Below are 61,947 nucleotides of genomic sequence, written 5' to 3' on the forward strand. Positions count from 1 at the left end.
AGAGTTTTGAATGACATCTCTCTCCTCAGTGATGCTGGTAATCATGTGGCCTTAATTTTGCTGCATTTGTCTGCAGCCTTCGATACCATTGACCACTCTGTGTTATTATCTCGGCTAGAGTCCTGGGTTGGGCTTCGGGGTACAGTGCTGAAATGGTTTAAATCATATCCGATAGGAAGTTTTTTGTCAAAATTGGTAACTTTTCCTCCTCCACGGCAACGTTAGCGTGTGTTCTTTCCCCAAGGCTCGATTCTAGCACCTTAACTATTCTCACTTACACGCTCTCACTAGGCTCTATTTTCAGAAAATATGGCCTGCACTTTCATCTTTATGAAGACGATACACAAATCTATCTGTCACTCAAAAAGGAAAATGAGTCCTCTGTTGTGAACTCCTTGTCACTGTGCCTGTAGGAGGTAAAAGCTTGGCTTTCTGAAAACTTTTATTTCTAAACGAGGAGAAAACAGAGGTTGTTATATTTGGGCCCAATGATTTTGTCAGGCTGTAAATGCCCCAGGTTGGGCAACTTAGAGGAGTTCAGATCACCCCAGGTACGTACCTAGGGGAGAGAATCAAAACGGTCCTGTTTTTAATCTTAGTGTGGTCAACTGTGGTAGCATCTTTTAGTTAGGCAAAAACTCTTTTATTATTTATTTTTTAATTTTTTGCTCTTTTTATGGTTACACTCTGTATGTTTGTTTCTCTGTTTTTATGCTCATATCCTTTTTGTTTTTTTTTCTCTGTAAAGCTTTTGTGCAGCCTTTGACAGTTAGAGAAGTGCTATATAAATAAATTGAACTTAATCTTGAACTTGAACTTTTTTTTGCTAATAATAAGATCAGAAGGTGAATATGAGTAGGCTATTATTATTGTTATTTCTCAGACATATGGTAAAACAACAATAATAATATTGTGTGTAAGTGTTACTGTTGGTTGAAATGCTACATTTTGAATAGACTTTGAATAATGGACTTGAACAAACTTTAAATTTGTCCCGTCATTAATGCACAGTAAAGTGATGACATCAGAATGCAACTATTCACAATATGTGAGGCTTGCATCTGTCATTGACAATATTATTAGACCATTTATTTACTGGTAAATCAGACATTTGTCATTATCAGATTGCATTAGATTTGATATTATATAGGCTAAATAGTTATACAGACACTGTTAAACATTTATTCTCATGCACAACACTGTGGTTCGCTATGGAAAATAAACATTAAATGCTTGTTGTAATCATAACTCTAAAATGTGATATGATTATTTAAATGATGTGCACGCTTTGTTTTATTTTCACTGCTAAGTGCTGTGCATACTTCCCGCGCAGCTCCCTAACGATCACTTTGTGCCACAACCTGAATGTTATTTACAACTTTATTACCTGTTATTCACAGCTAATGCAGGTTCTGTTTCACTAAAGTAGACACGCTCTGTAGTAACAGCTCACGATGATTTTGCGGCCCGCGAATACATCATTACATGAAGACAAATGACATTTTGGGTGAATTGTATCTTATGAAATACAGTATGTGACTCTTTCAACATCATTAGGAGGTATCCATGTGCGTGAGCAAAGTATGTAAAACAATGTAAAGACTTTAAAACTTTGGCTATGTTTAACCCGTATGCGTGTCAAAAAGCGGACGAGTCTAAAGCAATGACTGTAAACTGAAATGTTGGTCCGACTTTGAGAGGATGGGCCATCCTGTATTTCAACTTCACTTATCTTGGCCTGCTAGGGTTACTGCAGCTAGTTCAAGCATCTGAACTCACATGCAAACAGCTCAACTAATAAGAAAAAACGGAGTCTTATCGTAATAAAATCGTCATAATGCCGTGAGGCATATTGTGACATTTTTGCATCTCAATAAATCGTTACACCCCTAATATATATATATATATTATTATATATAATATATATATATATATATATATATATATATATATATATATATATATTATATATATATATATATATATATGTATATTTATATATATCTATATATATATATATAATCTTATATATATGTATATTTATATATATATGTGCACACATGCATGTATATATGTGCACACATGCATGTATATACATATTGCAATCGTGATTTTTGAAAGTATAACATTACTCTGTAAACGTTTATTATTACCATTTCTTGAGTCCTCCCCATACAGTTATATATAGTGGCTTGGACCCGGAAGCTTCTTCGTGTAACGTCACACTTAACAAGCGGATATCTATTATTTTATAGCACTATTCACTTGCTGTATAATGATTTGTATTTGCTTTGTTCATACCATAAACAAAATCTATAAATTGTATTCTTCCATTACTGTACATGCGCAGTTCTTATACATTCTATGGCACAGAGTTGTTTTGCTTTGTGTTCTTTTAAATAAAGTGTCACTTTTAGAGCTTAAGATTCAATTCTTCATTGCATAAAACGGAAGCCATATTTGAAGGTGCACACCATTTTGATAAAATGTGTACAGTGTATTGTGCATATTTTAAAATAAATATCAGAGGCGACGGTAAAACAAACAATCAATATAAGCTATTAACTAAAAACACATTAAATGAATAACTGAACAATAACAACCAGAAGCATGAGAAGGGAGACCAGTAAAGTAACAAATCTTTTGATTTAACTCACACACTTGGTGGCAATAGAGTCTATGAGTTAAATTGAACAGGACTAAAGTATTTTTGTTAAAGACTAAATAAATGCAGGCTAATATTTTTCCATTAACAATATGATATCCAGGTGCCACAGTTTAAATATTTGGGTTAAATAATTAATGCAAGGCATTGGAACTTCAATCAATAATTTGTCAGAATCCTAAGTATTAGTCCTAAAGAAATGTAATTTGACGATGCAAATTACCATTCACACAAACACATTTGAAAAGATAAACATGTTTATTTTTTTCAGAGGACACAATTAAATCATACAGCACAAGTGATCCATAAAGAGATTGTAAAACGGACCATATTGTAAAATGAAATTTCAAAGTTCCATATAATACAAAAAGAGTCATTCACATGTTTTTCCACAATCGCACAAACCTAAATTCATAACAATAAGAATGCAATACGAAGCCAAAATAACACCGTAACACATACAGTAGAGGTGGCCAGTTATATATTTCAATTATATATTTTGATGACATTGGAAGGTCAGAAAAAACTTTATACTTTTTAATCCTTTCCTTTAAATACTGGACATAATCAATTTAAGTAGGTCTGTAATAAAATTGATTACAAATCAAATGGAACCAAATAAGTTTTTAAAAGATAAAAATAACAAAAATATTTCAACTGCATAGAAGAAAAATGTTGAATGTCACTGGTGTGATCTGACCTGTGCGTACAGAGATTGCTCTTGAGTGATTTTTGCTCTTGCTCTTTTGGTGTTCAGAGGTTTCTGACTGAAAGAAATGGCTGCGTAATTCAGGCTGTCTTCGTTCTAATATTAAGAGGGAGCAAAAAAGAAAATAATATATCGGTTATAAATTAAAATAATGTTTATATTTTTAAATATAAGTTATATTACAACAATTAAATTGATAAATCAACTTATGTACTTACTGGATTTTCTTGAGCTGCTGGAAAAAAAACAAAAAAAAACATTGTTATTTTAAATAGCGGACGTGGTATTTTAAATCTTACTTTGTATTGCAATAAATACGTTGTACTCAAAGTCTTACTTTTTCTCTGACCCCTGAAGATTTTGATTCCCAGAAAAACAGCAAGGGCCAAAAATATAATATTTAAAACTCCAAAAAGTGCGAAAAGAGCAGGATATAAATCGCCACTTTCTGTAACAAAATTGAACAGATTTTACGTAATTTGTAGATTAATAAAATGAGTTTATATCAAGTACTCTTTGTTTAAAGTTTTCAATTTTAGATAACATGCTTCAGATATTAACAGAATGTTTTGTTTATTTTTTAACATTAAATTCAGTATCTTGCACTCTACTGTATGAATCAAAGTTTTTCCTTAAGAAAAATAAAAAAATTAACCCATATATTGCTTTGCCTTTATCTTACCTCTAATATTCAGTGGTTCCTCTCCCAAGAAGTATTTCTCCACATGCGGCAACAGCACAGTAGTAAATGCCATTATCAGAGTGACTGATGTTGTTCTTGTGGAGACTGTAGACACAGCTCTGCAATTGAGACTCAGTGCTGTTCTTACAGCGGCCATTTCTCTTTACTTTAGTGTAAAGCACTCCTTCAGAGTCTCCTGAGCTTTGCTTGAACCAGTAGACGCTGTGATCTCCTGCACAGCTCTCAGTGAAGAGCTGCACTGCAAATTCACTGAATCTCCAGTGTCTATCAAAGATTGATGAAAAGTTGTGTCTCTGTCTGTGGCTGCATCTTCATGAGTAGAGAAAAGGACAGAAAAACACATAACATCAGCCACTACACACACAACAAAAAAAATAAATATAAAAAATAAAGCCTTACTTCTGACAAGTAATCGAGTTCCTGAACCCATTCCAATGTTGTAAGATGTTGAGATTACACAGTAATATATTGCTGAGTCTGACGGCTTTGTCTTAAAATGGTCAGATTAAAATAACCATCTTCTTTCATGATATTAAAACGATTCTCAGAGTAGTTACTCCCAATTGGGTTCTTGATTTAGATATAAAGACACAATTTGTAGGGATTTTCCATCAGCTGTTTGTTTAAACCATACTTTTGTCACCTGCAGAAGCTTTGAAAATGTGCAAGGAAGGTTCACCTTCTCTCCCGCTTCAGCTATTTTTACATTATTCTCCTGAACAACTTCCACACCAAAAGAGCAAACTGCAAAATAAAGCACAAAAATCTTCAGAACTGAAAGTGTTATACAGTAACTCATTAATTATGTTTATCATTTAAAAAGGCAGAGCAATATTTACATATTGTTGATGACAGCAAAATGAAGTAATATCTCATAATAATTCGCTGTCCAAATAGTCTTTTTGCTTCTAATTCACTGCCAAAAGCAAACATATGAGCATGTTATTAATTTATATGCACATACTGAATAATAAGAGTAAAAAATGAATGCGTCCTCACCATGTGTCCATCAGCCTTTACTTAAGACAACTGAGGCTCTTATGCACTTTCACCTTAACTTTTATGCTTTCACACCACACACCACAGCAGAATGACTAGAAAAAATCTAAACCAACCATCTTTCCATTACTCTAAGAAAAAAGCTGGCGTTTCTCAAAATCTATTCTAAAGAACATTCTTTAATACTACAATTTTTTTTTTTTGTGGTTTACCACTGGAGAAAAGCAGGAAATAAGTTGTTCCAAAGAAGTATTTAAAAACACAACCCTTTGAAGGGGCCCAAATTTCCTGTTTTAGAAGATGGACATTCAAGATGTGAAGTGCGGCGACTAACAACTAGCTCAGTTATTTAGAAAGCAGGACGTATTCCACCATATTGTTTATTGCATAAACCATTGCTCATTCATTAGTAATGTATGTGAGATTTAAACTGCATGCTTTCGGCCTGTTAAAAAATCCACAATTAGGGTCTTGGCTGGAGATTAAGTGCACAAAACTGGCCCAACTCTTAAAACACTTACCCCAATTTAACAGGCAAGACTTAAGGCTTAATCCAAGACTTAATGGCATTTTTGAGCTGTATTAGCTGAAAGTAACTTGTGCAGACACATCTTAATATATGGCAATGTTATTATTTTGTCCTAAGATGCATACCAGCAATGTGCTTTTGTAAAGCATTTTTATAAAAGCTGTTTAAATATCCTTATTTATCTAAGGCCTAGTCCTGGTTTAAGATAAGCCACTCTCTGTGAAACTGGGCCTCTATATTTGTGAATCATTGGGTAATCCAAATTTCTACACACACTTGCAGTCTTTAACCACTTGAACGCTTCTTTGAATATATTATAACAAACACATTATATTAGCAACCAAGTAGTTAAGTGCAAAGATTGCATACCCATTAAGTAGATATGACATTCATGTGTTTTTGAAAGGTCTAGGGTGTTTAATGTTGCTTTGTTGTTTGTGTGGCAGTTGTCTATGAATTTTTTTTTTTTGTGGTTAATGTTGTTCATCGTTCAATTCATGCCACCCACTCCCCACTGAATACTAGGTTACTGTGTTTTTCCTCATATAGAGAGAAGAGTTTTTCTACACCCACTGTCTGTGTCTGGGTCTTTTTTTGTTTACAGGGGTTCTAGTAATTGTAGTTTTTCTGTTTTCTCTTCTCAGTCTCCCGTAGGGTTGGGTACCGAAGTAACCAGTATGCTTGTTGACACGGGGACTGGTGGAAGAATGCTCTTTTAATGGAATTTGATACCGCACGTTAAACGGAAAGAAAAAACCTCCACATTTCGCGACGCAGGTGTCTGTGGTCCTTTTAAGGTTATCAAAAATCACTGTTTACGTGGTAGTCTAGACTCTAAATCAGAGTATTGTCTAAATCATATTAAAATCGGGGCATTAGTGTCCATGTACGTGCTTATTGAAAGTGCCAGATGATGTTAGAGTGCATTCCTCTGCCTTTGAGCCCTCAAAATGGGTCATTAAGTTTGACGTGTTTTCCCCTACATGCAACTTTTGTAAAGCATCTGGTTCACGTTGCTGTGTCAGAATCCTTGCTTGTAGAATACGCTTTAGAACGGTTAGTTTAAGCAAATTTTATGATAATGCGTGTTGATCTGAAGAGAGTCGCTCTCGCTCACCAAATGCACTGTATTGCGTCTGTTCCCTAAGTAACAAGAACAAACACCTGACATTGCCTCTCCGTATTCCTCAGTTTAGAATTAAATGTTTAGTGATGGTTTGACAACGCGTACCTATGTGTGCCTTTGATACCACCCCTTGATGCTTCTTGCGTCCTTGTCGCAGCACCAGTGGCACCGAAGTTAGGCACTGAAATTTATATGCTGATTTGATCCGGTACACACCCGTTAAATAGGTACCGGTGCTATAATGGCACTAGGTTTTGGTACCCAATCCTAATCTGAATAAGGCAATGATATAGTCAAGGTGTTTACATGAGTTGCTTTTTGAATGTCACTTTCATGATCCCATTTTACATGTTATAGCACATAGATCGATTGACGTTGTTGCATCACTACACTATCAAGCGTTTTTTTCCAGATTTACTTGTAATGTCGGATGTTTCATTAATGTTTCGACTTGAACTGCAGTTTGGCAGTTTCACTTTTATTCAAGAATATTTCATTCATGCCCTGTGACAAGCTGAGATATGAGTAAGGACTGGTGGAAGAGTGTTGTTTTAATTGAACTTGATACTGCATGCTAAATGGAAAAAAATGTCTGCATTTGCAATGTGGTACTTTACCTACTTGATAGGTGCAAAGAGTAGTGTCAAACAGCCGTCTGTTTATGGAACATCCTGTTGCCAAATGTGGTGAATAGTCCTACACTACGGTAATAGTTTGATTGAGGTGTTTATATGTCTGAAAAAATATGCAACTAAAGCAGGGATACTCCATGTCTTCGATTGTTTAGATCACTTATGACTTTAGTCTGATTAAGGTAATCAAAAACAGCTTTTTACATGGTAGACTCTCAACCAGAGTATTGTCTTATTGTCTCTTTATATTAAAATCAGAGTATTGGTGTCCATGCAAATGTCTCAGTGACCACTCAAGCCCCAACCCTAGAGTTCACTGATTTTGATAGTCTTTCCACTGCAGGTTAGTAGTGAGCTAATGTTGCATAATGCAAATCTTGCATTTATGCTAACAAACAAATGATCAAAAGAAATATATTAATGCAATTCAAATATATAAAATATGAATTGATGTATGCTTTAAACTTTAATTATATTTTTCAATTAAAATGAAAAAAAAAAAAAAAAATTGAGTCATCCACCATAGTTTTGTGACCCAAAAGTATCGGCTCTGGCACCATTTTGGCACCGGTCCTGTTTTAAAAGTATTAATTTAGCATGTGTATCGAAATAACCCCAAACTACCCAATCCTAGTTTCCAGACTGAAGTAAGTTAGGATTTTGCATTGTATAAGTGTTATACTTTGTCTTAGTAATTTATTTTATGTTTTCACTTTACGCTAGACTCTGCTTTTAGAGAGAGTACAGGGTGATTTTAGACATGGTTATAGTTTTCTGATGACATAATATCTCTGAAGATAAAAATACAAAAACACTTTCATTTTCGTAGTAATCCTAAAATCAGTTCATGTTTAGAGTTATAGTAAATTGTAAACAGGTTACTCTTCATTCTAGCCAAACATAAAATATATAGTTTTAATACATTCTCCTAGACAAATGTGCTAAATTAGTCGCTTTTTAAATTTGTGTGCATGCTAACCATTGATAATTGCCAACATATTATTCAGTAATGAATACTTTGAAAAACTTTGTTTTTTGAGCACTATTTAGTTTTTTATGCACAGAATAACTTTAAAGGCAGAAATACCACTCACCCTAAATATCATCGCTAATATAATTTAAAACATTTAATTCTAAACAACTTTGAGGAATGCGGACAGGCGATGTCAGGCGATTGTTATTGTTGCTTGGTGAACGCGCGCAGTACAGCGCATTCAGCCTGGTTTTCGGTGAGCGAGAGCGAGTTCAACTCGCATGATCGCTTTCATCAAATTTGCTTAAACTAATCATTCTAAAGCGTATTTTATAAGCAAGGATTCTGACACAGCAACGTGCTTTACAAAAGTTGCGTGGAAGGGGGAAATATGTCAAACTTAATGACACATTTGAGGGTTTAAAAGGCAAAGGAATAGCTCTCTCGCTTGCTCTAGTGGCTCTTTTCCACTGACTGGTACGGTACAGTTTGGTTTGGTACGGGTCACCTTTATCAGGCTTGCGTTTCCACTAACAAGGGTACCCTTTTGGTGGGCGTGGTGTATGACAAAGTTTCAGTCTACGTCATTCTTGCTCAAGGAAATGTCTACAGCCTACTGTAACGTCTGTAATTATATTAAATAACTAAATAAATGAACATATATAAACACATACAGCCCCTTACAGTCTCCGATATGTTACCAACTACAGAAGAACTACATATAGCAGACATTTTGCCCGTATTTAGGTTCAAAACAACACAAAATATAGCCTACAGTCAGTGAAAACCTCTTATCTGTGTCTGTAATCTTAAGCATGTAGCGACTGTTAGAGAGTAATTCCGTCATTCCCGGTTCATATTAGTCCAAAATGTGAAGATAATAAGTTAGTTAATCATGGCATTTTGTTCGCGTTTGCTGAAAAAATAATGTGCTCCTTTTTTTCCGGCTTCTCCTTTGCTTCTTCACACTTCACTCTCGCGTTTGTCAGTGTCTGACAGGATCGGGTTTCAAAAGCACGTCAATAATCAAGCGCAGGTTATTATCATCAGCTCAAGAAGTTTGTTATTTCAGATCTAATGTTAGACGCGCGCGAGCGCTAGCAAGAAAGCGAAACCGCTCGTGCCTCAGACTGGCTCGTAAAAAACTACGGGGCACAGGGTAAATCTGCTCTTCTTCTTGGCTTTGTGGCTGTTCATCCAGATGACGACAAGGTTTGTTTGAGCCCAGATCGACCATGGCTCGTTATTATATGTATAAATAATTCCGCTATAATCTCTTGGCTGTGTATTTCAAACATGGCGGGTTTTTTGTTTTCATTCTGGCTTGTTGCGTAAGCAAATGACGCCTCTCTGTAAACCAATAGCATTCAGCTGCGCGTGTGGCTCCGCCTTTTGGTACCCTTTCTCGTGTTTGGTACCCTTTCGAAAGGGTGCCGGAAAAGTGGTAAGGTACGGTTCGGTAGCTTTTTGACAGTGGAAACGGCCATAAAAGCGTACCAAACCAAACCGTACCATACTGTACCACTCAGTGGAAACGGGCCATAGGTGTCACGTGCAATCACTCCCTCGGGCACTCGCTCCCTCTGTGACGGTGCTGCGCGCATCGGTTCCCTGCATTCGTCAGAAGTTGACGCCCAAATTGTCACAGGTAATAAAAAGAAAAAACTTGAATCATGTTCATGTTTTGAAACACTATCAAAATGTCCACTGTTGATGATATTAGACTTCTGTTTTTTAATAGCGATTTTAACACCTTTAATATAGGAAGTCCTCAGCTATGCAGAGACCATTATTAATCAGAAATCTAGTGTACATTACGTTAGGAAATGCAGTCTTGAATTTACAAACAGTAGGCAAGTACCAAAGAACAGATGTAACGCATTGATCAAATGTAGTTTTCAGTCACGCAGTCATATTGAACTCGTTTAGTTTTGCCTTCATTCATTTTTGATTTCCGTCTTCAACACATGATTTATTTACAACACATTTTTAAACATAATAGTTTAACTAACTAATTTCTAATATCTACTTTTTTATCTTCCCCATGGTGACAGTCAGTGCAAAACATTTTAATAGTTATTTTGCAAGACAGTTGTATTCAGACAAAGTCCCTTTAAGTATTTTATAGTCTTATTCAGATTAAAGTGTAATTTAAATACTTAATCAGTTATTTCCGAAAGTTGAAATAATTAGTCAAATTATTTTTTAACTGATTTGTTGTGTATATCAAAAATATACAGTAAATACTTCTTAAGGAGGCTAATAATACTGACCTTATTATTTATTTTTTTTTATTAAAAACTGCTTTTATTCACGAAATAAACAATAAGAAATAGGACTTATTATGACTCCAGATTAATAATTTTTTAGGAAAAACTGAAAATTTTCAGAAACATTATTTTAAATAAATGGGTGGGCAAAATAAATTGACTTCAACTGTAGGCCTATATGTTAACATTTACAGGTGCAACAATGGGCCTTGATGTACTTGAATGTTAGAAATGTGTTATCTTACTACAGTACAAAGTTACGTGTCAAATAAATTAACAAGGAAGATTATCTTGAGTTTAAGTTATTTAATAATCTTGTTTATGAAGACTGCAGAGTGATGCATGAAAAAAATGACTTCGAATAATTTAAGTATTTTGTAATGTATATGTTAAAATGTGCTCCCAAAACTGCCCGCCCCCCCACAGGTTAGTAGTAAGCTAATGTCATTTCATAATGCAAATCTTAAATTCATGCTAACCAACAAATGATCAAGGGAAATTTATTAATGTAATTCAAATATATAAAATATGAATTGATGTTTACTTTAAACTTAAATTATATTGTTCTATTAAAATTATTTTTAAAAAGATTTTGTCAAATAAAAGATTTTTCTAGAATCATCCACCATACTTTTGTGGCTAAAAAGTATCGGTTCAGGCACCGTTTTGACCGATATCGTTTTAAAAGTATCGATTTAGCACCGGTATTGAAAAAATCCCAAACGGTACCTTATCCTATTCAGGATGCATGAGGCACATTTGCGTCAAACCATCAGATTCCATTCCAGTGTTCTTAACCACTTGGTGGCAGTAGAGACTTTGGCTTGAATTTTGCATTGAACCGATTACGTTGCTGAATTATCATTAATTGTGTTAGCGTTCCAGTGTACCACACAAGGTGCTTATTTAGATGAATACAGCAATGCTGTAAGTCCAAATAAATGTGCTCTAGAATGTTTCCAGGGAACTATATTTTATAGCAGGAGTACCAGGATTTATCATTATAGTTAAAAGAATAAAAACAATGTAATGCAATTTTCATTATCATTAGTATGGAAATTGGTAACTCAACAAGAACATACACATGCACGCATTTAAATAAATAATTAAAAATAAAAACATGCAATGCACATTTATTTAGCAGATGCAAACTATTGATAATACACACAACCTTTCCATTGAAACCTGTTGTGAAACGTAATGTACTATAGCTTGATATTCCAAAAACCAACACAGTTGAATAACATTCACGCATTTGACCAAATACATCAACTCACACACAAACCCACACATTTTAAAAAATATTTTTAGCAAATTCAAATATCTAACATCAAATATACAGTACAAAATCAAATAGCACAGTAACATTAAAGACTTGCAATAACATTTGATGACTTTTAGCATTATAGAAGAATTTTAGCCTCTGAATGTTACTGGTGTGATCTGACCTGTGCGTACAGAGACTGATCTTGAGTGAATTTTGCTCTGGCTCTTCTAGTGTTCAGAGGTTTCTGACTAAAAGTAACGGATGCGTAATTCAGGCTGTCTTCATCCTAATATCAAGAGAAAATATAAAAGAAACTCCAGTTAAGAAAGGAAATCTATGTAATATGACTTGATAGACATCAAAACTCAATTTTAGGAAAAGTTTGAGAAGTTCTAATATTCAATACTGTATGTCATTGATAAAACAACACTGTGAGGTACTTACTTGAGTTGCTTGAGCAGAGGATGCTTAAAATCAAGAGAGTCTAGTTATTAAATGTATATATATATATAAATATAAAAAACTTAATATTAAGTTATTAAAGTCTTACTTTTAATCTGACTTCTACAAAGTTTGATTCCCAGAAAAACAACAAGGCCCAAAAATAGGATATTTGAAATTCCAGAAACAAGAAGAGCAGGATTAAAATCACAATTTTCTGTAACAAAATTGAAATGAACATTTTTTACGTGATCAGTTTAGTGTCATATACTTTGTGTTTCAATTATGAATATACCTTTAGATAGCATATTTTACATGTGAAGTTCAAATGCAAAACCCTCTAAATGCCATCGGAATATCAATTTTTTGTTTTTGTAGATATTTCACTTTTTGTTAAGTTTTAAAGTAAAAAAAACTACTATACTATAAACACACTAGACTGAGAAAAAATGTCCATTTAAAAACTTTTGCATCTGAACTCTCCATTTGTTAGATCAGATCCTTATTATGATGTATTATATGCATTAAAATTCAAACTAAGCATTTCAACATTATAACCAGATACTTAAGCGTTTCATCTTCATCTTACCTTTAATATTCAGTTGAGTTCCTCTTCCAAAGAGTATTTCTCCACATGCGGCCACAGCACAGTAGTAAATGCCAGAATCAGAGTGACTGATGTTGTTCTTGTGGAGACTGTAGACACAGCTCTGTGTTTGAGACTCAGCGCTGTTCTTACAGCGGCCATTTCTCTCTCCTTTGGTGTAAAGCACTCCTTCAGAGTCTCCTGAGCTTTGTTTGAACCAGTAGATGCTGTGATCTCCTGCACAGCTCTCAGCGAAGATGCTGCACTGCAAATTCACTGAATCTCCTGGATCAACAGTGTCTATCAAAGACTGATGAAGAGTTGTGTTTCTATCTGCGGCTGCATCTTCACAAGCACAGAAAAGAAAAGAAATAACACAATAAATCAGCCATTACACACACACAACAATAATATATATGAAATATGAAAAATAAAAGCCTTACCTCTGACAAGTAACCGAGTTCCTGAACCCATTCCAACGGTGTAAAATGTTGAGATTACACAGTAATATGTCGCAGAGTCTGACGGCTTTGTCTTTAAAATGGTCAGATTAAAATAACCATCTTCTTTCATGATATTAAAACGATTCTCAGAGTAGTTGCTCCAAATGGGGTTTTTATTTAAATATGAAGACACAATTTGTAGGGATTTTCCATCAGCTCTTTGTTTAAACCATGATTTTGTCGCCTGCGGAAGCCTTGAAAATGTGCAAGGAAGGGTCGCCTTCTCTCCCGCTTCAGCTATTTTTACATTATTCTCCTGAACAACTTCCACACCAAAGGAGCAAACTGCAAAATAAAGCACAAAAAAATATCTTTAGAACTGAAAGTGTTATATGGTAAAAATAATTTTATTTTAGTCTTTAATTAATTTGAAAAGGCATAACAATATTTACAGATTGTTGAGAACAGCAAGGTAATTAGGTAATATCTCATAATTCAGCTTCCAAAATGATCTCTTTGCTTCTAATTCCCTGCAATAGGCAAACAAATGAACACATTTTCAAGTTATATGCACATGCTAAAGCATTAGAATAAAAAAACGAATGCGTCCTCACCATGTGTCCATCAGCCTTTACTTCAGACAACTGAGGCTCTTATGCACTTTCACCTTAACTTTTATGCTTTCACACCACACACCACAGCTGAATGAATAGAAAAAAATCGAACCCAATTATTTTTCCGTTACTCTAAAACAAACAAACAAACAAACAAAAAAACACAGATTTACATATATTTTAAATACTACCATATATTTAACAGTTGCACTAAAGCTGGCGTTTCTCAAAATCTATTATAATTAACATAGATTTACACTACAAAATACCCTGTGGTTCACCACTGGAAAAAAAAAACAGGAAATAAGTTGTTCCAAAGAAGTATTTAAAAACACAAACCTTTGAAGGGGCCCAAAATTCCTGTTTTAGAAGATGGGCATTCGAGATGTGAAGTGCGATGACTACCAGCTAGCTCAATTATTTAGAAGGCGGGGCTTATTTCACCATATTGAAGCATAAACCATTGCTCATTTATTAGTAATGTGTATGCAATCCTAAACATCATGCTTCCTGCTTGTTCAAAAATACATAATTTGGGTCTTGGCTACTTGAGATTAAGTGCACAAAACCAAAACAGCGTTGAGTTGTGTCCTTTTTCTTTTGTAGAAACACTCTTCTCTCTCTATATGACGTTTATCAAGCCCACTGTTACGTCCATATGATGTATACAGTTTGGGGGCTGTTGTTTCGGTTTTGCTGGTTTTGTTTTGCGTTTATAGGATACACGGGTTGGCTGTGTTGGATGTCAATCATTCAGGACACAGACGTGCGATGACGTATTTTAGAAGGTCCCCAATTGATGCTGCAGAACAGTGGGAAACTATATAGGGAAAATGCCGCGTTAGTTTGGGATAGCAGGTATTTTGTGTGAATTTGAGCTGTTTTTGACATTTGTTTGTGTCTGTGTTTCTTCCCCTATTGCTTTTGTTGGTGTGCTTTGGTTGCCATGTAATACTGAAACATTTTTGTTTCAAACTCCTTCAAGAACTGGTGTGAGAACATCGTATCTGTGTATTATTCTAGATGGAGGAGAGGGAATAGGTTAAGCTCTGTCATGTGATATACATGCCGCACATGCAGCAATCTTTTAGTTATACACACTAGGTAACGGATTTGTGCAACACTTGTAAGTTTTGCTTTGGAAGGAGAGAGTAGGTAAGACGTCTCAGATGTTGAAGGTTTACTTTTTATTGTATTTTGAAGTTCTAGGGGAAGAGTTAGTTAGTTGATTTTATTCTTTTCTTTTGTTTGGCAAAGCCCCGTTCCCTTTGTCCTACTTATGTCTGTTAAAGAACCCCTATTATGGGTTTTTGAAAATGATCTTCCATGTAGAGTGTAACACAGCTGTAAGTGAACTGAAATATCCAGCTAAGACTTAAATCTAAAAGTGGACAGTGTTTAAAACTATTGATTCATCTATAAAACCGTCAACTCATAGTGGTTTCGAATGAATCGTCGCGGTAACTATTGATGTCAATGTGGAACTCAAGCCCCGCCCATTTGTTGCGCGTGCAGACCCTGAAAATTAAAAAATCCCGACCCCACCCACGCGTGCCGTTGGATGGCGGAGGCGTGTCGCGGGTGAAAGTGAAGAGGGTTGGGGAGTCGCGGAAGAAAGTGAACAGTGGACGTTGGAGGGGGATCGGTAAAGTGAAGAGGGTTGGGGAGTCGCAGAGGAAAGTGAAGAGGATTGGGCAGTTGCGGAAGAATGTGAAAGTGAACAGCATACGTTGGAGGAGGGCGGTTGAGGAGGGGGATTAGTAAAATGAGGTGCCTGATAAGATTTCAGAGGTGCCGTATCTGGATACGCCGTTTTCCGGCACAAATTAAGCCCTGGCTCACACATACTCTCTGCACTCTGACTCCTTCAAAATTGTTGATAAGCCATAGTGGGCATTTCTCTGTGATCGCACTGAACACAGTTGTCCAATCACAACAGACTGTGTCATTGGACCAGTCAGTGCAGATTAGCATCGCGCTGAGGAGGAGTTTGGGAACAAATAAATCGCTGAACTAATCATATGGGAGTCACTGGGATAATTAGGTAAAAATAAATGCATATTATGAGACAAAGAGCGTGTTTTTTGACCTTGCATGCAAATCAGACTGTTGTTGGAGAGCCCCAAAACCAAAATATGACCCTTCTTAATGCATAATAGGGGCTCTTGGTTAATTTTTTTTATTTGTGAAATTGTTTTCTTATTTCTTATAACTACTTTTATGTAAAATTTAATTTTTCTATAAGCATTTAAACATCCACAGCTTGTTTATAATAAACACGTTCACTTAAAAAAAGCACTTTTGTGTCTTGTTGTTCCTCATCTATTATAAATGGCAACAATAATTGCTACTGGTTTAATATTTTCCTTTTCGTTCTCCTTCCTTTCCCTGTTGCTAAAAAGGGTTTTGCAATAAAGGAAAAGAAAATTAAATGCAGAAAAGTGACTTTCAGTGATATTGTAAGCATTCAAATGTTTCTATCCTTCGACCATTAAAAAGTAACGGAAGGGATATAACACCCGCTCTGTGAAGCATACATCATAAATGCCTAGTGTATTATTTTTTGTAACAACATGTCTGGTGCAAAAGTACAAAACTGACGCTAGTGTTGATTAAAGTGTCAGAGATGAAAGAGTCTTTTCTACATGCAGTTTGTCAAGCCCACTCACCTGTATCGGGCACACTCAGTTAGGGGTTGTTGTTTGGTGAGGTGGGGGAGAGAAGAAGGTGTCACAGGGTTTTCGCAAAGTTCTTCTATGTTTTCTGTAGTTTTCTCTTCTAAGTTTCCAGACTGTAGTAAGTCAGTATTTTGTATTGTGTAAGTGTTCTACTTTGTCTCAGTATTTTATTTCATGCCTTGACTTTAGGCCAAATAAACTGCTTGTGGACAGAGTACAGACTGATTTCAAATATCGTTATGGTCTTCCGATGCCATAATTGCTCTGCATGGAGTTCAAAATGCAATCTACTTTAGTTTTCACAGTAAAGCCTGTTTCATACTGCAAGCGTCAGCAGCGCATGTTTTTTTTTTTTGGTGTCCATGTAAACATTAGAGCTTTCATACCGCACGCAGCAGCAGCACTTCTGTGTGAGGCGAGAGCGTCGCTGAAGCAGCAGTACTGCGATAGTTTCGGCGCTGGGTCTAATTTTGCTGCACTGCTTACGCTCAATTAAAGTGACAGTGCATTGATAATGACCAAAACACATTGAATGAGAGTAAAAAGTAGCAATTTTACTCAATAAATGCATTAATGATATCCACTGATTTATATATAATCAATCAAATGAACTTAAACGATTAAAAACCGCAACAAACATTCATTAGGCCGGAACTACAAAACCAAATGTAAAAAATGTTAGTATCTCTTTTGCTTAAGTTGCACACTAGTGTTGCAGGAAAAGGGAAATAGAAAGTGGCCACTTTAAGACTGCTATTTACGGGAGTTGTAGTCCATAGCGAAGTGTATTGTGGGTTGCGTAGTTCGACATGCATGCTGAATGATGTAAAAGCGCTATACAAATAAAGGTGAATTGAATGATGTGAGCTCGCCGTGTGCTGTGCAGCTGAAGCAGAGGCATAAAGCTTTATTCAGCTTTGTTTTATGTTCACTCATGTTATTCCACCTGGGAGCTGTTTGAACTGTGACACTGACAACACTAAAATAAGTAAAAGAAGGGCATGCATTGATTACTTTTGTCCGTCTCATCCTTTGCACAAGCTGTTACTCTGCCGCTGGACATAACTGAAGCGGAGAAACTAACACTAGTTTGATCATGTATAAATCTCATTATAACTATATTGTATAAATATTAATAAAATAGGCCTTTACAACATTGTCAACAACCTGACAATAAAAAACCAAATGACATGATATCACAGGCAATTGTCTTCTGAGTGCACCAGACATGAATGACACTCCTCATAGAGCTCGAGAAGCAGACAGTACTGTATGATCTATATCATTTGTAAAATAAAGACTTGCAGGTTAAAGAAACGGCATAGGAGGAGGTTGCCGCGAGCCTTGATGCAGCTGAAACGTTTTTTAAAAAGTGAATTTGTATATAGAGAGATATGTAACTAGATAGAATAGACAGAGATAGACTTATCTCTGCAGCAGCTGCCGAAGAGTGTGCTAAACTAGAAAGTCTTTTTATCACTCTTTTTTTTTTTTAATTGTGTGAATGCTAACTATTGACAATTGCCAACATATTATTCAGTAATGAATACAACCAATTTGAGCAAATCTGTCACTTATTTTTGAGCACTAATTAGTTTTTAATGCACAGATTGACTCTAAAGGGAGAAATACCACTCACCCTAAATACTGTTTCTTTCCTAATATAATTTTAAACTGTAGCCACTCCTTGTTTCTTTGTATCAATATGCTCTAGATATGCAACTCAATTTATAAATAATTTTCTTTCTCCTTTTTAAAATCAATATTAACTAATGTCACTGTAACTTCAAAAGTTTGACCACCTCCTGGGTGAAAAGTGCTTAAGGGTGCTTAAACTTTCGCTAGTGAAAAGGGAAATCAAAATTCCTTAGTGTGAGTGTGTCTATACCTATCCATCTCAAACTTAACCACAAATATACAATAAGTGCACCATATCCTGTTTTTATGAAATCATAACTAACAGCTGACACTTGAACATACACCAGTATGTTAAGAAATTAAAATTCGGACACTGAAATGACAGAAACCATTTGTTGGAGATATGAATTAAAGTTTAATTCAATTGCTTTTTTTTTGATGTGCCAAATGTTCACAGTACACAGAGAGGGTGGAGTTTATGACCTCTGCTGTAGCCAGTCACCAGGGGGCGCTCCAAATATTTTGGCTTCACTATTCAGGATATGTGCATCAAACCAACAGATCACATTTCAGTGTTTTTGACCACTTGGTGGCAGTAGAGACTTTAGCTTGAATTTAGCGTTTAGCCGATTACGCTGCTGAAATATCATTAATTCCACACATTGTGCTTATTTAGATGAGTACTAGAATGCTAAGTCCAAATAAATGTGCTCTAGAGTGTAACCGGGGAACTATTTTATAGCAGGATTATCAGGATTCATCATTCGAGTTTAAAGAATAAAAACAATGTAACGCAATTTTCATCATCATTGTTATGGGATTTGGAAACTCCGCAATAACATACACATGCAAACATTTGAAAAATTTCATATATCCAATGTACATTTATTTAGCATATGCAAATGAAGCACACTACACACAAGCTTTCCATTCAGACTTGTAAAATGAAATGTACTATAGCTTGATATTCCAAGAAGCAGTGCAGAGTCCAATAACATTCATGCATTGTGCCCAATATAATAACTGACACACAAACCTACACTTCTTTTTATGTTTTTAGCAAATTGAAATATCTAACAACATGTATACATTGCAAAATCAAATAACACAGTAACATACAAAGACTTACAAAATGGCCATAACTTTGATCTTGACATGACATTTGATGACTTTTTCAGCATTATAGCATAATGTTACTGGTGTGATCTGACCTGTGCGTACAGAGACTGATCTTGAGTGACTTTTGCTCTGGCTCTTCTAGTGTTCAGAGGTTTCTGACTAAAAGTAATGGATGCGTAATTCAGGCTGTCTTCATCCTAATATCAAGAGAAAATATAAAAGAAACTCCAGTTATGAAAGGAAACCTATGTGATATGACTTTAGGAAAAGTTTGAAAAGTTCTAGTATTCAATATGTAATTGATAAAACAGCAAAGTTAAAGTACTTACTTGAGTTGTTTGAGCAGCGGATGCTTAAAAAAATCAAGAAACAGTCTAGTTATTATAAATAGCAGTCATGTTGTTTTTTTAAATTTTACAATTGCTTTACATTAATAAATTAGGTAATTAATTGTATTCATAAAGTCTTACTTTTAATCTGATTTCTACAGAATTTTATTCCCAGAAAAACAACAAGGGCCAAAAATATGATATTTGAAATTCCAGAAGCAAGAAGAGCAGGATTAAAATCATAATTTTCTGTAACAAAATTGAACAAAATTTTAATTCCTGAACATTTGTTACATAACCAGTTTGGTATCATATACTCAGTTTCAATTATGAATATACCTTTTTTTTATTTACATAACGTGTTTTACATGTGAAGAGTTTGGATGCAAAAGCCTCTAAATGCCATCAGAAAAAATCATTGTTGTAGAATTAAAATTAATTAAATTATTTTCCAGAGAGGAAAAATCAAACTAAACATTTCAACATTATAAGCAGATATTTGTGTTCCACCTTCATCTTACCTTTAATATTCAGTTGAGTTCCTCTTCCAAGCAGTATTTCTCCGCATGCGGCCACAGCACAGTAGTAAATGCCAGTATCAGAGCGACTGATGTTGTTCTTGTGGAGACTGTAGACACAGCTCTGTGTTTGAGACTTAGTGTTGTTCTTACAGCGGCCATTTCTCTCTCCTTTGGTGTAAAGCACTCCTTCAGAGTCTCCTGAGGTTTGCTTGAACCAGTAGACGCTGTGATCTCCTGCACAGCTCTCAGTGAAGATGCTGCACTGCAAATTCACTGAATCTCCTGGATCAACAGTGTCTATCAAAGACTGATGAAGAGTTGTGTTTCTGTCTGCAGCTGCATCTTCACAAGCACAGAAATAGTCAGTACAAAAAATAAATAAAAATCTGCCACCACAGACCAAACAAAACCTAAAAAAACAAAAATGTACCTCTGACAAGTAATCGAGTTCCTGAGCCCATTCCAATGGTTTGATATGCTGAAACTACACAGTAATATGTTGCAGAGTCTGATAACGTTGTCTGTAAAATGGTCAGATTAAAATAACCATCTTCATTGGCAACATTAAAACGATTTGTGAAGTTGTGATTCCAGCTAGGCTGTTGATTTAAATATGAAGACACAATTTGTAGGGATTTTCCATCAGTCGTCTGTTTAAACCATGTGTTTATCGACTGTACCAGCCCTGGAAATTTGCAGGTAAAGTTTACATCCCGGTCAGCTTCAACTATTTTTACATTATCTTCCTGAACAACATCAAAACCAGTGGAGCAGACTGCAAATAAAGCACAAAACTGTTTAAAAGATTTGAAGGGATTATATAATGTTAACTGTATTTTAATTTATATTTAAAACAGCATCTAGGTATTTACATATATTTGAGGAAAGCAACAGAATGAAGTAATATCTCATTATCAGTCGTCCTCCAAAAGGATCCTTGTGCTTAGAATTCCCCTATAAAAAGTGAACAAATGATCATGCTATCAATACATTTACTCATGGTAGAAAATAAGAATAGATAAGTGTCCTCACCATGTGTCCATCAGCCTCTTCTTCAGTCAACTGAGGCTCTTATGCACTTTCACCTTAACTTTTATGCTTTCACACCACACACCACAGCAGAATGACTAGAAAAAATCTAAACCAACCGTCCTTTCATTTCTCTTAACAAAACCCTCTCTCATTTATTAATGAATGTATTATTATTGAACACTTCATTAACTGTTTACCTTAAAATGGCCACTCACAAAACTATGTAATTGTTGTTTCAGTGCTTTAAAAAAAACATTGTGAGGTTTATCACTGGAAAAAGCAGGAAATAAGGGCCTCAAATTTCCTGTTTTTGATCATAAGCATTAAATAAATGAATCTTTCTAGTTTAAGTAATGGCGTTTTACATAAGTATTTTGAATTGATAAATCCATGGTATGTATAGGACGTTTACATGGTTTTTACTTTCCAAAATATCAATATTTATAGGTAATAAAAATCTTCATTTTACCTAGGTTTTGAGGCTCAGAGTATGAGTGGAATTATACTGCAACGTTTTCCTTATATTTGTGTATAACCACAATAACAAGAAAACAGCTGTTTTGTCTCCTTTACTCATTAATGTGGAGTGCTTCACAGAAATTATAGCCTACAATATAGGCTTGATCTGACCTTGTGCTGTGTGAATCAGTGGGTGGAGCTACAGAATCATGCATTGATTATCATTGGTGGAGGCCGTGTTTATTCATAGATAGGTACTGCAGTTTCCTCAATCGCCCTGTTGTCAGTAATTTTTTAAGTACAATTTTACAATGGACAATCTTAGTTTTGAAACTTACAAGAGATTCTTTTTGTACAAAGAATCTTTTATTAATCACAAGCCAAAGTAAGTTTGTTTCCTTTAGTGTTAATACATTCATACATGTTAATGTTAATACATTAGGTGTAAGAGCTTTATGTTAAGCTTTCTCGTGGTTGTCTTTTGGACAAGTAAATGTTTCATATATTTATTCGAGAATAAAATTTTTGCTAATTTGAGCAAAGATTTGTTTGTGATTTTATGAGCTTTTCTGCATTATTTATTAGCAAACTGTCAGGAGTAGATTTTAAATAAATAAATGCATCTAACTGCATAAGAATTCAATGGGACAAACAGTTCTTCTGTTTTTATTTAGACATCTGTCGGCTTTCAAATGCATTCATTCATAAATTTTCTTTTCGGCTTAGTCCCTTTTATTAATCCAGGGTTGCCACAGAGGAATTAACCGCCAACTTATCGAGCAGGTTTTTACGCAGCGAATGCCCCTCCAGCTGCAACCCATCTCTGGGAAACATCCACACACACTTATTCACACTCATACACTACGGACAATTTAGTCTACCCAATTCACCTGTACCACATGTCTTTGGACTGTGGGGGAAACCGGAGGAAACCCAGGTGAACACAGGGAGAACATGCAAACACCACACAAATTGACCCAGCCGAGGCTCGAACCAGCGACCTTTTTGCTGTGAGGCGACAGCACTACCTACTGCACCACTACGTCACCCTTTCAAATGCATATGCAGGGTAAAAGTTACTTTTTAACTGCATTTAAAAATACTAATATTTTGAAAAAAATAGTGGACTGGTGCTTCAGGCCAATAAATGTTAGCACAAAATCAAGAAAAGAAAGAGCATAAAATTCAATCAATAGTAAAAACTTTAGTAGCTTTATTGGCAGTTTTTGTTAAATGTGCTAATATTTTGAATGTTGCATATTTGCCAAATGTAAAAGTATTAACAAGAAGACATGCAGTAATGAATAACAGATACAGCAGCAATAACAGACAAAACAGAGTTACATTTGGCTCTTAATTGAGCAAAAGAATTGTGAAGCCAAAGAGTTGAACACACAAAATAACACATGATCTCATCTGGTAATTCCCACATGTGCACACAATCAACTATATTTAGAATAAAACATATTCAAAATGACATTTCAGATAATATTAAAGAGACAATAAGCTGACATTATTTGCTGCAAACATCATAAAAATGAACTAAGCCACATTTAGAGTTGAACTTCTTATGGTCTAAAGCATTTTGTAGGCATTTTTTGAGTGATCATGCTGTACTTTACAAAAGAATATTCTTCAGAAAAGTTCACGTCGAGTCCTTCTGCAATCAAGTCATTTTGGGCAGCAAAGATCAGAATGTCTTCACCCTACAATAATCAGGGGAAACAATCAACATTTTTTACACTTGATAAGATTGCCTATATTATTCAAAATAAAAAAAATGTATTATTTGAACCTTTTTGAAGTCTCATTTAAATCTATACTTAATGTAAAATATAAAGATTTTAAATAATTGTAATTGTAAAATTTACTGTTGTTATAATTCAGAGAAACAATTTTAAGAACTTACTTGATTGTCTTGATGTTTGTGGATTGTGGATGAAGAAAAAAAAATAAAAAATTATTTAAAAGGCAATTAAACACTAAGTTGTCCTGTGGGTCTTAAATATAAATTACAAATTTATAAACATCCTCAATTGAAGTTTTGCTTTAGACTTTTTTTAAATGATTTTTCTAATCCAAGTGGCATTATTATTCTATTTTTTGCAGTGTGATCATAAGCTATGGGAAATATGACTTCTATGGTGTTTACAATTTTTCTCTCTTGGTCTTAAAAATGTCTTGATAAATGTACCTTGATAAAACCTACAGAAGCCATTATATTTATGTATTGTAATAATTATATATGTGCAATTACAAAATTACTTGTTTGCAGTAAGTGTCCTAATAAATATCTTACCTTTCTTACATAGTTTTATGGTGACAAAAACAGTGTATGCCAAAAATATGACATTTAAAATCCCAAGAGCAATCAGAGTTGGATTTACAGCATAACTTTCTGAAATTACAAAACATTCAACATGTGATTCAGAGTGCTGATTGTAGATCACTTCGTATTTCCAGCAAGATCTGCATTAAATATTCCTCTTGAATGACAAGCTTTAAATATTTCTCTAAAACCTTACCTATAATATTGAGTTGAGTTCCTCTTCCAAACAGTATTTCTCCACATGCGGCCACAGCACAGTAGTAAATGCCAGAATCAGAGTGACTGATGTTGTTCTTGTGGAGACTGTAGACACAGCTCTGCGTTTGAGACTCAGTGCTGTTCTTACAGCGGCCATTTCTCTCTCCTTTGGTGTAAAGCACTCCTTCAGAGTCTCCTGAGCTTTGTTTGAACCAGTAGACGCTGTGATCTCCTGCACAGCTCTCAGTGAAGATGCTGCACTGCAAATTCACTGAATCTCCTGGATCAACAGTGTCTATCAAAGACTGATGAAGAGTTGTGTTTCTGTCTGCAGCTGCATCTTCACAAGCACATGAAAGAACAGAAATAGCACAATAAATCAGCCACCACACACAAAATAACTAAAATAAATATGAAAAATAAAAGCCTTACCTCTGACAAGTAATCGAGTTCCTGAACCCATTCCAATGTTGTAAGATGTTGAGATTACACAGTAATATATTGCTGAGTCTGACGGCTTTGTCTTTAAAATGGTCAGATTAAAATAACCATCTTCTTTCATGACATTAAAACGATTCTCAGAGTAGTTACTCCAATTGGGTTCTTGATTTAGATATAAAGACACAATTTGTAGGGATTTTCCATCAGCTCTTTGTTTAAACCATACTTTTGTCACCTGCAGAAGCTTTGAAAATGTGCAAGGAAGGTTCACCTTCTCTCCCGCTGCAGCTATTTTTACATTATTTTCTTGAACAACTTCCACACCAAAGGAGCAAACTGCAAAATAAAAGTTTAGTATTACACTGTGATAAATGCTTTTGAATTTATAAAAAAAGCATATAAAAAGTATATTTACCTATTGTTGAGCAGAATAAACAGATCAAATAATACTTCATGGTCGGTGGTCTTAAAGAAATATCCATTAATTGTAATTTGTCCTAGAAAATCAGCCCAAAACAAACTCTTGACACCAGAATTAAGTAATAGAGATCAGTAGACTGTTTACCCCACGCTTCAATCTCTACTTAGACAAACGAGACGCTTACGCACTTATCTTATTTATTCTGTTTTCTAAGAGTTGATTGGCCACTTAGAAAGGGGTTTGAACTGAGCTGAAACCTCTTCTTCGACGCAGCCAATCAATGCGGTGTTGTGGTAGAGTTTGCATTGGTATTTGTTTTTATAATTGATTTAAGGAATATAATGATAAATAATTATAATATACATAATTATAAATTTATAATTATAAAACAAATAATTAAAAAAATCTAAAATAATAAATAATTATAATAAAATTATGAATTATAATAAAATTGCAACTACAATATTGTTTATCCTACAAGTAAAACATACTTGTTTCAAAACAAATTTCTGGATAATAACTGCGTACAAGTACAGATTTTGTGCACAAGTCATAAATCAAATCATAAATGCTAAATACATTTTCATCTGAATTCAGATGTTATTTTTCATTTTAAGGGAAATGGCACTCTTTAAAGTGCTAGTGAGTATTTGTCACAGTTTAGTTTTTTTGTAGAGAATGACCTCTGAGTCTGTTTTCACACCTCTAGCCGCATCAACACCACAACATGTGAAACCTCAGCTATTCTTCCATTGCTAGAAAAAAAGCCTCATCTGCGCCCTGCAGACACACAACTATTAACAGATACTAATATCATACTCTCTGACACTTAATAATCAGCCTTAAATTAAAGTCTTTAAGACAATTTTTTTCATTTCAGCACCAAGGACAGAGATATAAATAATTTCTGCATTGCAAAAATTATCCAACATACCTTTATACATATTTATGCAGGAAAACAAACAGAGCTTTTATGAGCAGAATATTAATAACATATTGAGATAAAATGATTATAAACTAACATAATCTGACATCTTAAAGAGCCCATATTATACATGAAATATGGTCATATTTAGGTTGTAAGGGTCTCCAACAACAGTCTAATATGCATGCAAGGTCATAAAACACTTTGATGGTCTTATAACCTGCATTTATTTTTACCTAATTATCCCTGCGACTCCCATATGAATCGTTCAGCGATTCATTTGTTCCCAACCCCCTCCTCAGCGCGAAGCTAATCTGCGCTGATTGGACCGATGACAGCCTGCTGCGATTGGTCGACAGTGACAGGCTTCAGCACGAGACAGAGTGAAATGCCCAGCTGGTAATCAACAATATAAAAGTAGTCACAGTGCACACGCGCTTCATAGTGTAAGGCTTTTTTCACACACACACACAACCCTCCTCAGAAGAACTGGGGAGATCGACGCGAGTCTCTCTCTCTCCCTCTCCCTCTCCCTCTCTCTCTCTCACACACACACACAACGCTCCTCAGAAGAACTAGGGAAAGCGACGCGAGTCTCTCTCTCTCTCTCTCTCTCTCTCTCTCTCTCTCTCTTTCTCTCTCTCTCTCTCTCTCTCTCTCACACACACACACACACACACACACAACGCTCCTCAGAAAAACTAGGGAAAGCGACGCGAGTCTCTCTCTCTCACACACACACACAACGCTCCTCAGAAGAACTAGGGAAAGCGACGCGAGTCTCTCTCTCTCTCTCTCTCTCACACACACACACACACACACACACACACACACAACGCTCCTCAGAAGAACTAGGGAAAGTGACACGAGTCTCCTGTCTCCTAGCTTACGATCGATCGCCATAGCAACGACAAACGGCAGTGGAACGCGAGCTCACAAAAGCCTTTAACAATAAATCCGTAAACAAAGCAGCACGCGTCGCGTTTTTAACGTGGCTGACATGTGATAAGAGAATATAAAGAGTAACCGCGTGTACTGTACCAGGTTAACAACTCATCTTTGGGTAGAGACTGTCAATATTATCCATCTGAGCACAGCGTGACTTCATTCGACCGGCGGCGTCTGTGTGTGTGTGTCTAGTGTTTTTTCTGTGTTAGTGGGCGGGGCCGCAGGTTTCAAATCTCCCTGGTTTGCGCGCGTAACTACTGGCGAGGCTTGTGTTTCATGGCTGCGTCATCGCGAAACACCTAATGACTCGTTATCAAGGCGACTCGTTTGAAGCACTATGAGTCGACTCTTTTATAGATAAATCAATAGTTTTAAACACTGTACACTTACAGATTTAAGCCTTAGCTGGATATTTCACTTCACTTAGAGCTGTGTTACACACTACATGGAAGGGCATTTTCAAAAACCCATAATATGGGCTCTTTAAAATCAGTAACCTAGTATTGCTATGTAACGTATTTAATTCAGAATCTTTTAATATGCCATGTTTAATGTGCTTAACTTTAATTAGCACATGTATTCTTCCCTCTACACAATCAGTGATTTCAGGTTTCAAACTGATCTGATCTAAAAAGAAAAATATTTGAGTTCCTTAACCATAAATATACACAACACCACATCATTGAAGTCTGGACAGGACACAAAGAAGGGAACACCATGATTAAAGCATGTGCAGCATACAGCCAAATGCATTTCCTTTAGATTTCTATTCATAAGAGAGTGATGGTCATTTTTTATTTTACTATTATGATCAAAACATAAACCTCAAATTCAGACCCAGTCCATATAAGGAGAGGATGTGTATGTGGCTCTTACTGAAGTCAGAAGACAGAGATGAGTTTCATCATTTCCTGCTAAAAAAAGACAGGAAGAAACTGTTCATTATAGAGTGAGAGGTGCTGAAGTAAACATCAGCGGACAGCTTCATCTTATCTTTGCTTATCTTAATTTCATCTCATCTTATTTAAACTTTGAAGGTGACACTTTTGTGGTTACAAATATTAAAATTTCAGAACAAGAAAAAAAGATAATCATTATAAATGTACAATTCATTTATTATGAAGTTATTTTAAAAGTAAGTTTCTGTGTGATTAAATAGTGGAATGCAATTAAATTTTTCATCACATTCAGTTTATTCAGCACGAAAAACAATATAAACATCAACCAATTGGTAAATATTCTGATAATCAGATTCATGAAGGTCTTTTATTCATGCTTGTATGAAATGTGCACATTACCATCTTCTGTCTGTTCCCCCCTCCCCCTACTTTTTTATACCACACTTTGAATTGAAACCACAGAAGTAACTTCCTCAATGAACAGCTTTCACTACTAGTGCACTTTGTTTTTTTAATGGCAGAGATAGAGTAAAAGTTATAATTATAAGATTATGAAGTGGTAAAATACACACATCTTAATGTGTTAACCTTTTGACTCCATTTGAACATTTGTTGTTTCAATTATATACTAGTTTTAGTTGTATCTGGCTGCAGACTTGCAGATGCGTGTAGTGTTAGAGACAGGGTATATAAGCATGTGCAGCCAGACCCTTCTTGCTAGTTCTATCTTTTTGTGTGTGTGTATTCAGGTGTAGAGTGTTAGAGCGAATACTTTGTGTTGCAACTAGCGGTGTAACAATATACATTCATATGTGTACATTTCATACTTTTTTAAACTCATTCTCCAACCATCAACACATTTTAAAAATGCAGAGCACTTAAGACCTCACATGAAAAGGCCACGCTGTGCCTCGACAAACTGCTGACTTTCTAAAAAACATAGTGCTTTCATTGAAATAGCTGAAAGAATGCACTTGCTTGCTGTGTATGGGGGAAAGAAGGGGGAAGGCAGTTCCATAAAAAAAAAAAAACATTTATATGTCAGAATTATTAGCGCCCCTGTTTATTTTTTCCCCCAATTTTTGTTTAACGGAGAGCAGATTTTTTTCGTCATTTCTAAACATAATAGTTTTAATAACTCATTTCTAATAACTGATTTATTTTATCTTTGCCATGACAGTAAATAATATTTGGCTACTATACAGCTTAAAGTGACATTTAAAGGCTTAACTAGATTAATTAGGTTAACTAGGCAGGTTAGGGTAATTAGGCAAGTTATTGTATAACGATGTTTTGTTCTGTAGACTATTGAAAAAGATATATAGCTAAAGAGGCTAATAATTTTGTCCTTAATATGGTTGTTAAAGAATTAAAAACTGCTTTTATTCTAGCCGAAATAAAACAATTAAGACTATCTCCAGAAGAAAAAATAATATCAGACATACTGTGAAAATTTCCTTGCTCTGTTGAACATCATTTGGGAAATATTTAAAAAAGAAAAATAAATTCAAAGTGAGGCTAATAATTCTGACTTAAACTGTGCGTGCGTGCGTGCGTGTGTGTGTGTGTGTATATGTGTATGTGTGTATATATATATATATATATATATATATATATATATATATATATATATATATATATATATATATATATATATATATATATATATATATATATATATATATATATATATATATATATATATATATATATATATATATATATAGGTTATTTTTTACTTTTTTTTTTTTTTCCCCTCACACGACCATCTCTGATTTTGGCACACTTTGGGCCTGTTAGTACCAGTTGAGCATTGTGTCAATGCCACAGCCTACCTGAGTATTGTTGCTGACCATATCCATCCCTTTATGACCACATTGTACCACTCTTCTGATGGCTACTTCCAGCAGGATAATGCGCTATGTTATAAAATGCCTAAATTAGTTTTGCGGGACATTAATTTCCATACTGACAGTGAAAGCAGATAGTTTACTTCAGATTTTGAAAATTAAATTACTAGCTCACATATACATGTACAAGACTTTCTATCTTGTCGCTTAGCTTCTGGTGCGGACATTCAAATTGTTTGTCTGTGGAATCTTGTCACACCATGTGATGTTAGGACATGGTGTAAATGCTCTTGTAAACTGATGAGCCAACAGAGCCAAACACAGTCATATCTATTGAGTGCATGAACACAATGACCAATCAGAAGTGTTCAAGAATCCACTTAGCAGTGCCCAAAATGCAAGCAGGAATTGCTGCTATTACCACATTTTTTGAATATCAGTAGTAACTCCTATCAAAGTTAATACTTCCAACAGTACTTCCAGTGCCAAGACCCACCATAAATTAGAATCAGTTTTATTGCCAAGTGTGCTTCAAGCACACAAGGAATTTGTTTTGGCTACAGAAGCTTCCAGTGTACATAAAGTGACAAGTGACAACACAAAATAAATATGGAAAAAAGAAATACGATAAACATTAAACAGAGATGCAGTTAGTCAAAAAAAGCTCTGGATGTTGAGTTGTATGTACAGACTTGTTTTACAATAGATTAGTACAGATCAGTATTGCATTGGATATTGATATAAGGTGCTGTGTACAAATGCGTATGAGAAAGTATTGCACGTTTATTGCACAGTAGGGGAATATTTAACTGTTCATGAGGTAGATGGCCTGAGGAAAGAAACTTTTCCTGTGTCTGGATGATTTTGAGCTTGGTGCTCTGAAGTGCCGACCAGACGGTAACAGTTCGAACAGGTAGTGTGCTGGGTGTGAGGCGTCCAGAGCCCTTTTACTTACTCTGGAAAAGTACAGTTGAAGTGTAGGAAGGGTAGTGCCAGTGATTCGTTCAGTAGTCCGGACTATTCGCTGTAGTCTACGGAGGTCGGTTTTGGCAGCTGAGCTGAACCAGACGGTGATTGAAGTGTAGAGGATGGATTGGATGACAGCTGAGTAAAACTGTACGAGCAGCTCCTGTGGCAGGTTAAACTTCCTCAGCTGAAGAAGGAAGTACAGTCTCTGCTTGGCTTTCTTCACAATAGAGTCTATGTGAATGTCCCACTTCAGGTCCTGTAAGATGGTGGTGCCCAGGAACCTGAATGACTCTACTGCAGCCACAGTGCTGTTTATGATGGTGAGTGGGGGGAGTGCAGGGGGGTTTCTCCTGAAGTCCACTATCATCTCCACTGTTTTGAGCGTGTTCAGCTCCAGGTTGTTGTATCTGCACCATAACGCCAGTCGCTCCACCTCCTGTCTGTATGCAGACTCGTCACTGTTCTGGATGAGGCCGATAACATTAGTGTCGTCTGCATACTTCAGGAGCTTAGTGGAGGGGTCTTTTGCAGTGGTGTACAGGGAGAAGAGCAGCGGAGAAAGAACACATCCCTCGGGGGCACCAGTGCTGATGGTCTGGACTTTGCCTATTCTGACTAGCTGTTGTCTATCTGTCAGAAAGCTGGTGATCCATTGACAGACAGAGCTATGAACAAAGAGCTGGGTCAGTTTGTACTCTAGCAGTGATGGGACGATGGTGTTAAAGGCAGAACTGAAGTCCACAAACAGAATCCTTGCGTAGTTCCCTGGTTTGTCCAGATGTTGTAGGGTATAATGCAGACCCATGTTGACTGCATTATCCACAGACCGGTTTGCTCTATAGGCAAACTGCAGGGGGTCCAGCAGGGGTCCAGTGATGTCCTTCAGATATGCTAGCACCAGTCTTTCGGACGACTTCACGGCCACAGATGTTAAGGCAAGAGGTGTGTAGTCATTGAGTCCTGTGATCTTTGGCTTTTTCGGGATTGGGTTGATAGTGGAGCGCTTAAAGCAGGATGGAATTTGCACTGTTCCAGTGATCTATTGAAGATCTGTGAGAGAATGGGAGCCAGCTGGTCAGCGCAGGTTCTCAAACAGGTTGGTGAAACACCGTCTGGGCCTGGTGCTTTCCTTCTCTTCTGTTTATTGAAGATCTGACGCACATCATCCCCACTAATCTGAAGTGCAGGGGGGAGAGGGAGATGGCCAGAGGTCTTGATGGCTGTGTTGGGAGATGGTCCGGGCGGGTGTGAGGTGTCTGGTCAGAGGTGTCAAATCTACAGTAGAAAATATTCAGCTTGTTTGCAAGATGTTTATTGCTGTCGATACTGGGGGACGGTGTCTTGTATTTAGTGAAATCTTTTAAGCCTCTCCACACTGATGCAGGGTCGTTAGCTGAAAACTGGTTTTGCAGCTTTTTGCCATAGCTCTTAGCCACACCAATATCCTTTGTCAGTGTGTTCCTGGCCTGATTGTACAAGATCCTGCCCCCACTCCTGTAAGCATCCTCTTTGGCCTGACGAAGAGTTTTGGTGTGAACCATGGTTTATCATTGTTAAATGATAAGTAGGTCCTGGTAGGGATGCATAACTCCTCACAGAAACTGATGTATGATGTTACAGTCTCTGTGATCTCGTCCAGGTCTGTGGTTGCAGCTTCAAAAACATTCCAGTTAGTGTAATCAAAACAGTCCTTAATACTGGCTTAGTTTTTGCCTGTAAGTTGGTAAAGATGAACCAGGCAGTGGTCGGAGAGTCCTAGAGCTGCTCTGGCGAAGGAGCAATATACATCCTTTATTGTGTTGTAGCAATGGTCCAAAATGTTATTGTCTCTGGTTGGGCATGTAATGTGGTTTTTTAATTTGAGGAGCTCATATGTGAGTTTTGCCTCATTAAAGTCACCAAGAATGCTAAAAAAAAAAAAGAGTCCGGGTGTTGTTGTTCTGTCTCTGTGATCAGCCAGCTGTGTTCTGTTGCCGCGCTGTCTCAGCCTGATGAGCGCGCTGGCTCGCTTCCCACGCCTGTACGTCTTGTAGAGTTTCCACTGAGCAGCTGCTCCACCGACGACAATGTTCCGCAAAACGCCAGAGAGATCAAAATCCGGTTGTTGATTAGTTGGTGTGAATGTCTAACTACTACTAATTTAGAAGCAGTTAAAAGCTGTTACAAATGTTTCAAGACATTTTACCTGCCATAAGTTATTCTATATTCTAGTTTAGCCTAAAATATACAGTATATTTAAACAATTTTTTTGTTGGGAAATAAGCTAAATTAGAATATTTCTTTTTAACTTCAGTGCTAAATATTATTCACTAATGATGACCATCGCTTTGAGCAATTCTGACACATATTTTTGAGTACTGATGAGTTTATATTCAACCAATTCAGTGTAAACTAAATATAGCATCCCTATTGTGTTTTTAAGCCATAGGTTAAAGCCATCCTTCTAGTTTCTGTGTATCTATACTGTAGATATATTACTGCATTTATAAATTAGCTTTGTCTCTTCGTTTTTAAAATCAATATCAGCTATTAAATTCGGCCAAACAACCCAAGAAATAAATGTGTTCTAGCACGTAACATTTTATGAGAACCAGGATTTATCATTAGAGTTAAAAGAACAATAATAATAAAAAATCGAATTTCCATCATCATTGTAACTATACATGAATTACAAACTCCACAAGAACATTCACATCCAAACACTGAAATTAAATGCATAACGTTAAAAAATTATTAGCCAGCCTCCTGTAAAATTTTTACTCTTTCAAATATTTCCCAAGTGCTGTTTTAGAGCAAGGAAATTTTTACAGTATTTTCTGTAATACTTTTTTCCTTTGTAGAAAGTCTTATTTCTTTTAGTTTGGCAGTAATAAAAGCAGTTTTTAATTTAAAAAAAGCAAACAAAAACAATTTTAAGGTCAGAAATATATGCCTCTATGACGATACCTTTGCCAAAATCTAGTATCTTTAATCTGGATACTAGTATCTTGCAAAATAAGTAGAAAAATACAATGTACTGTGATCATGCAGGGCAAAGGCAAACGAAATTAGTTATTAAAACAAATATCTTTTAAAATGTGTTGAAGATGTTTTCTCTTCATTAAACAACAGTTGGGAAATATTTTTTAGAATAATAACAATTTCTCTATGCATGATGCAATGCACATGTTTATTTAGCAGGTGCAAATAAAGGATAATACACACAAGCTTTTTATTGTGCTGTATTGTAAAATTAAAAGCTTTATAGTTTAATATTCCAAAGTTTCCCCCAAAAAGTAACACAGTCGAATAAATATTCATGCATTGATCTACAAATACTGTATATCAACTGGCTCACAAACCCACACTTTAGCATGGTTTTAGCAAATTCAAATACCTAACAACAAATTTACAGAAAGTACTCAATCAAGTAAATCAATAACATAAAAAGACTTGGCCATAGCTTTTTATCTTGCAATGACATTTGATGACAAAAACTTTTCAGCATTATGGATGTTTCTCCAAACTTTTGAATGTTACTGGTGTAATCTGACCTGTGCGTACAGAGATCAATCTTTTTGCTGGAATTTTTGAAATTTTGCTCTGGCTCTTCTAGTGTTCAGAGGTTTCTGACAAAAAGAAATGGCTGCATAATTCAGGCTGTCATCATCCTATTTTAAAGAGAAAATATAACTTCTGTTAAAAGAGGAAGCCTATGTGATATGATTTAATGGACATCAAATCACAAAGATTTTAAGAAATGTTTGAGAAATTCAAGTATTCAATATGTAATTGATAAAAATACAGTGAAGTACTTACTTGAGTTGTTTGAGCAGCGGACGCTTGAAAAATCAAGAAACAGTCTAGTTATTATACATAGCAGTCATGTGTTTTTAAATCTGACTATTTTTGCTTTACACTAAAACAATTATTGTATTCATAAAGTCTTACTTTTATTCTGACTCCTGAAGATTTTAATTCCCAGAAAAACAACAAGGGCCAAAAATAGGATATTTGAAATTCCCAAAGCAAGAAGAGCAGGATTAAAATCACTTTCTGTAACAAAATTGAAATGAATTAATTTAATTTTATTTTTAATTTTTAAATTGAATTAATTTCTGAACATTTTAACATGAGTTTAGTATCACATGTTCAGATATGAACGCAAGTTTCATAACATTTTTACACTTAATACATTTGGATATAATTCTTTAGATAACGTTTTGTACATTTGTTAGGTAAGTTTGGTAACAAGTAATAGTGTATGAATCAAATGTTTTTTCACAAATATTTGTTTTGTCTTCATCTTACCTCTAATATTCAGTTGAGTTCCTTCTCCAAACAGTATTTGTCCACATGCGGCCACAGCACAGTAGTAATTGCCAGAATCAGAGCGACTGATGTTGTTCTTGTAGAGACTGTAGACACAGCTTTGTGTTTGAGACTCAGCGCTGTTCTTACAGCGGCCATTTCTCTCTCCTTTGGTGTAAAGCACTCCTTCAGAGTCTCCTGAGCTTTGCTTGAACCAGTAGATGCTGTGATCTCCTGCACAGCTCTCAGTGAAGATGCTGCACTGCAAATTCACTGAATCTCCAGGATCAACAGTGTCTATCAAAGACTGATGAAGAGTTGTGTTTCTATCTGCGGCTGCATCTTCACAAGAACAGAAAAGTACAGAAATGGTCAGGATTAAAATTAGCTACCACAAGCAAACAGAGCAAAAATAATTAAAATAAATTACCTCTGACAAGTAATCGAGTTCCTGAACCCATTCCAGTGGCCTGATATGATGAAACTACACAGTAATATGTTGCAGAGTCTGACAGGTTTGTCTTTAAAATGGTCAGATTAAAAAAATCATCTCCTTTGCTAGCATTAAAGTGATTTTTATTCTCTAATTTGGGATTCCAGCTTGGTTTTTGACTTCCATATAAAGACACAATTTGTAGGGATTTTCCATTAGTCGTCTGTTTAAACCATACTTTTGTCAGTTGTGTATACCATGAAAATGTGCAGGTAAGGTTTACATCCCGGCCAGCTTCAACTATTTTTACATGATCTTTCTGAACAACATCAAAATCAGTCGAGCAGACTGCAAAATAAAGCACAAAAGAGTTGAAAAGTGTTTAACTTGTTATATAGTGTTAAATGGATTAATATTTTATAAGACATTTTAGATATTTACATCTAGTTGAGGAAAGCAACAAAATGAAGTAGCATGTCATGATCAGTCGTCTTTCAAATTTACTCTTGTGCTTTGAATTCTCCTATAAAAAAGAGAACAAATGATCAAGCTATCAATCCGTTTACACATGCTAAAAATGTAGATGAATGTGTCCTTCCTCACCATGTGCTCATCGGCCTCTGCTTCAGACAACTGAGGCTTTTATGCACTCTCACCTTAACTTTTATCACATCACATGCCACATCAAAATGACTAGAGAAACATTCTAACCCAAACATCTTTCCATTACTCTCTCTCACATACAGTATGTTAAGACATGTTGTAAACATTTCAGCTTTAACTGCCCACTCAAACCTTTACACAATGTTGTCTCAGTTATTCAAAATACATTGTTGTTTACGAGAAAAAAGCAGGAAATAAGGTGAAATGGTGAGTAGAAAAATATCTAGAGCTTCAAAGTTGCTGTCTTTGAGTTTGCAAGATATGAATCTGTAGAGCTTGAATAAGGACATTTGATCATGGCTGAGCATGAAGTTTCATATATATCTGTCTGTCTTTTTTTTGTTGTATTTTTGGTTAACCTCGTTTGCATTCAAGTGTTAAAACGAACGCATCAAGATTTTTTTTTTCTTTAAAAGTAGAGGCTTGGTTCAATATTTTAATATGTAATATTCTCATATTCACAGCAGAAAAGATTCTGAGGGTTGTCATTTTTTTAAAATACTGGTGTGGAAAGAGTTAAATATTCACAATTCATACAGCTTTTTAGTCTGCTAAAATAAAAGTGTGTATATAAGTATGATCCAGTGGAAATTGGTGTGTCTGAAATACTGTCCGAGTACACACAACATGCGAGTTAGTATGGTAGTTTAAATGAAAATCAGATACTGCATCTGGCATGCTGTTTGTATCACGCTTCCTACCAGCGTCATTCTTGTCTTTTCTTCTCATTCACAAATTCTCTCCTAGAGATAATAAAGAGTCCGAATTTTGGCGGAAGTGTATATTATCACTGAACTATCTTATGTCCTCTAGATGTACTGTACTATGCTACAGTGTGTCCTGCGTTACAGCCTCTAACTCTCTGTTGCTTGACAATGGTGTATTTGTCTAAATTTAATAAGATAGTTCAACTCAAACTCAAAAATGAAAATGTACTCATAATTTAATCTTTGTGTTTTATTTGAGTTTTTTTTTCTATTGAACACATGAATATATTTTGAAGCGTGTTGGTAACTGAAGACATTGTCATCTTCTGGCATTTAACATATTACTAATTATCTTGCTTTCTGTACAAAAGAAAAAAAAAACATTTCATGCAAGTCTAGAGTTAGTTAATTATGGTAGAATTTTCATTTTTGGATGAACAAGCCCTGTAAAAGTTTAAAAATAAATGTCTGCATGACGTTTCACATACAAATAAACATTAAAGTAGACGTGTCTTTTGTTATTTAAAAGCTGAATTCGAGTATTTCATCTAACATTACACCCAAGGACGTAGATTTGCTCCTGACATTGGTGGGGTCATACATCCTGAACAGCACAAATTATGTTTTGCTTTAAAAAAAAAAAAGAATAAAGTACTTAATAATTTAAAATCAACACTTAATAATAAAAAAACAATCACATCCTATGCTGTAAAAGTCACTTTACATGACTTTACTGCAGCCGGGCATTAAGGAGGTATGAATGTAGAGCAGTTTCGAGAGGTGTGCGACGCTATTTAACTGTTTTATCCTGATTATTGGTTCTCATAATCTTGGAGGCCAAAATCTAAATCGAATTTCGGTTAATTGCACAACCTTGGTTAATAGTATTACAGTGAACTCATGGCGAATTTGACTTTGTACATGTGTAGGTTACTAAGGGTTGGCGGAGCATTATTTTATTTTTAAGTTGATTAAATTATTGGTAGGGACATTTCAGGTGGACATTGGTGGGGACATGTGGCCTCCATCCATGCCAACTCTACGCCCTTGTTCACACCTATAAACATCCACATCAAATCACAGCTGGGACTAATGAAACTCCAAAATAATGCTTGTTTAAAAAACAACAACTATATATTCTTTTCATAATAAGTAGGGATGCACCAATACCAGTATCGGGTTCTGGGAAAATAATTGGTTAAAATACTCGTATTCTTATTGTGCATGAAATGCCAAAACAATGCACCGATACCACTCAACAGTATTTTACTACGTGGATGTGATTGGTTGTCCTGCCTGACTGCAATGTCTTAATGTATTTACTAATGTATTATATTTTAATAGCTTGGTCTTAATAAACAATTAGTTTATAAAATACATTATTAATGAATCTATAGGCTACTGAAGAATGAAGCGAACATGCAGTATGATCCTTTTATATATTTTATATGTATGTGCTCATTTTATATATAAACTTTAAATATTGAAAAAATCAAAGAAATTTTAAGTAATGGAACATTACATGTAAAAAAAAAGTCTAAACTATTACAGTATAAAGTAGACTGCAGGCTAAATAAAAAAGCTAAATTTCTCTGCCGTCGCACAAGCGGGTCTGTTTGCAGCTTCTGTAAAGATCAGATAGCCTATGACAGACGACACAATCTTATTAAACACCTGATGCTTGTTGTCAGCCCTTATTTCCGGCTTTTTTCCAGTGGTAAACCACACAATGTATTTTTGATATTAACTACATAATTATATTACATAGTTTTGAGAGAGGTCATTTTAAGGTAAACAGTTAACTAAGTGTTCAATAATAATACATTTATTAATAAATGAGAGAGGGTTTTGTTAAGAGTTAAGAGAACCCCGCATAACAGGGTTTTGTGCATCCCCAATATGCTATGTCAAGAGTGGCTCTATAAGGTAATGTAACTGCACACACTTGATTATGTAATGTGAAGTCATGGACGCGCATCAGCACAAGGATTATCCTTTTAAATGCCCATTTCTAATTGGTAATCTATCAGGTCTATCGATTTAAAGGGTTAACAACAATGTGTGTATATTTTTGACTTGCATTGCCTTCTGTTAAAGATTTTTGTGTTTATCCTTGCTACAGACAAAAAAATAAATAAAATCTCCTTTCAAATTAATTGCACTTTCATTGAAACTAAATCTTAGTAGTATCGGAATTGATACTCTGTTTTGGCAAGAACACAAATTAAAACACTCATACTCATATCGCTTTGTAAATAAGGGGTATCTGTTCATCCCAAATAATTTAGTTTTTTTGTACTGTATTGATGAATCAAGATCTCTTATTCCTTATATGCCATTCACAGTGATATTCCAACCTTACACTTTCTCTCACTTCTGCTTTGGGAAACTCACTAAAGATGATGAAACACCAGTTCAGGTCCAGTTGTTTAATTTTGGTTTCATCTGTTTGAAATTGCATTTGTTTCCCCTCAATTGAACCTAAGGGCTAACAAAAACTCATGGTATAAAAGTGGCCCAATTCTGTGGGAAAACCATGGACTTGGCGACACTTATCAAGTAATTAGGTATGACATGCATAATTGCTGTGCATTACAGAATGATATAAATCTGAAAATAAAAGCCATCGCAGGTCCAAATGGAACAATTTGATTGGTTGATTAATCTAAAATCTGAAACAAACTTAGACAGTATTTGTGAACAGCAAAGGATTATTGATGACTGAATGAAACTGACAAATTAGTAAATAGAAATAAATATTTAAGAATCAAATGGGATTTTATTTTTTTTTATTTAGACAGCTGATTGTATTCAAATGCATACATTACACAGTGTTTATGCCACTATTTTCTATATACAGGGTGAACAGAACTTTCAAACTTTTCAAAAGCTAAATTGTGTGGAAAAGTATATTTGCTTATTGTTTTGGTTGTTCACATATGGCTCCTCACGCATAGACACGTTTGTTACATGTACTAGATTAATGACATCATATTTTGGACAATAAGGCTGCAAGTTAGTTGCCAGTTGTAATATTTTGAAAAAATAGTGGAGTAATTAAAAAAAAAAGTATTATAAGAAAAAATGTCAATATGCTTGCACAAATTGGAAGAAAAAATCACAAATCAGAAAATACAATCAATACTAAACACTTTAGTAGCTTTAATAACTGGATATGTTTTTGTTAAATGTCTTAATATTTTAAATGTTGCATGTTTGCTAAAAGGCATACAGTAATAAGTAAAAGATACAGAAACAGTAATAAACTAAAAACAGAATAACATTTGACTATTTATTTGAGCAAAAGAATTGTGAATCCACTCTGAATTTTTTTATTTCTAAGCTGAAGATTAATGACTTGTATTTGTGTAGAGATCACAGAGCACACATTATACATGTACCTCTGATTATGCAAAATTATTAAATACATTATACTTTGCAAAATTATACAGAGCATATGCATAAAACAAAAGAGAGCACTTAATTTAATCAAATTATCTTTTTTCTGATATTGAGTGCCATAGATAAAGATATGAATCTTTATAGCTTAATTTTCTTTTTTCTGCTTTTTTCTGTTTTAAAGAATGATGGAGATGGATAATTTGTTGGCAACAGTAGTTAATTGCATTACATGATTTATTTAAGATAGAATTTTCATTTTTGGACAAACAAGCCCTATAAAAGTTTCAAAATAAATGTCTGCATGACGTTTCACATACAAACAAACATTATATTAGATGTTTTTTGTTATTTAAAAGCTGCATTTTATCTCTCATACATCACACCTATAAACATCCACATCAAAATCAAAGCTGGGACTAATGAAACTCCATAGTAATGCTTAAGTTTCAAAAAATGTTTAGTCCAAAATTTGTTTTTTGTACTGTAATAAATCAATCATCTCTCGTTTTTTCCATGCCTAACACTTTCTCTTACTTCAGGTTCGGCAATCTCACTAAAGTTGATGAAACACCGTATGAGGTCTACTCCCATTAATTGTTTTTATTTTTGGTTTTCTTTGTTTGAAATTGAAGTTCTGATTCCAACTTGTGTTTTTAATTTAAATATGAAGACACTATTTGTTGGGATTTCTCATCAGTCGTCTGTTTAAAACATGCTTTGATTGTCAATGGTACAAGCCCTGATTATGTGGATTATCCGGCCAGCTTGAAGTCAGTGGAGCAGACTGCAAAATAAAGATTAAAAATAAGACATAGGGAGTGTTCAACTGTACCTATTTTAACAAAAGTATATTTAGCTGTTGTTGAACTAAACAAAAATATTAAATTTTGACAAATATATTCTTATATTCAAAATTCCACTGAGAGAAATCAAGCCAGAACAAAGCACTTTACACCAGGTGAACACAATATTATAGTAATCAGTAAACTGTTTACCCCATAAATCTTTCAAGCACCACTTCAGACAAATGCTTACGCACTTATGTTATTTATTCTGTTTTCTAAGAGTTGATCGGCCACTTGTAAAGTTGTTTGAACTGAGCTTAAACCATTTTGACTTCAGCCAATAAAATGGGTGTTGTGGTCATGTTTGCTGTTGTTACATGCTGTTTTATGCTTTAAAATTTTTTTAAGTAAAATAAGTGAATATGATAAATTCAAAAATTCACACTTGAAAGACTAAAAGAGAAGTGTTGGTTAGCAAGTCTCTTTTTAGTTTCTTTAGAGAATGAACTTTGTCTCAGTTTTCACACCTCTGTTTGCATACACTAACATGTAAAACCTCAACTATTTTTCCAGTACTAAGAAAAAAAAAAGCCTTATCTATGACCTGCAGACTTATCTGCATACAGCGATTAAGAAATTCTCTGACACTATATATAAACTAGGCCTTAATATGAATTGTAAAGGGTACAGATTTAGAGGTTCAGCACCAAGCACAGAAACATAAATAATTTTGCACTGCAAAAAAAAAAAAATATTTTTTACTACTGCAGAAAAAAGACAAGCACTTTAATAATAGTATATTATAATAGTAATTGTAATATCACTTTTATAATATTACTCTTATATGAATAAATATTGCTACTTATTCTTTTCCCCTAAACAATCAGGAAATCGAGTCAGAAGGCAGAGATGAGTTTCATCATTTCCTGCCAAAAACACTGGAAGAAACAGTTTATTATAGAGCTAGAGTGAACATCAGGGCACAGCTTTCAGCTTTCAAACTGTCTCAAATGATTAGAATTGTATGTAAACATATAAAAAGTTTAATGAACATTATTGATAATTATTAATGTAAACACTATTATGCTGTTATAAATAAAATTAACTTCTCTGTGTGATTTAAATAAAAGTATACATCACAAATGAAAATCAGGGCATATTCAACCTATTCAGCATCTAAAAAAAAAAGTGTAATCCTGTTGGTAAATAATCTTATAATATGCTTCATATCTAAGTTCTGGCATCTGACCTCTGTTAAGACAAACAAGACACACTTCATTTTCAAGCATAGATCTTTTTATTTTATTTTTTCAAATAAAAGATTCCATATTCAAGATGAGACAAAAAAAGGTAAAGTACTGTATGTTTAAGCACAAGCATAAATGTCATCAAAAAGTAAAACAGTAGACAAGACAAATTCCATTTTTTTCTTTATAACAGATAAGATTAGAAAGCAAGAAATGCGACTTAAGCTTGTGTATTTGGTTCTTGGTTTTGTTGCTACAGTTTCTATATTTTATATGTATATTGGATGTATGTATGTGGATTTTTTTACATTATTTTTTACTTTTTTAAAGAGCTTTATGTTTTAAATGTTTTTTTACATTACATTTGTAATTGTGTGAACAGCTGCTAAAATGAAATGCTCAGAATTGTAAGATCAAACAGTTCAGTTTGTGGCCTTTAAGGGCCGATTAGACAGCACCAACAAATAGAGACAATAAATATTTCACCTGATTTCTCACATATTCTATAATTCAACAAGTGTTGATTCAACAGGTTTCATTTGTGGAAGTAATCTCTAAAAAATGCTAGCAGACACTGAAAGGAGTAAAACACACTGATCTGACAAAACACAATTATATGTCTGCTGCTATCAACCATATAAATTGGCCTTCGGTGAAGCAATAGATATCTACAAGAGACTTCAAAACAAAAATGTATTAAGCACAGAACAACAAACAAATTTCACGTCAAACTACTCATGTCTCACTTATGCAGTTTTATTTTTAGTACCTTCTAAATCTTAAAGACGCTTGTGGTACATTGTGTAAGTGACAGTAGTAGTGGCATCAGCCTGCAACAAAACCAATGATGTTAGTAATAAATATAAAAGCAAATAGGGATGATAGATGTAAAAGCGTTATACATATTATACACTTATGAATAAAGTATATTTACTCTAACATTAAGTTGTAGCAAAAGCAAGCAAATGAAAAAATATGTACGAAAGGTCTTACCATTGAGTGATCAAGCACATTATAGGAAATCTCATCTAAACAAACAGTAATTATTGTTACAAACACACTGACAGACAGATAGTGATTTGTGACTGTAAATCTTACCTTTTTGTTGGTGATTATGCAACTGTATACCCAGAAGTATGATCACAATCACACACAAAATGTTTGAACTTGTTAAAACAAGGGCAATTATACTCCATGGTGTTTCTGCAAAAATGAGAAATATGGTTTTTAACACATCACGTCCATATAAGTTCCATTTTTAAAAATTTTCTTCTGTGCAAATGTACCTGGTCCTCGCAAACCAAATTTTGTGCCATCGCCGAGCAGTATTTGTCCACAAGCGGCCACAGCGCAGTAGTAGATGGCGGGATCTTCATCAGTCTTGGGCAGGCTGTAGATGCATTTGTGTGCAGTGGAGTTGAGATCAGAGCTCTTCTCACACTGAGCGCTCCTGCTGTCCTGAGTGTAGATCACTCCTGGAGGAGATTCTTCAGAGCCCTGTCTGAACCAGTAGACCTTGTGTTCTTCTGCACAGCTCTGAGAGATGATGCTGCACTGAGCATCAGAGATCAGCATCAGAGGATCTGCAGACTCGATGTTCACTTCACCAGCTGAAAATAAAATAAATAAACAATGGCAGTATATTGCTAATTAATGCAATTTAGAAGAGTGAATAATCTGCTTACCTTTAACTATGAGGTCAGTGCTGTTCCCAAATGTGAAATCATATGCATATGTTACACAATAGTAAGTAGCAGAGTCTGATACTTCTGTGTTTGTGATGCTCAGATTAAAACTGACGTCATCTTTTGTTACAAAAAAGCGATTTTGTTTGTCTGAGTCATTGTCAAATCTGAGATCTATGATTTGAAATGATGAAACGACTGGAAGAGGTTTCTTTCCAACACTTTGTTTGACCCAAACCACACTTTTTCTTATATCATTTGCTAAACTACAAGTAAAGTTAACAGTTTCTCCAGCCTGAACAATCTTCAGATAATTCTGAGTGTCTGTAGTTTCTGAGCTGCCTAAAATCGAAATAAATACAAGGAGAGTTAGTGTTGTCTGCTGTAGCCACAGTGAAAATATAAAAGGTGTCTAGCTTTCATTCTATTTATTTCTAGGATTTTAATAATAAAAAAAACATACACTTTAAAATGTAAGGCAATAGAATAAAAAAATGCAGGATCATTTTTCCACATCAACAACAGGCAGCTTAAATCATCTAGTGAGAAAATGTAAAATAAATAATTAGTGTTCCTTTTCATAGAATAATTTTATCACATATACAATTATAGTTTATGAAAGAAAAAAAGCCTTTTAATCATACATTTTCTTAGCATTCATTTACAACATTTTAATACAACACTACAGGATATGTGATTATGTCGATATGTGAAATGGAAGATATTCTCAAAGTTTGGTTCTGGAAAGCTGTTAGACAAAATAAAATACTAAATATAAGTAATTCTAAAATAACAGCACATTAAAAACAAACATATCACACACACACACACACACAAAGCTTGCATATGTACTTACAGATTTTTGTGATGATCATGCGGTAAAGATCGAGATATTTAAAAAAATCTCTTCTTTCTGTTGGATGATAGAAAAATATATTTATACATATCAACATATTATAAATTATAGCATGTTTTAGAACAATAATATTAACAAAATGCTTTTACTTGTTTGCAGTAAATTAAAAGCTTGTATTCAGATTTAAAAAAGCACCATCTCACTATGTATTACTATCATACAAATTATCTTCTCGATGCAATTGCACAGCCTCTTATCACAAAGCATCTGAAGTGTGCAATAAACACACACACACACACAAACCACATGTAACTCACCAGCACATTTTTCATCAAAAACAGACACACACACAGACACACACACACACACACACAAACCACATGTAACTCACTAGCAGGTTTTTCATCAAAAACTTACACACACACACACACACACACACACACACACACACACACACACACACACACACACAGTGTATTCCAGTTTTTAACACTTATCAGATTTTGTAATTCAGATAATATTGTAACATTGTGGCACATACATTGAAGAAATTAATAGATATAACATATATAATATATATATATAACATATAGATATAACATATATAAAAATTGCATTAATGTGTGGGCATATTAACAGCTAAGTGAAAATGTAAGTGGGTCTTTTTATAATATTTTAATGTTTTGCTCTTTAAGTAATTGTGTGTCTAGAAATATTGTGCTATTAAAAACATCAATCAATAGCTTAATATACGCTGCTTACACATGCCTGTGCACAATGTTTTCAAATGAGTGTTATTTTCACAAAAAAACATAGGTGGCTCATCAAGGTCAGCTTTTGTCAGAAGATGGGACCAACAAATCAGAGGGCAGAGACGAAATAGATCATTTCCTGTAGACTGACTGACAGGAAGAACCTGCTCAGTACAGACTGAGAACTGATGTGGTGAACTGCAGCGGATAAACATTTCTCAAACATTCAGTATTAGACATTACTAACAGCACTCGACAGATTCAAATAATTAAGTCATGAACATTAAAAATAAAAAGTCTCTCTTTGGAAATACAGATAATATAAATATGTAATATATTATAATATATAATATAAATTATATTTATATAATATGTTGTAACTTATTACTTGGAGGTGATCTAGATTCATGAAAAATTTTGATTTGTAGAATTGTTTATTTTTATTAATTGCACGCTCTAATTTATAAGTTAAGTGATTAAATAGACACTTCAGGTTTTTATGTTCAGATATGTTTGTGCACCTTTGTGCTTTTGCATGCATTAGTTTGCATGCATGATTGTGCACGGTGCGCTTTGAGCATTTTCCAACCACAGGACTGACCAGCTAGTGTGTTCACACCTTTCTCAAAGTCAACGTCACACACACCCACACACACCACTCACTACATTAGTCAAATAAATTACTGCTTGGTGACATTCTGAATGGTAACAGTTTATTTTTGCATCATAAACAACACCCTATTTGCTCAGCTGAACTAACTGGTTATATATGCATTTAAGGAGACCGATGTTTATTTTAAGTTACTGTATATATGCAGTAACTTTAAATGTATGTGTTTATTAAATGTTTTTAATTAGTAAAATTGAAGCATTCTGAAAATAAATTACAGACTTTATTATATATTAAAAAGTTTATATTAATAAAATGTGTTATTTTTGAATGCAGTCTATTATGCTACAGGCCTCTTTATGGTCTCATTGTGGAGTTTTTGCAGAATTTTTCCACTAGAGGGGTCTCAAGAACCACTTAATAATACAGGGCTTCACCTCTCAAATATGCAGGCTCTCTTTAGAAAAACATGAAGCAGTCTAATGATGTACCACAATTGATTAATCTCTTAAATTAACTAAAGAGTAAAGATATTTAATATTTAATATAAAATGGGTTCACAACCTTAAATTTGAGTGTATCAGTAATTAAATAAAATTGATATTAATACCAGCCTTACTATTAATGGGAAGCAGTGATTTTGCGAAGTTCAGTTTCTATGATATTTTTGGTCTTTTTTTATTTTAATTGTTTTTTCATTTATATCATATTTATTTAGTCATGCATTACAAGGTGTTGCTCCATTGGACAAGAAACTAAATTCAGTAATATTTAATAATATGTATATAAAATATCTCTTTTCAATATATGAAAGTAATTTATTGACTTCTTGATTGATGTACTGTAGGGGTCAATAATAAAGTCAACAGTGTGTGTTTGTACAGTAGCACACTTTAATTCAGTCAATATGACTACAAACTATATATATTTTTAAAAATGGTCTTAACATGTGGTATTTCAGTACCATGGACAGAGATTTCGTCCTAGTCTTGAGACATTTACACCAAAACAGTTGATCTAAAAATTATGTAACTCCAAACAATGTTCTTTTGAAACTTGTACAACAGTTTGCCCAGAACTATGATGACAATCATATAATAATTGAAAAATGTAGCAAAAGAAATGAATGCATGAATCTGCAAGTGCTTGTGTGAGTCTACACATGAGCAGTTTATTAATATTCTGACTATCTTTGTGTAAAAATTTAATTAATTTTGGCATAGATTCAGTATTAATGAAGTCATGCTTACTAAAAATATCTCTCAAGAGATTTTAAAAATAATTTTCAATTTTGGCACACTTTGTAATTGCGATGTCACCTGCAAATTAGTTTTCAAACAAAATGCCTCAATAGATACTACTATATAAGAAAAACAGACAATTCATGCTACATTTGTTGACGTCTTGTACAATATGTGCTTACTGAAGTGTCTTGTAAGTTTCTTTCCACTGATCTAGTCATGGAGGGATTTTGTTGGAAGCTCATAGCAGCATAATTCAAACATCAGCGTGATCCACCTGACACAGAACAGAAATTAATATTGCTACATTTTCCACACAATAATATATATTTTAAGCTTGCTGTATTCATAAATTCTTTTCACTCTGTAATACTTAACCCTGCTTTATATAAGAGTGAAAGAACGTGTGTTTCTACAGGTGGTTTGTCAAGCCCACTCTTCTGTGTACAGCACATTTTGTAAATGCACAGTATCTTTATTTATTTCTATGTAAGAATGTGTCTGGTGCAAATGTGCAAAACTGGCAGTTATTGTCGGAGAGATGATAAAGTATAGAAAACAGGTGGTTTGTCAAGCCCACTCGTCATGTGGTGAGGTGGGAGAGAGAAGAGGGGGTCCTGGTTTGTTCACAGGGGTTCAGGTTTTTCTCTGTTTTATGTAGTGTTTTTTTTTTCTTCTTCTCAGTTTCCAGACTGTAGTAAGTTAGGATTTTGCTTTGCATGAGAGTTATACTTTGTCTCATTATTTTATTTCATGTCTTGATTTAAGGCCGATTGGAGACTTCTGATGTCATAATTGCATTGAAGACCAAAGTACAATGTAATACACTTTTATTTTCACACTAATCCTGAAATCAATTCATGTTTTTCATTATTGTAAACAGATGTTATTCTTTATTTTAGTGAAACTTAAAATAAATAAGGTTTTAATGAATTTTCTTTGACAAATGTGCTAAATTAGAAAGTCTAGTTTTAAATTTGTGTGCATGCTAACCATTGACAAGTGCCAACATATTATTCAGTAATGATTACCATCACTTTGAGCAATTCTGACATTTATTTTCTGCGCACTAATTAGTTTTTAATGCACCTGTAACCTCAGAAATACCACTCACCCCAAATATCTTCCCTAAAATGATTTCAGGCTGTAGCCTCTCCTGCTCTAGATATATAACTTCACCCTCTGTCTTTAATTATTAAAATCATCAGCTAAGTGAACACCAGCTTAAATAATACTGAGACTGTAATTTACTTCAAAAGTAGGAGGGATGGTCAAACCATGGACTCTTATTAAAAAAAAAAAAAAGGTGCATGACATGCTTACATTTCTTCTGCTACTGTAGTAAAAAGTGAAACCAAAATTCCCCAATCAGGACTCCATCATCATTTGCAAATGAAACCCAAGTCAGCACAGTAGTGATCATGAGCAGGGAGTGTGTCTAAACCTACAAGTATATATCTGAAACTAACCACAAATTAATGCACCAGAAGCTGTTTTTATGACATCATATAACTAAAAACTTTAAAAGCTTACTTATTTGAAATAAATGTACACTTGAATGTACACAAGTATGTTAAGAAGTTAAAATTAAGAGACTAAAATAACAAAAATTTCTTAGAAATATTAAAGTGCAGTTCAATTGCTTTTTTTGATGTGCCAAATGTTCACAGTACAGAGAGAGGACGGAGTTTATGTCCTCTGCTGCAGCCAGAATTTTTTAGCTTCACTCTTCAGGATACTTGAGTCAAACCAACAGATCCCATTCCAGTGTTCTTGACCACTTGGTGGCAGTAGAAGCTTTGGGTTGAGTTTAGCATTTAACCGATTACACTGCTGAATTATCAATAAACGTGTTGGTGTTCCAGTGTACCACACATGGTGTTCATTTAGATAAATACAGCAATGCTAAGTCCAAGTACAGGTGCTCTAGAATGTTGCTGGGAACTACTGTATATTTTATACCAGGAGTCATTAGAGTTTAAAGACTGAAAACAATGTACTGCAATGCAATTTTCATCATCAATGTTATGGGAATAGGAAACTCCACAGTAACATACACATGCAAACACTTGAAAAAATAAAATAAACACTTGCAATGCACATTTATTTAGTAGATGCAAATTAATGATAGTACACACAAGCTTTTTATTGAAACCTGTTGAAATGAAATGTACTGTAGCTTGATATTCTAAAAAGCAACACAGAGTTTAATAACAATCATCAATTGTACCCAAATATATCGACTGACACACAAACCCACACTTTGAGATATATATATATATATATATATATATAAACATAGTAGTTCGATCTGTCGGACGTAGCACAGTGCTCATTCAGTAAAGGCACAGCTAAACAGATGTGTTTTCAGTCTTGATTTGAATGTGCCTAATGTTGGAGCACATCTGATCATTTCTGGAAGCTGATTCCAGCAACGAGGGGCGTAATAGCTGAAAGCCGATTCACCCTGCTTTGACTGAACTCTTGGGATTTCTAATCTATTTGATCCTAAAGATCTGAGTGATCTGTTAGGTTTGTATTCAGTGAGCATATCTATAATGTATTGAGGTCCTAGGCCATTTAGTGATTTATAGACCAGTAATAATACTTTAAAATCTATTCTAAATGTGACTGGGAGCCAGTGTAAAGACCTGAGGACAGGTGTGATGTGCTCTGATTTCCTGGTTCTGGTCAGAATTCTGGCCGCAGCGTTCTGGATGAGCTGCAACTGTCTGACTGTCTTTTGGGAAGGCCAGTGAGGAGGCCATTACAGTAATCCACCCTGCTGCTGATAAAAGCATGAACAAGTTTCTCTAAGTCTTCACTGGAAACAAAGCATCTAATTCTTGCAATGTTTTTGAGATGATAGTATGCTGATTTACTAACTGCTTTGATATGACTATTGAAACTCAGATCTGACTCCAGAGTCATACCAAGATTCTTGACCTTATGTTTTGTTGTTTGACCCTTAGAGCCAAGGTACGCATTCACCTTGAGAACCTCATCTCTGTTCCCAAACGCAATGACTATATATATATATATATATATATATATATATATATATATATATATATATATATATATATATATATATATATATATATATATATATATATATATATATATATATATATATATATATATATATATTTTTTTTTTTTTAGCAAATTCAGATATCTAACAACATTATATACAGTACAAAATCAAAGAGCACAGTTACATAAAATACTTACAAAATGGCCATAACTTTCATCTTATGACATTTGATGACTTTTTCATAATTATAGAAGTTTCTCTAAACAGCTAAATGTTACTGGTGTGATCTGACCTGTGCGTACAGAGATTGATCTTGAGTGAATTTTGCTCTGGCTCTTCTAGTGTTCAAAGATTTCTGACTAAAAGTAATGGCTGCATAATTCAGGCTGTCTTCATCCTAATATCAAGAAAAAACAGTAAAGAAACTCCAGTTAAGAGAGGAAACCTATGTGATATGACTCAGACATCAAAACTTAAATATTTTGAGAAAAGTTTGAGAAATTCTGGTATTCAATATGTAATTGATAAAGCAACATAGTGAACTACTTACTTGAGTTGTTTGAGCAGCGGACGCTTGAAAAATCAAGAAACAGTCTAGTTATAAATAGCAGTCTTGTGTTATTTTGAATCTTACTTTAAATTGCTTTATATTAAGAAATCAATTGTATTCATAAAGTCTTACTTTTAATCTGACTTCTACAGAGTTTGATTCCCAGAAAAACAACAAGGGCCAAAAATATGATATTTGAAATTCCAGAAGCAAGAAGAGCAGGATTAAAATCATAATTTTCTGTAAGAAATTTGAACTGAATTTATTTTAAAACATTTGTTATGTGATCAGTTTAGTGTCATATACTCCCTGTTTACCTTTTTACAGGTTTTACACGTGAAGAGTTCAAATGCAAAAGCCTCTAAATGCCATTCACTTTTTCACAATGAATATGTTTTAAAAATGAAATAACAGCATACTATAAACGCAGGAGGCTGACAAAAATTTAAATTAAGACTTTTGCATTTGAACTCTCCATTTAGTAAATCAGATCATTATCATGTTGTAGTATAAGAATTAAAATGAATTAAATTATTTTCCAGAGTGGTAAGATCAAACTAAGCATTTCAAAATTATATCCAGATATTTGTGTTTTGCCTTGGTCTTACCTCTAATATTCAGTCGAGTTCCTCTTCCAAACAGTATTTCTCCACATGCTGCCACAGCACAGTAGTAAATGCCAGAATCAGAGTGACTGATGTTCTTGTAAAGCCTGTAGACACAGCTCTGCGTTTGAGACTCAGTGTTGATCTCACAGCGGCTATTTCTTTCTCCTTTGGTATAAAGCACTCCTTTAGAGTCTCCTGAGCTTTGCTTGACCCAGTAGACGCTGTGACTTTCTGCACAGCTCTCAGTGAAGATGCTGCACTGCAAATTCACTGATTCTCCTGGATCAACAGCGTCTATTAAAGACTGATGAAGAGTTCTGTCTCTGTTTGCATCTTCATAAGCACAAAATACATAAAGTACAAAATAAATAAGTACAAAAATAAAAAAAAAATATGACCAAACTAAACCTAAACAACACCAAAAAAACTTACCTTTGATAAGTAAACGAGTTTCTGAACTTATTCCAATGGTTTGATAGGCTGAGATCATGCAGTAATATGTTGCAGAGTCTGAAGGCTTTGTCTTTAAAATGGTCAGATTAAAATAATCATCTCCGTTGGCAACATTAAAACGATTTGTTTTCTCAAAGTTGGGATTCCAACTTAGCTTTTGGTTTGAAAATAAAGACACTATTTTTAGGAATTTTCCATAATCTCTGTGTTTAAACCATGATTTCGTTGGTTGTTCATGCTGTGGAAATGGACAGGAAAAGTTTACATCCTCGCCAGCTTCAACTATTTTTACATTATCTTCCTGAAAAACATCAAAACCAGTGGAGTAGACTGCAAAATAATGCACAAAAGAGTTTAAAAGATTTGAAGTAATTATATAATGTTAACTGTATTTTAATTTATATTTAAAAAGAAATCTAGGTATTTACATATAGTTGAGGAAAGCAACAGAATGGAGTAATATCTTATTATCAGTCGTCCTCCAAAATGATCCTTGTGCTTTGAATTCCCCTATAAAAAGTGAACAAATTATCATGCTCTCAATCCATTTACTCATGCTAGAAAATAAGAGTAGATAAGTGTCCTCACCATGTGTCCATCAGCCTCTTCTTCAGACAACTGAGGCTCTTATGCACTTTCACCTTAACTTTTATGCTTTCACACCACATACCACAGCAGAATGACTAGAAAAAATCTAAAGCAACCATCTATCCATTACTCTTAACAAAACTCTCTCTCATTTATTAATACATGTATTATTATTGAACACTTAGTTAACTGTTTACCTTAAAATGACCGCTCTCAAAACTATGTAATTAAAATTCTTTCAGTGCTTCAAAAATACATTGTGTGGTTTACCACTGGAAAGAAGCCGGAAATAAGGGCCTCAAATTTCCTGTTTTCGATGATAAGCATTAAATAGATGAATTTTTGCAGTTTAAGTAAGGGAGTTTACAGAAGTATTTTGAATTGTTGAATGCATGGTATGCATACAGTAAAGTCCATAAATATGGACATCGACACAATTGTAACATTTTTGGCTCTATACACCAATGGATTTGAAATGAAGCAAACAAGATGTGCTTTAACTGCAGACTGGCAGCTTTAGTTTTAAGTATTTAAGTTTTTACATCCAAATCAGGTGAATGCTGTAGGAATTACAACAGTTTGCATATGTGCCTCCCACTTGTTAAGGGATCAAAAGTACAGGGACAATTGGCTTCTAAGCTGTTCGATGGCCAGGTGTGTGTTATTCCCCACACTCTCAAGATGAGATCCTAAGAGCTGTCACTCTCGGTCAAGCAAGCCATCATTAGGCTGAAAAAACAAAACAAAAACCTATCAGAGTGAGAGCAAAAACAGGTGTGGCCAAACAACAGTTTGGAACATTCTTAAAAAGAAAGATCGCACCAGTGAGCTCAGCAACACCAAAAGACCTGGAAGACCATGGAAAACAACTGTGGTGCATGACCAAAAAATTCTTTCCCTGGTGAAGAAAACCCCCTTTACAACAGTTGGCCAGATCAAGAACACTCTCCAGGAGGTAGGTGTATGCGTGTCAGAGTCAACAATCAAGATTGTTCACCACTAGATGTAAACCATTGGTGAGCCTCAAAAACAGGAAGACCAAATGAGATTTCTAAAAAAGCCTCCACAGTGCTGGAACAACATCTTGTGGACAGATGAGACCAAGATCAACTTGTACCAGATTGATGGGAAGAGAAGAGTATGGAGAAGGAAGAAACTGCTCATGATCCTAAGCAGTGAAGCATTGTGGTAGTAGTGACATAGCGCGTCCATGTATAGCTGCCAATGGAACTAGTTCTCTTGTATTTACTGATGATTTGACTGCTGAAAAAAGCAGCAGGATGATTTCTGAAGTGTTTTGGGCAATTATTATCTGCTCATATTCAGCCAAATGCTTCAGAACCCATTGGATGGCGCTTTACAGAGCAGAGAGACAAAGCATACTGCAAAAGCTACCAAAGAGTTTTTGAAGGGAAAGAAGTGGAATGTTGTGCAATGGCCAAATCAATCCCCTAATGTGAATCCAGTTGAGCTTGCATTTCACTTGCTGAAGACAAAACTAAAAGGAAAATGCACCAAGAACAAGCAGGAACTGAAGATGCATTAAGGGGCCTGGCAGAGCATCACCAGGAATGAAACCCAGTGTTTGGTGATATCTATGTGTTCCAGACCTCAGGCTTTAATTGACAGCAAAGCATTTGCAACCTAGTATTAAAAAGGGAAAGTTTGATTTGATTATTATTCTGTCCCATTACTTTTGGTCCCTTAACAAGAAGGAGGCACATATGCATACTGTTGTTATTCATACACCTTTTACCTGATTTGAATGTTAATACCCTCAATTTAAAGCTGACAGTCAGCAGTTCAAGCACGTCTTGTTCATTTAATTTCAAATCCATTGTGTTGGTGTATAGAGTCAAAAATGTTAGAATTGTGTCGGTGTCCCAATATTTATGGACCTAAGTCTATATACATTTGTACACCAAGACTAAATAAAGCTCAATACATTGTGTTAAAAGGGTCAAGAACTGGCTTTATTTTATTTTGTTATCTGATGTCATCTTTTGATGTTTGCAAGGTTTTTACTTTACAAAATATTAATGTCTATGTAATAAGCTGTCTTTGTATCTTGCTTTTAAGGCTCAGGGTGAGTGGAATTACACTGTAATTGTTTTCCTAATATTTCTGTATAGCCGCAATAACAAAACTACCCAAAAGCATAAAAAAATAAAGAAAACAGAGCTGCTTTGTCTCCTTGACTCATTGATATGAGAAGATATAGCTTACAATATGTTAACTCGTACTTTAAAAAAAATTGTTAAACTAGTGCAACACATTCATTTAGGCCTTTCATTGTCTTTATACAAAATTAATGAACTTCAATGACCTGTGTATTGCGCCTCTGTGGCTTGATCCAACCCTGTCCTGCGTAAATCAGTGGGTGGAGCTACAGAATCGTGCATTGATTTTCATTAAGGGGGGCCGTGTTTAACCTACTAGGTCCTGCAGTTTATTGGCCTGTTGTCATTAAAAGTTTTTAAGTACAATTTCACAATGGACAATTTTAGTTATGAAACTTACAAGAGATTCTTTTTTTTACAATGATCTTATAAATCCAAAGTAAAAGTTTATAGCCTATATATAATATAATATATGTGTAACATATAATACATGTTAATGTTAATACATATAGTGTCTATGAGGGCTTTAAGCTTTCTTGTGTTTTTTTTTTCCAACAAGTAAATATTTTATATATTTGTTAAAGTACAAAATTTCAGTTAATTTGAGCAAAGATTTGGATGAACTTTTCTGCATTACTTGTTAGCAAAGTATCAGTGCAGTATCAGAAGCAAATTTTCTTTATTTAAATGTATAAGAATTTAATGGGACAAACAGTTCTTCTGCATTTCAAACGCATACACAGGGTAAAAGGTACTTCATACTGCATTCGTAAATTTACATACTTTGAAAAAGAGTGGACCGCATTTTTAAAAGCACTTCAAAAATGTTAGCATAATCAAGAAAATAAAGAGCATAAAAGACAATCTATAGAAAAAAACCATTAGTGGCTTTATTGGCAATTTTTTTAAACTAAATGTGTTAATATTTTTAATGTTGCATAAATGTGAAAGTATTAACAAAAAGACATGCAGTAATGAATAACAGATACAGCAGCAATAACAGACCAAACAGAGTTACTTTAGTCTTTTTTAACAAAAGAATTGTGAAGCCAACATTTAAAATCCCAAGAGCATTCAGAGTTGAATTTACATCACTTTCTGAAAATACCAAATAATCAATATGTGATTTACAATACTGATAACTGATTAGTTCATATAGTATGTCCAGCAATATTTCAATTAAATCCTACTGAACGACAAGCTTTAAATATTTCTCTAAAAACTTTACCTCTAATATTCAGTTGTTCCTGAACGAGTTCCTGAACCCATTCCAGTGCCCTGATATAACCAAACTGCACAGTAATATGTTGTTGCAGGTTAACAGGTTTGTCTTTGGTCAGATTAAAACAATAATCTTCTTTGGCAACATTAAAACGATTAGTTGTGATACCAGTATGGCTTTTGACTTTCTTACTGTATAGACACAATTTGTAGGCATTTTCCAATATTCATATGTTTAATCCATGCTTTTGTCAATTGCTTATGCTACGAAAACGTGCAGGTGATGTTTACATCCCGCCCAGCTTCAACTATTTTTACATTATCTTTCTGAACAACATCAAAATCAGTCGAGCAGACAAAAGAGTTTAAATAATTTAGTGTAAATTTGATTGCTTAATATTTTTAAAGATATTTACATATAGTTAAGGAAAGCAAGAAAATGAAGACCAAACAAGACCAAATCAGAGAATACAATTAATACAAAATGCTTTACTAGCTTTAATGACACTTATATGTTTTTGTTAAATGCCTTAATATTTTGAATGTTGCAAGCTGCTAAAATAATGAATAGAAGACCCAGAAACAATAATAGACTATAAACAGTTACTTTTGGCTATTTATTTGAGCAGAAGAATTGTAAAGCCACTCTGAATTTAGTTTTTATTTTTAGGCTGAGGATTAATTACATGTAGGTGTATTTGCAGAGCACACGGCATTATACATGTAACTCTGATTATGCAAAAATACCTAAAATTACATTATACATTTAGGCAAAATTATACAGAGCATATGTAAATAAACAGCGTTTATTTGAATTAAATTATCCTATTTCTGACATCGAGTGTCAAAAAACACAACATTTGAAAACAAAAAAAATCATAAATGGTCTGATTTCTGATCTGTTAATGCCTATATGTACAAGCAATGAACTATATTCAGAATAAAACATGACACAATAAAAAGACAATATTCTGACATTATTGGCTGCAAATACATCATGAAGATGAACTAAAAAGCATTTAGACTTGATGCTAGAGTTTAGAGTTGAACTTATGGTCTAAAGCATTTTGTAGGCATTTTTTTGAGTGATCATGCTGTAATTTACAAATGAATGTTCTTCAGAAAAGTTTATGTTGAGTTCTTCGGCAATCAAATCATTTTGAGCAGCAAAGATCGGAACGTCTTCACCATACAATAATCAGGGAAAAACAGTCAATCTATTGTCTCTTTAGGGTTGCATTTAGTTCACACCAGTTCATATGGAAGTGTTACTTGTGTTCCTTGTGTGATGTAAAGAAACTCCCTCTGTTGAGCACGTGGCTGGTTGGTTGTTCTATGTCCTCGCAAGGCTTTAGTGGGATGGAGTCGGTCGTTTCAAGTTTAAAGCGGCAACAGTGCGACTCGTAAATACTACTAGTTTGCGGCACACTAAACTTAACTAATGACTCTCGATGGAAAAAGGTATCAGAGATGGGAATGCCTGAGCTGTGCGATTAACCCATTTCATCGGGGTCCCCGCCTGCTCCCTAGAGTCCTCTGTGTTCAAGCCTTTCTCTGGTCTGAGGTTTCTGGGTCTCTGGGATTTCTGCATTCTTAGAGGTTTCTCTGCTTGGGTCTGTTTCTTTTTCAGGTCTTTCTTTCTTTTCTTAGGTCTTTCTTTTCTCTGGTTAGGTCTCAGGTCTCTTCTTAGGTCTTGGGTCTCTCTGTCTTAGGGCCTTAGGCACAAGCTTTTATAAGGATGGTTTGTAGCCAGGGCCAAGTTGACCATTTAGAATTTAAACTTCCCTGAGACATGTTTTATAGTCCTTTGTTCAGAAGAGTATAGTGATTTGCATAGGTATTTTGATGTAAACTGAGGCAGAAATGTTTCTTAAAAGGTTTATATGTTGCACTCGTATTAACATAAAATGTAAACAATCGTTCAGTACACCAAATTAGCTTCAAAAGGACATTAAATATGAACTATGAGCTTGTTTATCTGCGAGTTGATTGCAGAAATATTAAAACCATAATATTAATACAGGAGCAAGGGAAACGTTGCAAAACACCTGATTACACATAAAGAGAGAATAAAAATTCACATTAAAACATCAGTCAAGCAAGGAATTTATAGAAGTTTTCTCTGTGTCCAGTTCTGACCACATTCCTTTGTGCTGTAAATACCTTGGGTTACAATTGACCATCCAGACTTTTCCTGGGCAGAAGTTGGTGCTGTGTTGGAAGTTGGGCGCATTTGTTGAGTAGAAGCAAAATAATCGTGTCTGATCAGCCATATTTGTTACAGAGATTTGTCATTTCAGCACCAAGGACAGCGATATGAATCATTTCTGCATTGCAAAAATGATCTAATAAACACATATTCATACAGAAAAACAAAAAAACAGACAGATTAACAGAGCTTTTGTGAGCATAATCTCAATAAGATATTATTGAGATCAAATTAATGCATCTAACAATCTGACAAATCTTAAAATCATTGAACTAGGATTGGTATGAAACATTTAATTCAGAAGAACAAATTTAGCAGCTTTTAATATGCCATGTTTAATGTTGCTTAACTTAGCAAACATATTCTTGATTTGTCAAGGTTAAACATACACACGCATCACATCATAAAGTCTAGACAAAATACAGAGAAGGGAACAACATGATAAAAGCATGTGCAGCATACAGCCGAAGACATTTCCTTTAGTGTGATGGTCGTTTTTGACTATACAACTATGATCAAAACCTAAACCTCAGATTCAGACCCAGTCCATATAGGGAGAGGATGTGACTGTGGCTCTTACTGAAGTCAGAAAGCAGAGACGAGTTACATCACTTCCTGCTAAAAAAGACAGGAAGAAACAGTTCATTATAGAGTGAGGGGTGCTGGAGTGAACATGAGCGGACAGCTTTTAGATTTCAGAGTGTCTCATCTTATTTTAACTTTGTTTGAAGGTGCCACATTTGTGGTTTCACGTTTTAGAAGTTTCAGAATGAGAAATAAATATAATCACTATTACTTTACTGTTTATATATTATGAAATTATTTATAAAAAGTAACTTTCTGTGTGATAAAATAGTGGTACAATATATTTTTTTTTGTCATGTTCAGTCTATTCAGTATATAAATATTATAATCAACATCATAAACATCAATCAATTGGTAATATTCTGAGTGTCGGATTCATGAAGGTCTTTTGTTCATACATAAGTTTGCATGTGTGAAATATGCACATCACCTACCATCCTCTGTCTGCCTGCCCAACAACCCCCCCACCAGACATTTTTTTATACCACACTTTGAATTGAAACCTAAGAAGTAACTTCCTCAATGAACAGCTTTCACTACTATTACACTTTGTTTTTTAATGGCAGAGAAAGAGTAAAAGTTATAGTTATGACGTAATGAATTGTTAAAATATACACATCTTAATGTTTGAAGCATTTGACTCCATTTGAACATTTGTTGTTTTAATTATATACTAGATTCCGTTGTATCAGGCTGCAGGCAGACACATGTACTCTACAGAAATAGTGGCGTCACAGTGTGGGGTAGTGTAAGGGGTAAGGTTATTTAACGAGTGTATTTAGACATTTTTGTCAAATTTAAAGAGTATCTAGTAGAAATATAAAATAATAAATATAGTAGCCTACTTAAGAACATGAGCAGAGCTGAATCGGCAATCTATTTCTATTTTTAGTCTATTTTTGCAGCACCACTTGTGCTCAATTAAAGTGAAAGTGCATTGATAATGACCAAAAACACATTGAATGACAGTAAAAAGTAGTAATTTTACCCAATGAATGCTTTGATAAGATCCACTGATTTTTATATAGTTAATGAAATGAACTTAATTAAAAAATGCAATGAATATTTGTTTTGGGCCCGTACTACAAATCTCTATTTAAAACAATTTTAGTATCAGTTTTGCTTAAGTTGCACTGATTATTAAAAAACCTCTGTAAATGTCAGAATGTTAAAGACATTTAATATTTTAATGGAATGTGTTTCATGAATTTGACAAATAGAACATTTAAAAAAGCAGAGTTTATTTGAAAACATGTAGAACACTAAGTTTATTCAAGTGTGGAGAGTAAACGCTGATTTCAAATTCGGCTTTTACGTTTTTTGATACCATAATTGCTCTGAAGACTTTAATTTTCACGCTGATCCTGACATCAAACTTTACTGTTAGTATTGTAGTGTTTTGAATGGGAATTATGGGAAATTGTAAACTAAAGTTACTCTATATTCTAGTTAAGAATGAAATATACAGCATAAAATATATTTTAATTTTTTTCAAAGTTTTCGTTGTAAAATATGCTAAATTAGAATGTTTCTTTTTAATTTGACTGAGTGCTAACCATTGACTCTAGCTTATATATTATTCAGTAATGATGACCATCACTTTGAGCAATTCTGACTCTTATTTTTGAGCATTAATAGGTTTATATGCACCAATTTACATTGAAAGATTAGTAAACAAACTAAACATAGCTAAATATCTTCCTTAAAATGGTTTTTAAGCTGTAGCCCCTCTTAGTTCCTGTGTATCTATGCTCTCTAGAAATATGACTGCAATTTATAAATTACTTTTCTCTCTTTTCATTTAAAAAAAAAATCAATATCAGCTATTGATTTCAGCATTTAACGACTTATAAAAAGTAACGTGCTAGTACACACTTATTTGATAAGAACCAGGATTTATAATTACAGTTAAAAGTGTAAATTGAGTCCAACTGTGACTGCAAACTCCACAAGAACATCGACATGCAAACACTGACATGTAATATAATTCCATACCAGTGAAGGCAAAATTATTAACCCTTCTGTGATATTTTTTTTTCTTTTTTCCTTTTCAAATATTTTCCAAGTGCTATTTAAAAGCAAGGACATTTTCACAGTATTTCCTATAATATTGTTTCTTCTTAAGAAAGTCTTATTTCTCAAAAAATAAAAGGATGGAATAAAATATTTAATATTAAATATTATTAATTAAGTTATTATAAGCCTTTTATTTATATATATATATATATATATATATATATATAAATATATATATATATATATATATATATATATATATATATATATATATATATATATATATATTTTTTTTTTTTTTTTTTATTTGTCAGAACAAACCACTAATATCCAAAAACTTAAAGCCCAATTAACCTATTTTGTCTAGTTAACCTAATTAACCTAGTTAAGCCGTTATGTTGTACTTTAAGCTGAATACTAGTAACTTACAAAATAAGTAGAAATAATTTGTCACCATGGAAAAGACCAAAAAAAATAAGTTGTTAGAAATTAGTTATTAAAACTGTTTAAAAATGTGCTGAAAAAATATTCTATCCTTTACACAACACCTTTTATATTTCAAATAAGTAATTTCTTATAGAATGCATATGTATTTATTTAGCAGGTGCAAATGAAGGATAATACACACAAGATTTTTGAGACATGTTGTAAAATGAAAAGCTTTATAGTTTGATATTCCAAAGTTTTTTCCCAAAACAACAGTGTGTCAAATAACATTCATGCATTGATCTCCAAATACTGTTCTCCAAATATTGGCTCAAAAACTCACACTTTAGCATGTTTTTAGCAAATTCAAATATCTAACAATAAATATACAGTACAAAATCATATAACACAGTAACATACAAAGACTTACAAAATGGCCATAACTTCCATTTTTCAATGACATTTGATGACTTATCAGCATTATAGAAGTTTCTCTAAACCTCTAATTGTTACTGGTGTGATCTGACCTGTGCGACCAGAGATTGATCTTGAGTGAATTTTGCTCTGGCTCTTCTAGTGTTCAGAGGTTTCTGACTAAAAGTAATGGCTGCATAATTCAGGCTGTCTTCATCCTAATATCAAGAGAAAATATAAAAGAAACCTCAATTATGGAAACCTATGCAATATGACTTCATAGACATAAAAATGAAAAGATTTTAAGAAAAGTTTGAGAAGTTCTTGTGTTTGATAA

The 61,947-nt window shown here is 34.2% G+C and overlaps 3 protein-coding genes and 2 pseudogenes across 6 annotated transcripts; all 5 read right to left on the reverse strand.

Annotated features, from left to right (window-relative positions):
• Positions 1–2,944: 2,944 nt before the first annotated feature.
• LOC130220184 (uncharacterized) lies at positions 2,945–5,178 on the reverse strand (annotated as a pseudogene).
• Positions 5,179–12,036: 6,858 nt separating this feature from the next.
• Positions 12,037–13,865, reverse strand: LOC130220180 (uncharacterized). 3 transcript variants are annotated; one of them, XM_056452561.1, is made up of 6 exons: positions 13,796–13,865; positions 13,344–13,688; positions 12,904–13,245; positions 12,424–12,531; positions 12,318–12,340; positions 12,037–12,159 (listed from the first exon to the last, which is right to left on the reverse strand). In XM_056452561.1, the coding sequence occupies exons 1-6, from the start codon at positions 13,833–13,835 to the stop codon at positions 12,037–12,039; spliced, it is 981 nt and encodes a 326-aa protein (XP_056308536.1). In that variant the 5' UTR covers positions 13,836–13,865. The 3 variants fall into 3 exon arrangements, with proteins under 3 accessions (XP_056308536.1, XP_056308535.1, XP_056308534.1); XM_056452560.1 differs by having other exon boundaries at positions 12,904–13,239; positions 13,796–13,835; XM_056452559.1 differs by having other exon boundaries at positions 12,037–12,152; positions 12,302–12,325; positions 13,796–13,835.
• Positions 13,866–19,466: 5,601 nt separating this feature from the next.
• LOC130220183 (uncharacterized) lies at positions 19,467–21,190 on the reverse strand. Of its 2 annotated transcripts, none has more exons than XM_056452564.1 (6): positions 21,115–21,190; positions 20,673–21,017; positions 20,243–20,584; positions 19,863–19,970; positions 19,722–19,744; positions 19,467–19,589 (listed from the first exon to the last, which is right to left on the reverse strand). In XM_056452564.1, the coding sequence occupies exons 1-6, from the start codon at positions 21,152–21,154 to the stop codon at positions 19,467–19,469; spliced, it is 981 nt and encodes a 326-aa protein (XP_056308539.1). In that variant the 5' UTR covers positions 21,155–21,190. The 2 variants fall into 2 exon arrangements, with proteins under 2 accessions (XP_056308539.1, XP_056308538.1); XM_056452563.1 differs by having other exon boundaries at positions 20,243–20,578; positions 21,115–21,154.
• A 2,111-nt stretch (positions 21,191–23,301) lies between these two features.
• LOC130220182 (uncharacterized) lies at positions 23,302–25,156 on the reverse strand. Its single transcript, XM_056452562.1, has 6 exons — positions 25,117–25,156; positions 24,693–25,037; positions 24,259–24,600; positions 24,033–24,131; positions 23,643–23,650; positions 23,302–23,439 (listed from the first exon to the last, which is right to left on the reverse strand). The coding sequence occupies exons 1-6, from the start codon at positions 25,154–25,156 to the stop codon at positions 23,302–23,304; spliced, it is 972 nt and encodes a 323-aa protein (XP_056308537.1).
• Positions 25,157–34,147: 8,991 nt separating this feature from the next.
• Positions 34,148–57,551, reverse strand: LOC130220185 (uncharacterized; annotated as a pseudogene).
• Positions 57,552–61,947: the final 4,396 nt, after the last annotated feature.

The sequence above is a fragment of the Danio aesculapii genome, unplaced genomic scaffold, assembly GCF_903798145.1.
Source record: "Danio aesculapii unplaced genomic scaffold, fDanAes4.1, whole genome shotgun sequence".
Taxonomy (NCBI): domain Eukaryota; kingdom Metazoa; phylum Chordata; class Actinopteri; order Cypriniformes; family Danionidae; genus Danio; species Danio aesculapii.

Excerpts from the sequence above, each read along its gene's own strand:
- LOC130220180 (XM_056452561.1), bottom strand. The coding sequence starts at position 13,835 with ATGAGATATTACCTAATTACCTTGCTGTTCTCAACAATCT. Across the intron at positions 13,246-13,343 it reads AACTCGGTTACTTGTCAGAG|ATGCAGCCGCAGATAGAAAC; the intron begins GTAAGGCTTTTA and ends GTGCTTGTGAAG. Across the intron at positions 12,341-12,423 it reads TTGTAGAAGTCAGATTAAAA|CATCCTCTGCTCAAGCAACT; the intron begins GTAAGACTTTAA and ends CTTGATTTTAAG.
- LOC130220183 (XM_056452564.1), bottom strand. The coding sequence starts at position 21,154 with ATGAGATATTACTTCATTCTGTTGCTTTCCTCAAATATAT. Across the intron at positions 21,018-21,114 it reads GTTGCTTTCCTCAAATATAT|TCTGCTCCACTGGTTTTGAT; the intron begins GTAAATACCTAG and ends CTTTATTTGCAG. Across the intron at positions 19,745-19,862 it reads CTGTAGAAATCAGATTAAAA|CATCCGCTGCTCAAACAACT; the intron begins GTAAGACTTTAT and ends GATTTTTTTAAG.
- LOC130220182 (XM_056452562.1), bottom strand. The coding sequence starts at position 25,156 with ATGAAGTATTATTTGATCTGTTTATTCTGCTCAACAATAG. Across the intron at positions 24,601-24,692 it reads AACTCGATTACTTGTCAGAG|ATGCAGCTGCAGACAGAAAC; the intron begins GTAAGGCTTTTA and ends GTGCTTGTGAAG. Across the intron at positions 24,132-24,258 it reads AACTCAACTCAATATTATAG|AAAGTTATGCTGTAAATCCA; the intron begins GTAAGGTTTTAG and ends TTGTAATTTCAG.